This window comes from Gymnoscopelus microlampas (genome assembly GCF_963454915.1).
Source record: "Gymnoscopelus microlampas genome assembly, chromosome: 8".
In the NCBI taxonomy this organism is placed as follows: Eukaryota; Metazoa; Chordata; class Actinopteri; order Myctophiformes; family Myctophidae; genus Gymnoscopelus; species Gymnoscopelus microlampas.
In genome coordinates this window covers 10,328,452-10,385,624 of record NC_139945.1, presented here as the reverse complement: position 1 = coordinate 10,385,624, position 57,173 = coordinate 10,328,452, and the positions used below count along the sequence as shown (strand labels likewise).

General features: G+C 42.7%; 1 protein-coding gene, 1 long non-coding RNA gene and 1 pseudogene across 3 annotated transcripts; 1 reads left to right on the top strand and 2 right to left on the bottom strand.

The window, feature by feature from the left end:
* Positions 1-7,165: 7,165 nt before the first annotated feature.
* Positions 7,166-9,461, bottom strand: LOC311050986. Its single transcript, XR_014601347.1, has 4 exons — positions 8,927-9,461; positions 8,569-8,628; positions 8,281-8,372; positions 7,166-8,069 (listed from the first exon to the last, which is right to left on the bottom strand). It is a non-coding gene; the product is annotated as an uncharacterized lncRNA (long non-coding RNA).
* Positions 9,462-17,629: 8,168 nt separating this feature from the next.
* On the top strand, positions 17,630-30,301 carry LOC311050112 (SID1 transmembrane family member 2-like; the record flags this gene model as incomplete). Its single annotated transcript, XM_084064075.1, has 11 exons — positions 17,630-17,668; positions 20,518-20,588; positions 20,750-20,817; positions 21,096-21,162; positions 21,421-21,494; positions 21,583-21,703; positions 23,174-23,291; positions 27,069-27,205; positions 27,746-27,866; positions 29,987-30,056; positions 30,178-30,301. The coding sequence occupies exons 2-11, from the start codon at positions 20,523-20,525 to the stop codon at positions 30,299-30,301; spliced, it is 966 nt and encodes a 321-aa protein (XP_083920201.1). The 5' UTR covers positions 17,630-17,668; positions 20,518-20,522.
* Positions 30,302-47,313: 17,012 nt separating this feature from the next.
* Positions 47,314-48,732, bottom strand: LOC311050110 (olfactory receptor 52K2-like; annotated as a pseudogene). The gene is made up of 2 exons: positions 48,192-48,732; positions 47,314-47,763 (listed from the first exon to the last, which is right to left on the bottom strand). The product of its transcript is annotated as an olfactory receptor 52K2-like (transcript).
* Positions 48,733-57,173: the final 8,441 nt, after the last annotated feature.

The window sequence follows — 57,173 nt, the reverse complement described above, 5'->3', positions numbered from 1 at the left end:
TGTCATGATCCTGACATTAAACTGACCATGATACTGACCTGATACTGACAATGACACTTTTCGCAACAATATGAGACATTATTGCATTATGAGCGGCTATGTAAGGTTGTTAATGTAACACATTATTATGCAAAAATCAGTCATTACGTTATGCACTCATGGTTTTATTACATTATGAGCTAATTATTACATTATGAGCTTTTATTACATTTAGTTTATTACATTATGAACCGTTATTACATTATGGGTTGCTACAGGACATGTGGGATCCCAATTCCAATGCAGGGCTCTATTTCACAGTATAAAACAGATGATTGTAAAAGCGATGATTTCCTCTTTCTCTCTGTGTGTGTGTGTGTGTGTGTGTGTGTGTGTGTGTGTGTGTGTGTGTGCGCACACTATACAGTAAATAGACGTGAGATATGAGTCCCACATGCTGCTGGGAACCTCGACACAAGAAGACCAACTCGGGACCTTTACCATGGTGGACTCGACCTGGGTTTGTTCTTCTGCTGTTGATCTGTATTGGCTGCAGCACAGGGGCAGCAGAGGAACTGCGCAAGACTGGAAGGATTAACGAAACTTACGACGACACAGTTACAATTCAAAAGCAAACCATCTATGCTTTTGTCCTCAAAGATACGGTGAGTAAATAAAGTTCTATCCCAGTTCCAAAAAAAAGAGAGAAAACTAGAAAAAGTGCTCCTCGGAGCACAGGTCTCCGCCAGGTCAGGTACGTTATTGTGGCCTCCTGGTGGCGCTATAATAGGCCAATGTGAAAAGGGTGCCATTTATTCTTAGGTCGTTCACGGCAATCGGACACTGCATTCATGATTTGAGGCAACCTTAGCCAATGAGGATGGAATATGGGAAATCGGACAGATCCCTGTTGATCACATGACTATAGAGATACTGTGTACCGATTTGCATGACGTTTGGATCAAATCTGTAGGAGTAATGTAAAAAAATGGGTTTTGCACAAATCGGCCTCCAGCTGGCGCTATAAAAGGCCCATGTGAAAGATTTGAGGCAGAGGTTTAGAATTGGCAGCCACGCCACGCCTTTCGGCCTGGCGGAGACAAAAATACACTGTATGCATTAGAAACTATATTATTTATAGAGTAATGTCAAGTTATGTTCAATATCATATCATAATTTTTCTTTGGTTCACAGACAGAGGGGGTGCGTGTGTCCGTTGAGACACTCTCACAGGTGAATGAGAGCGCTCTTCTTGTTGATGTTCTGCAGAACAAGGCTGCTCTGTCCTTCCGGGTGCCTCTCCTCCTCAGAGGCGTGTGAGTATTTTTTACTATCCTTCCGACACTGGTGTCAGGGGATGATCTGATGAACAAGACCAAAAGGACCTTTTGTGGTTGATTACAATAGTTGTCTCTGGTGTCAAACCACCGGTGCAGTTGTGTTGCCTCCCGATTTGCACTTTTGTAGCAACTAACAACTCGTTTTCCATTTTTGTCAATTACAATGAGAAACACGTACAAAGGTCAAAGATTCCTCCATGATGATCCAAGGGCACCATTATACTATAGAGGTATTAGCTTACTTAGCACAGTTTATAAACTGTACTCCTCACTTTTAAATCATAGATTGATGGCATTCTTGGAGTACAATCACCTGTTAGAAGATGAACAAATTGTTTTTGTAAAAAACACACACACAGTCCTGTAATTGGAAATAGAGTACAGGAAAACATTGCCTTGTAATGAAAACAACAAGGCTTTTGATTTTGTTGATAGAGATCTTCTTTTATTTAGGTTCCTTAAAACAGAAAACCTTGGAACATTTTATTCTGACATCCAGTCCATCTATACGGCACCTGTGTCAAGTTCAATTCATATTAAACGAAATGGTTCCCCACACCATCAGGGGTGAAAAAAGGAGATTCCCTTTCCTCAACTGTCTTTGCTTGTTCTGTGCTCACTAAACGATATAAACGATACAACAAATCCAACACAAATATGGTTACATAACATCGCTATTTTTACAAAATTGATTTTCAGGCTGCTATGCGGCCTTCAAACCTAGTCCTATGTACGCTGATAAGAGCAATGGTCACCGAAGTATGGCCATTTGAAGTGTTAAACACTGCTATAACACTGCTGCTGAGCAGCGATGCACTTGCAGCACCCAGGTCCACTGTCATACCTGTGCGACCTCATGTTAGGGAGGTAGGGGTCTATGACCACTTCCTGGTAAAACTGGAAGTGAACAGATCCACATCAGGGTTGCGGGGCTTCAGCAATTACAGCCCGTCCGGTAAAACCACCTACCAATTTTGAAGCATTTAGCATTCTAGGAACTGGAATTATGGCTTTTTAAACCCCAGTCAATAAACACAGAGGCGGCGGGGCATGAGCAATTACAGCATGTCCCTATTGGCCGTCTTAGAGCACCTACCAAGTTTGTGGCCTTTAGCATGCTGGGAATTGGAGTTATGGCTGTTTAAACCCCAGCCAATAGGAAAACAGAGGGGCGGGGCTTAAGTAATTACAGCCTGTCCCTATACACAAATCCACGGAGCGCTGCCCTGCACGCAGCCATTGCTGCGGCGGCAACGCTCCGCGGACGCGACACCGCAGCAATGGCCGCCTACAGGCAGCGCGTCTGTGGATTCGTCTATAGTGCTTGGCAACATGTCGTCACCAACCGGGGGGGGAGGGCGTGGCATAGTAGCTGCAGACATACTGGTGGAGCCAACCTGTTTATCCCCCACCAAGATGTCCGCCTCTCCAAATGACACTTGTTGACGACCCCTTCAGATTTTTTTGCTACGCACTATTGGCCGTCTAAGAGCACCTACCAAGTTTGTGGCCTTTAGCATGCATGCTGGGAATTGGAGTTATGGCTGTTTAAACCCCAGCCGATACCCGCAGTTTTTTACCGCCCGTTCCTGCTTGCTGCAACTTAAGAACAGCCCACTCTCATGAGATTTGCGCTGGGACCCCGAACCCGAGCCAAATGCTGGGCTCTACTTCACAGTATAAGACAGGTTATTGTAAAATGTATGTTTTACTCCCTCTGTCTCTATCCCCACCCCTGTCTTCCGTCCTAGCAACAAGACATATTCATATACCCAAGTGGCTCGGACTTTGTGCCTGGCTCCAACCAAGGGCAAGGAGCGTAAATTCTTTGTGGAGGTGTCCACCCTGTCCATGCAGGGAATTCGATACCAACTCAGGGTCAGCTATGTGGACAACTTCATGCTGCAGTGAGTACCACATACAAACATCAGCATTATCCTGTCATTATCTTTGATATGAGTTGAGCAAAGTAATACTGATTGTGAGAAACCAAGTGTGCTTTTTATATTTATTGGAATACAGGGCAGGCAAGAACCAGGCAAACTTCACTGCTTCACCCTCCAAGCCACAGGTATATGCAGATTATGCACCTGATGACACAAACTCTGTGTGTGTGTGTGTGTGTGTGTGTGTGTGTGTGTGTGTGTGTGCAAACTATGTAATTGTGTTCCACACGGTTGACTAAATGTCAGGACAGGTCGTGATTCTGAATGCGGTAGAAAGGGAACTGACAATTGTACAGAGGTGGTTTGATATTAATAAACTATCATTGAATTTAAGTAAAACTAAGTTTATGATATTTGACACAAGGAAAATTAATTATCAGGCTGGAATATGAAAAATCTCTGCTCTGTGTTGATCACATGACTATAGAGATAATGTGTACCAATTTGTGTGATGTTTGGACAAAATCTGTAGGAGTAATATTAAAATAGGTTTTGCAAAAATCTGCCTCCTGGTGGTGATGTGAAACATTTTTGGGCAACTTTGGGTTCTGCTCTGGCCTCCAGGTAGTGTGTTTGCACAGTTTCAAGCTGATCGGTCCAACAGTGCCAGAGATTAATTAGCTGTTAACACACACACACACACACACACACACACACACACACACACACACACACACACACACACACACACACACACACACACACACACACACACCGGACGGACAGGGGCAAAAACATAGTCTTAGCCACACCTTCGGCCTGCCGGAGACAAAAAGAATACATCAAAATTATATAAATATTGTCTTTGTTACTACCGATTGAAGATTCTGCAATTGTTTTCCGTTTTATAGTAGCTTATTTAAAGTAAGGGTAGGCACTATAAACTAAGACTTCAGCCTACACCTTTTCGGTCCAGCTGTTTTGTGCTGTTTTTGTGTTTGTTTTGTTGCATGTGTCATATTTTTACATGGCTATTGCCTGTTGACCGAAATAAACTGATTAGACGACTATAGAGAGAAAGAGAGCGTGTCTTGCTCATGGACACCTCGATACATAGCCGGGGCTGAGAATCGACCTTGAGACCTTTTGTTTACCAGGCCACCTCTATTGCCGCCCCAAATATACCATGCACTGTGATGGACTATCAATAAATATGACTGTGAAGTGAACATTTAAAAATATATTAAAGACAAAAAAAATGTGCAATGCCTTCCAAGCCTGATCTGTTTGTCTTAGGTGTAGTGTCTGAGGGGGCTAAAACAGCTGCTAAATCTCCTCCTCTCCTCTTCCAGTACTTCAAGTACGTGTTTCCTGAGAATGTGAGCACTGTGATCGTACATGTCAGCTCGGTGGACGAAATCTGCTCTGTACTGTCCATCCAGGATATTCAGGTACACACAAACCGTGCCCCCACAGCCCCTGGATGACCCCCTCAGTGCCACTACTGCTGTCCGCAGCATGCAGTAACACCCAGGACCACAAGGCCACCAATTAGTCAGGGGATATTAAAAAAATCTTGGAATAAATTCCTTACCAAAAAAAATCTTCACCAATGTGTTTGTAAAGGTGTCTAGTAACACATCTCATAAAGACTGAAATGCAGTCCCCCTAGGATAATTTTTGACAGCTCCTTAAAGTTGGGGTACCCACCATAACCTTGGTTAAAAAAAATCCCCCCCAAAAAAATCTAAATTTAATTATGTTTTGAGTAGCATGTGAGGGGCACCAAAACCACTCCTTGGGCTAAAAACGGGCCAATCTCAATGGGCTTTTTACACAAAAAGTATACCTGGAAAAGGATGGCTATGGCCGTTTTTAGCCCAAGGAGTGGTTTTGGTGCAAAACAAATGCTTGCAATGGATTCAGAATCATAAAAACACCCTATTTTGACCCCTCACATGCTAACAGAATAAACAAAATTAAATTAAACAGAATTACATTTTTTTTTTTTAAACCAAGGTTATGGTGGGTACCCCAACTTTAAGGAGCTGTCAAAAATTCTAAATGTATTCCTACTGTTACTTTTTGTGGAGGCCCTAATTTACAGAGATGTTCATAGACCAATTATTTTGTTTACAAACATTGAGACTACAGGCACAGGTGCAAGTTTCATGTAATCAATTCCCAACAGAACCCCAAGCCTGTTGTTTTGGGGAGTGCTGGTTTCTGTTCATTCAACCACCTATGTGTGTTGGCTGGTGCGGCGCTCCATAGCGAGACATATACTTCATGTGCAACTGTGTTGCGTGCCGAGAATAGCTGACATTCAAGCTCACAGTCACAACACATCGCGGAAGCGACTGTTGTGAGCTTGGATGTCTACTATTTTCGTCCGTTCTCTGCGCAAGCAGGCTGTGTCCCATGCTGCTGCCGTGATCACAGGGAGCTATCCCTCTGTTCTAATGACAGCGACTGGAGGTGGGGTTTGGTGGACAACTGCTTTGAATTGCTATTATTGTTTACATGCAACAGAAACCAAGGATTATATATCAAGAGTGAGAGTATCATATTTCAAGAATCACAATAAACATCCTAAGCATTCTGGCTCTCGCATACTGGTTCTTAATATCAGTGTGACGTTGTCTGATAAGGCATCTATACTGTGAGGTTCCAAAGGAGTTAGCAGTTGTATTCACTTTCATGTTTTCTGTTCTCTCTCTATCTCTCTCTCTCTCTCTCTCCCCCCCCCCCCTCTCTGTGAATTCTGACCTTTCAGTGCCCTGTGTATGATCTTTATACCAATGTGGACTTCAGTGGGAGTTACCAGACCATCACCAAAAGGGGTGCCATCACTGTGCAGGTAACATACAGTAGTTGCACTTCAAATCATGCTTGCCTAAATTATAATGTAATCAATGTCACTAGACTATATTAGTTTTTTCAGGTTGGTGTGGCTGAACATTATTCTTTTTCCATTATAATTTTTCATTTTCTTTTTTCGTTTAATATATATATTTTTTTATTAGGGAAAATTGTAAGGGCATAGTTACAGAAGTACATTTTTGTATTCCCTTTTTTGTGTTTTTTCCCCTTATCTCTGTATACATGGAGAAATAGTAATAATAAAATTATAATAAACAGGTATACCAGCATGATTGATTAAGTGTTTACACTGATGCTGGCCAGCCACGGCACCATCGTTAGCTTAGCTACATGCTGACGGCTCATATTAAGTAACCCTGTGGCCAATAATCAACATAACCAACTAACGCTTTCACAGTAGTGGACATAAACATCAACTCGTGTGTGGGTGTGTCTGTCTGCTGCTGCTGCTAGAGCAGTTTGCCATGGGAGGACGGGACCACCGTTCAGAGTATCACTGGGTGAAAAGCAATGATTTTGGGAGGGTATCCCTCAGGCATACCCCTGATACTTAAGGGAGTATGTGTGTGTATGCTGCCCTCATTCATTAATGTACCACCTCCCACATACCTCCCACATATTCAGGTGTATGTACCATTTCTGAGACCTTCATTTGCATTTACCCCCTGTGGTGTCTGGCCAGCAAGGACCTCACACACCCACCCCTCCCACCCCTCTCACCCTTCCACCCCAACCACTTCTGAGCATGTGCAGAAAACTACATTTGATTGGAAGCTGTGGCTTATAACCCCACCCACCCACCCCACATTCTGCATGCTAATTCTTGTATAAACCCCCTAGTTTATACCCCCCCCCCCCCCCCCTCAGTGGGAAGGGTGGTTTATAGCCCCCCCCCCCCCCCCCCCCCCAGGGGCTGTGGCTTTCCCCCCCCCCCCCCACCGGGAGGGATGGTTTATAGTCCCCCCCCCACTACCTGCACTAATTTATATATATATATATATATATATATATATATATATATATATATATATATATCTCCACACACACAAACAATATAGAAAAACACATAGGCAGAACTCATGTAATTATGTTTATTGATCAAGAAAAATACATTTATACAAAACAATGGAACAGGAGCACACAGATAAGGTAAACTGTTTCAAAGAAAAGTATTTTGTTCCAGGGACCCCAGAAGCAAAGATTTGAGTTAAAAATGTTCACTCTAAAAATATATATATTCAAATATTCTGAATCAGAATCAGGTTTATTGTCACATCACAGGTTTAATTAAAAAACGTGGGTGAAATGTGTGTCTATATACTCACACTAGTAGGCTACCTGAGATAAGATATGTGCATGAACATAGCAGCAATGTATACTGTGCATGATATACTTATGGACGTTAGTTAAGGTGCTTGGGAAAAAAAAGTCAAAAGTCAGTGCGTTATACACAGGATTACGGTGCAAAATGTCAGTGTGTGTCGACCGCATAATCCACATAGACTGACATATAGTCAGCAAGTAGTGCCATGAGGAGGAGCAAAGAAAAATAGCGGGAAAAGGAAAACAAAGTCACTTGTAGGCTACTCATGTAATCCACGGGTGGGTCCAAGGAAGAGCTAAATCCAAGTCATGTGTCCCTGGTATAATCCACAGGAAGAAATATATTTTGTTCCAGGGACCCAGAAGCAAAGATTTGAGTTAAAAAGTTTGCACTAAAAACATAGTCCTCAAGCTCTTTGTCGTCAAGCATTGGGTCCTGGAGAACACAGCATTTGGTACAAGGTCCTGGAGATGATCTTGTGAACTTCTTCCTGCTGGAGGGCTGAAGATCCAAAATGGAAGTCCATCTTTGGAGTTGCTCTGTGTCCTCAAGCGTTGGGTCCTGGAGAATGCAGCGTTTGGTATGAGGTTTTGGAGATGATCTCCTGAACTTTGGACTGCTGGAGGGCTGAAGATCCAAAACGGCAGTCCTTGAAGCCTTGAAGAAAAACAGAAGAAAAAAAGAATTACAATTATTTATTTTCAATTATAACACAGGGGTCTTTGAATACAAAAAGACAAAACAATGCCCTGTAAGTAGGCTACAATAAGAAATACAGGTTTGCTGTTTTCTGCAGGTCTAGCCCACTCTATTAAGATGCAAATAGCTTATGTGAATACTGTGAGTGTATTATGCATGTGCGCTTTACCTTTTATAAAAACAGGATCAACATTACAGAAACTAATGCTTAGTTCTCCTAAAAGATGAGCTGCAACATCAATACTATGTGGAGAATTTACCCTGTTGGAAGAGAAGAACCGTGTTAGTTTTTAGTCATGTGCAATTTTTTTTATCAGTTAAAACATTTCACCAGGACAGGAACTCAATCCACAGGCCTACCTCCCCCCACTATCCCCCACCACAAATCAAATTGGTGGGGCTTGGTCTCCCCTCTTACTAAAGCATGATTGTGATATAGTTGAATTTGGTTACTTACACTTCTTTTGGATTGAATGTGGTTATTCTTCTCCGAGTTGTGTAGACGCCTCACAGCCTCCTGTAAACAGCATGATTATAAAAGGTCAATTTGAGGAAATCAATGCTTTTGGCAAACCACCAAAGGAATACCAAAACACTCGCCCCAAACACAGTCACCCGGGCACAAATCCAGCACATATCCGATAAAATCTCTACCTGGTATTCCCCCTAAAATGGTGGCGATCGTGTTTTGGGGTGAGCCTTCCAGGTTGCCCACCAGAACATTAGTTACACTTATTTTTCTACAAGCAACTCATACAAAGAATTTTCTAGATAGTAGACACAGGGCATATATAGTCAGACATAATTTCACTTACCGCAAGGTTGATGTTATTTGCTCTTTGGTGCAGGCAGAGGCAGCAACGTAGACAAAGCATCATCCCGAGCAGCGTTGCTCTCGACCAGCTAAGAGGACCACCTAATAATTCTGTTCTTCTCGGAGTCGAAGGCTGGCGTCTGCGAGGACTCGAAGCAGCACCCGATGCATAAAATAAATCTCTACTTGTGTTTGTTGCCATTTTACTCACAAATTAAACAAATTCATCATGCAGTTAATAGTTTCCAAGCAGAGTTCTCTAACAACAAACTGCTATCCTGTAAAGCCAACTTGGTGCCTTGGCTAATACACGCCCCCGTGCTGTGGCTAGGGTTGCCAGATTCTGTGAGAGAAACAAGCAAGCAGGTCTAGAAAAACAAGCCCAATAGAAGCGATTATGGGTCACATGACTCACATGAGCACTTTAAACCTACCTACTGTATACATCGGCTATTTGAAGATGGCAGATATACAAGCTATACAAGATATACTCGTGATGCAACTCGTTGTGAGCTTGTAGACTGCTATTTTCAAATAAAATTCTTGGTGCAAATTTATTATAAAAAAAACCTGGCAACACTGGCTCAAAGACATCTCACAGACACGGTGTGACGAGGCGGTGCTCAGGAGTGAAACATGAAACAATAGGAACATTGAAACCATCGACACCTATCATGCAAATGTTGTGTCTGCATGTAATCTAATCTCTATCCCCCAAAATACAAACGAAAACACACATAAAGTAGCCTTGTTTGTGATATGGGTAAAAAGTACAACACATTTTGGTATCAAAATGTGCTTAAAGTACCAAAAGTAAAAGTGCTAATACGTTTGAAAATAGCGTGTGAGCTTGTTGATGTATAAAATAAGGCTAAAGTGGTTAATGCATGTTTTATAATGTAATCATTTATATCTGCAAAGTAACTAGTAACTAAAGTTTTCAAATAATAGTAAATAAAATAGTAAGTAAAAGTATAGACAATTGGAAATACTTCAGTAATGTAAAATTACCTCAAAATTGTACTTAAGTACAGTACTTGAGTAAATGTACTTAGTTACTTCACACCACTGTTTGTTGTACAGCACCTTTTGTGTAACAGAGAGGACCTCTGTTACTACAGTAACCTTGGTTATTAGTGTTTATTCAATCATTTTTAAACAGGGACATTGGTGGAACAAGTACTCAACTGTTTTGCTTAAGTAAAAGTATCAATAAGTGGTGTTCTAGCAACTCAAGCTTTGAGGTACCCCGTTTGGACCCAACTGCCGAGTTGCATCCTCACCCAGACCGGCATTTCTTTGGGAGGCCTGTCGAGATTTGGAATTTGCAAGGTACACGGACGGATTGTGCGCCATCATTCCTACCGATTGAAAGAATAGCATACAGATGTGTTTACAGTGCCACAACTGTACAGTTAAGCCAGATCAAAGAGAAAGTATCAGTAGTTAAACCACTGTGCACAGTAGTTGAGATTTAGACCCAAGACCTGATCTGTGTGTGTGTGTGTGTGTGTGTGTGTGTGTGTGTGTGTGTGTGTGTGTGTGTGTGTGTGTGTGTGTGTGTGTGTGTGTGTGTGTGTATATATCTCTCTCTCACAGACAGACAGACAGACAGACAGACAGACATCTCACTCATTGTTTTTTAATCAGTAATTGTGCAATAGTCTGTGTTTCTCTCTCTCTCTCTCTCTCTCTCTCTCTCTCTCTCTCTCTCTCTCTCTCTCTCTCTCTCTCTCTCTCTCTCTCTCTCTCTCTCTCTCTCTCTCTCTCTCTCTCTCTCTCTCTCTGAGCCCCCCCCTCTATGAACCCCACACCTCCCATTGTTTGAACAAACCTCTAATTTACATGTGTAAGGAAGATTCCCAAGCAGAGAAAAGAGAGACGTATATCCAGGTATCTGTAAGGCATTTTAAGGTAAACAGTCCTCTCCCGCATTCATTGAAAAACTCCCACCTATCATTTATGTTGGGTGGGTGTATACCTTGCCCATGTATCCAGGTATATCACCTTTTTCACCCAGTGTATGGGATGTCATTCCCCCAGAGTATGGGAATGTCTGCATTGGCTTAAAGGACAGCCATTGGCTTAAAGGACAGCCAATGAGCGAAAACATGTCGAGAATATGTCGTGAAATGACTAGAGCTCGGTCTCTTTATAGACCCCGCATTGCATGCTGGTAAAAAAGACAAGGTTTGAGGGGGAGGATGGGGAAGAGGAGGGGCGGAGGTGGGGAGTCAGAAGGTAATGTTTGTAAGGAACTGAAATAGTTCATAAAAGGGTTCCACTTATGGAAAAATTTAGCGAGGGTGCCTTTAACAGAAAAACAAATCTTTTCCAGCTTTTATAATTTTTAGTTTTCTCCCAGTTCAGTCAATATGCCAATTTCCTACTCCCTACTACTGTTGTGCGAGGCGTCACTTGCAACACGGTTAGGGGTGTGAGTGGGATTGGGTAACTGTAAATCAGTTCTTTTTGGAGAGCGGTGTGGTACTTTCTGTAGAAACAAAACAATTATATATATTACAACTCTTGATCGTCACCTATGGGAGGGAGGGTTATTACTCGTCCATGTTCATTTACAAACTGTCTGCATTCATGTGTTTATAAAAAATCGCACCCTGTGTGAAGGAAGCGGTGCCTTTGATGAGTGGCCTCCTGGTGGCGCTATAATAGGGCGGGGCGGGGCTTCAGCAATTAATGCTCGTCCCTAGTGGTGGTGTAAGTCCACAAACCAAATTCGGACTTGGTGGGATGCTGCTAACTGGAGTTATGGCTGTTTGTAGCCCAGCCAATGGCAATACAGAGGGGGCGGGGCTTCAGCAATTAAAGCTTGTCCCTATTGGTGGTCAAAGTTCACGTGGTAAATGTGTATTTGGTAGCATGCTGCAAAGTGGACTTATGGCTGTTTAAAGCCCAGCCAATAGGAAGACAGAGGGGGCGGGGCTTGCTACATTTCAGTTCGTCCCTATTGGTGGTCTGAGTCCACGTACCAAATTTGTACTCAGTAGCATGCTGTGAACTGGAGTTATGGCTGTTTAAAGCCCAGCCAATGGGAAGACAGAGGGGGCGGGGCTTATGTAATCACAGTTGGTCCCTATTGGTGGTATTAGTTGGACTTGGTGGCATATGCTGCAAACTGGAGTTATAGCTGTTTAAAGCCAGTGGCCTCCTGGTGGCGCTATAATAGGGCGGGGCGGGGCTTCAGCAATCAATGCTCGTCCCTATTGGTGGTCTAAGTCCACATACCAAATTTGGACTTGCTGGCATGCTGCGAACTGGAGTTATAGCTGTGTAAAGCGCTGTTTAAAGCCAGTGGCCTCCTGGTGGCGCTATAATAGGGCGGGGCGGGGCTTCAGCAATCAATGCTCGTCCCAATTGGTGGTGTAAGTCCACATACCAAATGTGGACTTGCTGGCATGCGCACTGCAGTTATAGCTGTGTAAAGTGCTGTTTAAAGCCAGTGGCCTCCTGGTGGCGCTATAATAGGGCGGGGTGGGGCTTCAGCAATCAATGCTCGTCCCAATTGGTGGTGTAAGTACACATACCAAATTTGGACTTGCTGGCATGCTGCGAACTGGAGTTATAGCTGTTTAAAGCCCGTGCTCAAACGGACATCCGGGCTCAAACGGACAAACGGACATACGGACGGACATAGTCAAGTGTAGTGGCCTCCTGGTGGCGCTATAATAGGGCGGGGCGGGGCTTCAGCAATCAATGCTCGTTCCTATTGGTGGTCTAAGTCCACATACCAAATTTGGACTTGCTGGCATGCGAACTGGAGTTATAGCTGTGTAAAGCGTCCGGGCTCAAACGGACATACGGACGGACATAGTCAGGTGTAGAGCGGCTGGCACCGCTAAAAAGTGCCTGTGTTCAATAAACAGCTTTGTTCGTACGCTATAATTCATCTTATGTTGATTGTACTGTATATATGTTTTGATCGGAATCACCATTCTTAAGACGGCAGTATGCTTATACTTATAGCTAGAGCTTATTAGAGATGTGCTCATTTTTCTAGAAGTAATTCATTAAGCATGGAAAAAGCAAGGGGTCCACTCACTCACTCACACTCTCTCTCTCTAGAAGGACGACTTTCCCAGCTTGAGCTTCTACTTGGTGGTGGTGGTGAAGCCGGAGGACAAGGACTGCGGGAACCACATTCTGATCAATGCCGGGAACGACACTGTGTTCAACGCCGGGTATCGCACCAAGGAGGTGCATGTGGTGGTTTCCTCCACCACCATCACGTGTACGTCACATTGGAAAGAAGTTTGTCCTTTCAAATGAGCCTGAGATTTCAGAATTCAGAATCAGGTTTATTGTCACATCACAGGTTTACAAGGTAAAAAAGTGGGTGAAATTAGTTTTTGTACATCATTCCCATCGCAACGTTAAATTCCATAGAAAGAAGAGTGGGGAGAGAGAAGAAGAAGAAGAAGAGGGGTGGGGGGCAAGTGGGAAGGAGATCAAACAGGAGAACAATAGAAGGCCAAACAAGTTATCTACATATTTACAAAGTACCTGAGATAAAGAAACAGACTAAGGTGCCTGAGCATAGCAGCAATGTATGTATACTGTGCATGATATACTTATAGACGTTAAGGTGCTTAGAGAGAAAAGAGCACAATAAAAAAAAAGATTTATGTTTTTGTGCAATTTTCTTTTAAGTGTGGGGAAAGGAGCAAAGCAAAGTTTGTTGTTTACCCAGGGTGTTGGACTAAGTGCGGAACTTATTTACAGCCAGACCCTGCATGGAAGCCTTGCTCAAGGACTATTCAGCGGTGATTCATGATTGATGTGATGAATTGGGGAATCGAACTAGGGACCTTCCGGTGTCAAGGCCGCCCCTCTAACCACTAGGCCACCGCTGCCACGAAGGAGTAGTAGGACGAAGGCTCTACGTCCTTCCGGTGGGGGCTCATCACTGGCAAATGAACCAGTAGGATACAACAGCAGTTACTGTACAACACACAGAAATGTGTGTGGGGAGGATTTCATTGGAATAACAACAAAATTATGGGGGAAAAAAGCAGTAAAAAGCACCAAAAAAACCATGCTATACCTAAAAACAATTCTTGGTGTTCAAGAAAAACAAATCTAAGTTATAAAACCATATGCTATCTTCTGTAACTCTTTGCTCTGTTATTATTCTGTGTCTCTCCACAGGGGGGGACTATACGAAAGGCATATTGTTCTGTGTGGGAATCTACCTCGCCTTCTACCTGCTCGCCATCCTGGAGGCCCTGGTGGCCTATTGCAAGAGGTCTGTCCCGTCTCTGTCTGTCTGTCTGTACAACTCCCCTACACTGTCATTGACTTTGGAGTGTAAAAATGTAACGTAATCTATGTATCTATACATGTACAAAGTGTGTGTGTGTGTGTGTGTGTGTGTGTGTGCGCGTGTGTGTGTGTGTGTGTGTGTGTGTGTGTGTGTGTGTGTGTGTGTGTGTGTGTGTGTGTGTGTGTGTGTGTGTGTGTGTGTGTGTGTGTGTGTGTGTGTGTGTGTGTGTGTGTGTGTGTGTGTCGATATCTCGAGAACTGTCTAACCGATCGACCTCAACTTAGTTGGAATGTATATCGCAGAGGACCTGAGGGGCTTGAGATTTTGGCGTTGTACGTAGCTTAAGCCACGTCTGCGCTGTCTGTTTCCCTTTTATGCACATATATGGAGATCACTGAGGTCTAAATAACCCTCTGACTGTGACATCTAAACTATATTGCATACCAACCATGCACCTTAACCTGTATTGACGGTAGTAGACCGCCTTTGCCAAGAACCCAAGTGAGTGCAGTTCCAATTGAGAAGTCGATTGGATTAGCGGTAACTCAGGATTCTGATTGCCTAAAAACTCTCAAAGCATGCACTATATATATTTTACACTGCTGGATGCTGCAAGAGGTGGATCTTTTTACAGCAAAATAATAGCAAATACATTATTAAACTGCTAATATCGTCTCCTTGCTAAAATAATGTCCCACCGGTTAGTTTAAGTTTTTCAGAAAACAGAAAAAACGGAACCAAAACAAGCCGTATGATATTTCTTAATCATTTCACCCACAAAGTTTATAGCAATATAAACATACAAATAACTGTCTGTCAGTTATGTAACATAAGAGGATTACATGACTTATGCCATTTTTTTTTGACTTAGGCAAGTAGAAAACCTGATTTAGGCCAAATTATTAATAGAGTAAGTGACTTACTCCAGGCCAATTATTTTGCCTGTGCTTAACAGTGGGTGAAATTTGTTTTTGAGCAAGCTCCATTGATTGTTATTTCCATGAAAAAGAAAGGGAAGAAGAAGGGGGGGGGGGCAGAGGGAAGGGAGATCAATCAATAAGAAACTAGAAAAAGTGCTCGGAGCACAAGTCTCCGCCAGGTCAGGTAGGTTATTATGGCCTCCTGGTGGCGCTATAATAGGCCAATGTTAAAAGGGTTCCATTTCTTCTTAGGCTTTTCACAGCAATCGGACACTGCATTCATGATTTTGTTCCAAAAACGTGGTTTGCTAAATTAGACCTGCTGGTGGCGCTATAACAGGCCAATGTGTAAAGGGGGGCATTTCTTCCTCGGCCTAGTGGGAATGTGTGTACAAAATTTCAGGGAAATCGCACACTGCGTTAATGATTTGAGGAATTTTGTTCCTAAACGGACCTACAGTATCCTGCAAACTTTGTAAGCCAATGTTAGGGAAGTAGGATGGAATATGAAATATCGGACACGTCCATCTTGATCACATGACTATAGAGATACTGTGTACCGATTTGCGTGTTTTTTGGACAGAATCTGAAGGAGTCAAATTTGACGATGAAATCAAGCCTCCTTGGCACGCCTGCAGCTGGTCCAAAATTCCGCGGCACGCCTCCTGACAGGAACCCGTAGGCGTGAGCACATTGCGCACGTGCTGGCCTCACTCCACTGGCTTCCTGTTCGCTTCAGAATTGATTTTAAAATGTTATTGTTTGTTTTTAAATCCCTGAATGGCTTGGCAACGCAGTACCTCTCTGACCTCATAAAGGTCTATACCCCCCCAAGGTCACTGCGGTCTGCCGGCCAGCTAAATCTCAAGGTCACAGTAAAGACCAACTTAAAGACCAGAGGCGACCGAGCCTTTGCTACCATAGCCCCCACACTATGGAATGCGCTCCCCCCCATGTTAAAAGGGCCCCCACCATTGAGACTTTTAAATCTCGGCCTAAGACACACACACCTTTATACTTTGGCCTTTTAACCCCGCTTGAGTTTCTGTGGTCTGTCTTATTTGTTTTTCTGTGTGTTTTTGCTGGTGTTTTCTGTGTTTTTAGCATGTTTTAACAGTGTATTTTGCCTATGATTTTCTGTACAGCACTTTGTAAACCCTGGTTGTGAAATGTGCTTTACAAATCAAGTGGATTGGATTGGAGTAAGAGGAAAACATTTATTTTACAAAAGTCAGCCTCCTGGTGGCGCTCTAAAAGGCAGGTGTGAAAAATGCAGGGCAAAGGTTTTTCCTTTGCCTCTGGAGTGTGCGTGCAAAGTTTCACGCAGATCGGTGCAATTATAGGTAAAAACGCGAATCGGCCTGTTATAGCACCACCATGAGGCTGATGTGAACGTTTTCAAGTGGCATTTCTTCCTGGGCCAAGTGGGAATCTACGTGGACAATTTCATGGAAATTGCATGCTGCGTTCATGATTCGAGGCATTTTGTTCAAAACGAACCAATCCTGCAAACTTTAGAAAGCCAATCTTAGCCAATCAGGACGGACAGGGGGCAAAACATAATCTCTCGCCATGCCTTTCGGCCTGGCGGAGACGACAAACAAATTATACCTGGGGTGAGACATAAGGTGCGCTAAGTAGCTGAGGTAAGACATACAGTAAAGGCGCTTGAGCAAGGCAGCAGATCTATACTGTACATGATACGCTATGGACTTAGTTAAGGTGCGAGAAAAACACAAAAGTCATTGCATTGTACATGGGATTAAGGTGCAGCGCGTGTCGACCACATAATCCACATTAGGTAACTGACACTGGTATAATCCGCAGTAGTCCGGCAGCCCCTGGGTATGGGGTATGAAATTTAGTGTATAGTTTTTGTATCGGCCTAAAATATTGTCTATATACATGCATTCATGAAACCACCTGCTGACCGGCTGTCAGCATTGAGCATTTTTTTATAGGGTGTTATATTTGACCATACCTCTGTATTACGAAAATACACAATTGGAATTTTCTTGGGCTCAGAAATGTAGTTTTCTGTAAACTTTTATTATTGAAATGTAATCCATAGGCCTAGTGTATAAAATTAAATGTTGTTGCTAAAAATGCTGTGTTTTCCTTGAAGGCCTCTGATGTGGGTGGCAGAGAGCAGAGGTTTGGCATTTTAGATGTCGTTTTTCTCCCTGTCTTTGCCATCCATGCCTTCACCCTAACACCGGTCATTGCGGTAACCTCATCAATGCCATAGCAGAGGTACAGTATGGTGACATATAACTTTCTATAAAAAAGCCGTTCAGCAGGTGATTTCATGAATGTATGTATAAGGGCAATATTTTAGGCCAATAAAAAAAAAACTATATACATTTTTTTTTTAACTTCTTTTCAAGACTGAATAGTTTTGCAATTAACTAATTTCTCTCTGCCTTCTGCTGTACAACCCACAGAGAGTCACCGGGGGTAGAGGCCCACAGAGAGTCACCGGGGGAAGAGGATGAACCGGAAGAGAATGCTGCAATAAACACACACAGTATTCACCCATCTGGTACCAACTGATCCATGCATTCCACATGTAAAAGAATGCCATAACATGGTTTAATCAAATGACACAGACCTAGAAAGAAACTGCACACCACGTTTTTGGAGGCTATTGGAACAAACTGCTCCAAAGGCCATTGCACACAATTATTATTGAAATGGAATTATTATTACTTTGTCATAGTTCTAAAAACGACTATAAAACGATTCTAAAAATCCTGCACACAGGCACCGCGGACAGCGACACTGTTCTTAATTCAGCCATGCCATGATTAGAAAAAGCTATCAAAAGCAGCGCAGAATACTTCTGCTATCTAAAATCTGCTATTTTAAAAGCGTCTTTTAAACATTTTACTCTTCATTTGGCATCTAGACAAAATTATGATAATAAAATAAGATAACACCACATCAAAGCCAAAGAAACCATTTATTCTCAAATTCTCCATAGCTGGCCTCCAAAACACAACACTGAAATTAGTTTCACGAAATATCAACATGCTGCGAAAAGAATGCCATAACATGACAACAAAGTTTAATCTAATGACACTAACCTATAGCAAGCAACTGCACACAAGTTCACAACAAACAGCTCCAAAGGCCATTGCGCACACTTATCCAAATAGACATGACATTACTTTGTCTCAGTGATATAAAAAAATAATGATGACTGAATATGTATCTGCGCGGCGGCAGGGTAATTAACCACCATTATTATTCCTTTGCTGTTGCGGGGAGTATAGTTCAATCCTAATAAACCAAACGTAAGCCTTTCGCTCTGGGGTTGTGGAGATGAAAACCCTCGTGAGTTCATCTACTGTATGTCCAATTAGTTAAAGATGACCTCATATCCCTTTGGGGTGCTGCAGCTCATATCCCTTTGGGGTGCAGCACCCCTAGATCCCACGGCTATGCAGTACAATACGAATGGCTGAGATTTCTCTTCAGTTTTTTTTTCTCTCTTTTTTCTTTTCAAGCCGCTTGGGTGGCGCAGTGCTAATGTGCCTGCCCACCACTGCGGCGGTTGCGAAGGCTGTGGAGGTCGTGGTGCATCCGGTTTTGTTGAGCGAAAAGTAGTCATAGTAGCATACTAAACAGATAACACAACTGGACCATTGATATGCTGCCAGCCTGGGTCATTCCTGTGTCAATTCACATTGCGCCACCCCCCTAATATGACACATTGGGGTTCACATTGGGGCCCTGAGGCGGTCTTGGGGCCCAGGGGCCCATGGACTCACTATCCGGCCCTGATTTGAATGTTTTCCTCTTATGTCATGCCCATAACAGTGTTCACGTGGTTAATGATGAGATTCTTAATCAGCCCATGAAACCAACCAGCTATAACAGGCTTCTTTCATAACAAGACAGCTGTTAAATGATCATGTTCAATCTTGTTCAATCATGTTGATTATGCATGCCCCCCTCTCCTTAAGGGGCTTAAACCAAAATTAAACCGAACTACAAGCTAACAACGTGTTTTGTCATGTTGCCCTATAATTCTTCATCCACACACCATGTAAATTATCAGCACAGTGTAATCCTTCTTGAAATCGCATCAAATGTATACTTTTATATTTAACTACTTAAGGGGTGATGAAACCCAAGGCTGATTTTGTAGTTTGTTTTCCAGTTCAGGTTAAGAACTACAGCAGGGTAAAAACATGGCTGACTGCGTATGACTGACCTTATAGTTGATAGGTTGCTCTATCATTTATCATTCACCTTAGGCTTTTGATCACACCTTGTATAAACTTTCATCGTAAATAACTTTCACGCGTGACACAATTTTACTTGGCCCAAGGAGATATGAACACCAGCACTTCCCGGAGTCAGTCTGGTGTCCAAACAGCCTTGACACATATTTATTGAAGCAGAGAAGCAGAGAAGCAGGGCGGTACTTATAAAGTACTTAAAGTAATAAGTACAACAAGTAATCCATACAAAAGTATTTTTACCCAGTACACTGGAATAAGCACATCTGATTGGTGCTCACAGAGAAACAAGCATGTCTGCTTGTACTCACAGAGATAACAGGAATGCAAAGCAGGGGCCCAGAGTTATAAACCCAGCCTACAGTATTCGCACATTAAAATGAATACTATGCATCAATTAGATGAACACATTAAACTAAGAACAGAACTTATAAACACACATTAGAATCGGATCCTTCAATAGTACACCATCATAGATATACTACAACTAACTATACATGTACATCATTGGCCGCTGCTGTCCATTGTGTCTATTGAAGCAAGATGTCTCTACACAGTTTAAAATCATAACTTAAGCTGTTTTGTTTGTTACAAATGACTGAGTAATGACAGACATGTTGTAGTTATGCTGATAGGAGACGTTTAAAAAAAAATGTATTTCATACCAAAACACCTAATCTTACTGTATGTGGATAGTAGCCTAACAATAATGGTTACAAAACAGAAACACGTTTTAGTCTTTGGTACTTATATTCAACTCAGGCATATTTCTTGCAGTGGAGTTGGTGTCCCCAGCCAATTTCTTTATTTCATTATTGGACAAACAGAGCCCTTTAATCCCCCGTTCCAGTTTTCTAGCTTGCCAAAAATAAATTACCCCCCAATGTTTTTCTGTAATATAATTGTATTGCTCCTAGTATTGATGATTTCTATTGATTGAATACATGGGACCACAATGGAAACAAGCCCTCAGGTTTTTTGTGTTAACCTTTTAGCATTATTGTATAACTGTACCTCTGTACTTTTTGCAAACTGCTAATAAAGTATTCAATCAATCCATCAAACTGGTTAAAATCTGAACATAGCTGACTCTCTGTATGCTGAATTCATGATTAAAAAGAAAATCTCTATCTATCATCATCAGAGAGCATGCAGAAGTCTCCAAATTCAGGTGAAGGGGATGCAAGCAGCCCTCAGCCCTCCACTAAAACGCAAGTATGTGATGGAGTAAAATGAACACTAAGGATTTTACTATGTAGTCTACTGTATTTAACACTATATTTTAGTTCGCTACTTATAAAGTAGATCTTCAGTTAAGCAGCAATTATTTCTGTTCATTAAACTGGATGATGGAGGACATCTTTTTCCTGTTCCAGACGTTCTTGTTTGTATCTGACCTGGCCCATAAGAAGACTGTCAGCGCGAAATACCATGTATACATTTGGTGAGCCAATTTGAAAGTGAGGGTAACATTTTACCATGCTAACAAGGCACACTAGAGGTGTGCATAGTTCAGCTGCATTTTCAGCAACCGCTGGCGGTTGACATCTCCTACATTGTACACAGAGGATGTACAAACATTATTACATGAAGGCCCCCGAAATAGAGCAAAATCATGCACATCTCAGCAGACTTGAGGTAGAACATAGGCCTGTGTGTAACAGTATCACTTATATAAGAGTGAGTACCAGATAGATAGTAATTCTGTTGTTCTGTGTTCAGGAACATTATCACCATCGCTGTGTTCTACGGCCTGCCTGTCGTCCAGCTGTTCATGGGCTATCAGAAGGTATCAACTACAACTACTACTATGATGGAATAGATGCGGTTCAGCCCACCTGCAGACAGCAGCACACAAATATATGCATGTGTGCGTGCATGTCAGTGTGAATAACTGTCCTTCGCTTATGTACACACTTACACCCCCCCTCTCCCCTGGTTACACACTTACACACCCCCCGTGTGGGGCATGCAGTCTCAACTTGCATCGTTCCCGAGTAGGCCGACCAAGTACAGAATCTAATCTCTTCCTCTCTCTCGCTCTCAGGTTGTTAATATCACAGGAAGGCAGGACCTATGTTATTACAACTTCCTTTGTGCTCACCCACTGGGAAATCTGAGGTGTGTGTCTCTGTCTGTCTCTGTTGGACAACTTTCTGCATGGCTGTGTGAAAAAGCATCACAGATTCATCTCTCCTGTTCCTTCCAGGGCATTCAACAACGTCCTCAGTAACCTAGGTTATGTCTTGTTGGGAATCCTCTTCAACCTCATCGTCCTCAAAAGACACCGCCGCCATCGAGCCCTGGTCCAAAACGATCAGGAAGTACTGGTGAAACACGCGCGCACACACACACTCTTTCCCCCGTCTTCTTCTTCCCTTTCTCTTATGGAAATAACAAAAACGATGTAGAGCTTGCACAAAAACGAATTTCACCCACGGTTTTACACCTGTAAACCTGTGATGTGACAATAAAGTTGATTCTGACACACACACACACACACACACACACACACACACAATAACTAAGTACATTCACTCAAGTACTGTATTTAAGTACAATTTTTAGGTACTTTTACTTTACTAGAGTATTAACAATTGTCTATACTTTTACTTCTACTCCACATTTCAGAGGCAAATATTGTACTTTTACTCCACTACAATTATTTGAAAACTTTTGTTACTAGTTACTTTGCAGCTATTAATTGTTACATTATAAAACATACATTAACCACTTTAGCCCTATTTTATACCAAGGATATTTAGTCCAGGGGCCAAGCCAGATTTTGGTACCACCTAAGGTGGCCGTACATTTTTGGTATTTCTGTATTCCTACATGTCTCTAGTTTATATTTTGGTATGATACATCTTCCATTTCAGTAGTTTAATGACAGTAATCACTCTAAACCGGCTAATGTATCCAGTAGGAGACACAAAGTAGAATATTTGTGTCTCCTACCGGAAATACACCCGGGCATCAAATTATTGCGACAAAAAACAAAATATATCCATGTATTCAAGGCTTCATGGGGTGTGCAATTGATAGAAAATAAATGTAAGTTTCCCAGGGGGACCACCCTAGACCGAAGGAGGGTCAACTTTTACAAGCTATGGAAAGCAGTCTTTTTGCAAACACAAAAAATCTGAGAAGTTATCAATTGCACACCCCATGAAGCCTTGAATACATGGATATATTTGTTTTTTTGTCGCAATAATTTGATGCCCGGGTGTATTTCCGGTAGGAGACACAAAGATTCTACTTTGTGTCTCCTACCGGATACATTAGCCGGTAGGTAGTGATAACTGCCATTAAGCTACTGAATTGGAAGATGTATCATACCAAAATATAAACTAGAGACATGTAGGAATACAAAAATACAAAAACTTTACGGCCACCTCAGGTGGTACCAATTTGTGAAAATATCAGTGTTGGCCCCTGGACTAATTTGAAAATGGCCGATCTACAAGCTCACAACGCGTCGCATCGCATCGCGTTGTGAGCTTGTAGATCGGCTATTTTCAAACATTTTAGTACTTTTACTTTTGGTACTTTAAGTACATTTTGATACCAATACTTTTGTACTTTTACTCAAGTACATTTTGTATTCTGGACTTTTACTTGTAGCAGGGTACTTCTACATTGCAGTATTGATACTTTTACTTAAGTGAAACATTTGAATACTTTTTCCACCACTGCACAGACACAGAGGTTTCGACAGACTTGCAGGATAAGAGAAGATAACCTTGGTCATCATCATCACTGTGTCGCTGCCTCATGTCTATGTTTTCCTGTCTCTCCAGAAGCGTGGCATCCCCAAGCACTTTGGTCTGTTCTACACCATGGGAACAGCTCTCGTGATGGAAGGCGTGCTCAGTGGTTGCTACCATGTCTGTCCCAAAGACACCAACTTCCAGTTCGGTAAACACCACTGATTTACTGGCTTGGGTTTAAATATGAGGTTTCTTTCCAAACTAAAATATACCATTATCTAAAAACAAGGATATTTTAACAGGTTACACTTGGATAGCTGAATATGATTAGGCTTTGTCCACACGTACACAAGTATTTTTTAAAAACGTAGCTTTTTTGTTTTAGAAACTTTCCGCGTCTACACTGTCCCGCTTACAAAAATATATCTGTCCACACGAAAACAGGGTAAAAAAGCGGATCATGAAAAGGTCCTTGTATGAAATTAACTGGAGCGATGAGTCTACGCGTTTGATTTTATTATTCATTATGATTCACAGAGTCACATATATTAATTCCGCAAAATGTTTCTCAGCGCAAACGCAATTTTGTTTATTCATAGGCCTACAGAATGCAAGTCTTCCTATAGAACATAGCCTACTATGCAAGTGTATGCTATGGATGCGCGTTTGACCCTCAAGGTTTCAGCCTCCAGGAAGAAACTCAAAATAGTCAGAAGACATAAAACACCATAAAAACACCACCAGGGGGCTTAATGAAGTTATAACAACCTCATAGACACATGAAAAACAGAAAAAGTGCAAAACCATGGCACCACCTCTTTAAATAAATGATGTAGGCTGTAGGCTAATTATTATATCACTATATGCGCATGCTTCTCCGTTCATGCCATCCACACGAGGATGCAAAAACAGCGTTTAAAAAAATCTACACTTTGGCCGGAGTTCTAAAAAAGATGTGTTTTCATGGGCCAAAAAACACGTTTACGTGTGGACTAACCCCGCCAAACGCATATAAAAAGCTACGTTTTTAAAAATACCCGTGTACGCATGGACGGGGCCTAGGCTGATACACTGGCAATGTTACAGGCCAGTTAAAAACAAGGAACATGGCAGCCACGTGGCAGTTTTCCTGTGTAGGCCTACAAATTAAAAACTACAGAATGTTATAAACATGTCAGGTGCTGACCTTAATACCCTGTGATGTAAGGAATGCAGCTGCAGCTAATACAATAAAAAATGGGTGTGTTGGATGTGAAAAACGCAATCTGGTGGTGGTTGGCACTCTGCTTTTCACTAAAAGCATTACATGGATTTTTACCTCAAACTGTCCTTAAGACCCACCTTCTTTGTGAAAGCAAGTGTGGCCTGTGACATGAAATTCAGGTACTGCGTTAACCTGTGACACACCAATGACATCCTCTGCAAAGGCATGCATAAACATCTGGGGGGGATTTCTGCATGTTGATTCTACAGGTGTGGCATATTGGCATAATAGATATTGGAATTCTAAATGAGGGCAAAGATAGAGCCAAGTTTGAGGTGGTATAAAACTGCTTAATGGATTTTTTTGGGGGTGAGAAAAATACTTCACATGGACCATTTTGATCAAATGATGCCGATCAAATTACAGTACTGTTGACTAAATAACTATTTAATTTCAATTACTTGCACAATGCCCATGTATTATTGTCTCCGCCAGGCCGAAGGCATGGCGAGAGAGTATGTTTTACCCTCCGTCCGTCCGTCCGTCCGTGTTTCCTTGTGTCCATTCTGTCTGCGAGCGACTAATCTCCGGCACCGCTGGCCCAGTCGCTGCGAAACTGTGCGCACACACTCCCTGGATGCCAATTCAGAACCTCTGCCCCCATTTTTTTTACATGGGCCTGTTATAGCGCCACCAGGAGGTTGATTAGTGCAAAACCCATTTTTGGATATTACTCCTACAGATGTTATCCAAACATCACGCAAATCGATACACAGTATCTCTATAGTCATGTGATCAACACGGATCTGTTTGATTTTCCATTTTCCATCCTGATTGGCTAAAAATGGCTTCCACAGTTTGCAGGGGTGCTCCGTTTTGAACAAAATGCCTCAAATCATGAACACAGTATGCAATTCCTGTGAAATTTTGCCCGCATATTTCCACTATGCTGAGGAAGAAATGCCACTTGAATATTTTAGAATCAGCCTCATGGTGGCGCTATAACAGGCCGATTCGTGTTTTTACCTATAACTGCACCCATCTGTGTAAAACTTTGTATGCACACTCCCTAGAGGTCAAGGAAAAAACTTTGCCCTGCATTTTTAACATCTGCCTTTTATAGCGCCACCAGGAGGCCGACTTATGTAAAACACATTTTTTGATATTACTCCTTCCGATTTTATCCAAATTTCAAGCAAATCGGTACACATGATCTCTATAGTCATGTGATCAAGACGGATGTGTTTGATTTTTCATATTCCATCCTGATTGGCAAAGATTGACATCTTAAGTTTGCAGCAGTGGCTTGTTTTGAACAAAACGCAGCGTCCTATTGAGGTCAAACTTTGCACGCACATTCACACTATGTTGAGGAACAAATGCCACCCTTTTAACATTGGCGCTATAACACTGTCATAGCGCCACCAGCAGGTCTAATTTAGCAAACCATTTTTTTTTTACAGAATGCCTCAAATCATGAATGCCGTGTCCAATTGCCGTGCCAGGCCTAAGAAGAAATGGCACCCTTTTCACATTGGCCTATTATAGCGCCACCCAAGAGGCCACAGTAACCTACCTGACCTGGCGGAGACTTGTGCTCCGAGGAGCACTTTTTCTAGTTCTATGAATATTTTCAAAACGCAAAACAGCTATCCAATTACAGTACATTTTTTTAGCCATGGGGCATTGTTTATTTAGTGCAATGTTATGTGAATGTTGACACTAGACACTGATACAGTACGGTAGGCATTTTGCAGCTCAGCACTGCAGCTGGCTATCCAGTGTCATCTTCCTCAGTAAAACCTTACTTAAGTTGAATAGAATTTTTCCACCACACCAGCTAGAGAAGCTTGTTGTGTTTTGTACTCCTTAGAGAGGTCTTGGTGCCTGTCACTGGGGTGCTTGGCGAGTTTTGACATGTTCCTCCCTTGTGTTGTGTATAGCACCTTTTGTGTACAGACTTGTGACTTTATGTCAGGGATTCACCATCAGTGTCACCTCTATGCAAAGTAGTCCAAAGGTAGACTCCTTAGGCAGCCTGTTTTGTTAACCGGTACAGGGCATGGGAGGTATTATTTCTGAAGATGACATTGTTGGCTCTTGCTGTATCAATGGGGATGAATGCATAGGCCTGTCTTGGCTACCTTGCTATTACTGCCACCTAGTGGAGATTCAGACACATTTTACATTTCATTCTCTCGGCCACCTTAAGCGGAGACACCTTTCTTCTGCAACAAGCACAGAGCATTGAGAAATTGTAATACTGAAACATTTTTAGTAAATCATCAGTAAAGAAAAGGTAGGCTGCCTACTATGCAACACTAACATGTAGACACCATGCATGCCACTGGCATGTCATGTTCTGTCATTCCCACATTGATGATGCAAAATCATTGCAATATTCAAACCTAATAATTTTGACATGCAATATCACAAAAGGATCCCTGCAAAATTCTGGTGGGCCTGTATAAGTGAAATGTACCCAGTGTGTAGATCCTTGTTTATGCACAATCTTCTGTACTAACTCGGCTCTCTTCCTAAACTATTTTGTAACTTGAGAGCAGTACTGCGATAGCAGAATACGCACTTTGTCTGATTGCCGAAATCTGTCTTGTAGCGCCACCGCTCTACATGGTCACGACAACACAATATTTAAAAAATGCATCTAAATTAATTGATCGTGAAACATACAACTCTGTGTGTGTGTGTGTGTGTGTGTGTGTGTGTGTGTGTGTGTGTGTGTGTGTGTGTGTGTGTGTGTGTGTGTGTGTCTCTGTGCAGACACCTCCTTCATGTACATGATAGCAGCGCTGAGTATGCTGCAACTCTATCAGAAGAGACACCCAGACACCACCGCCAGCGCCCACTCTGCCTTCGCCGTCCTGGCTGGTGTTGTCCTCATCTCTTTGCTGGGAGAGGTGAGCATGATCCTGTCTCTACAGAGTTGTAGAGTTTCAGGTGGAGGTGGTTAACAATTGTTAATAATAAAAAAGCCTGTTTCGGCTTTAAGAGAACAAATGGGATCACTTGTACATATTGTTGAAGACCAGGCGGCTGGGGCGCCCGCTGGCCTAGTGGTCCAGGTGCATACCACATATATACTGTAGGTTCTAATGCAGTGTGTCGCAGGTTAAAATCCTGTTCCCGACAACCTTTGCTGCGTGTCACTCCCCTCCTCTCTCTCCCTGCCTGGTTCCTGTCATTCTCTATATACTATCAATAAAGGCAGAAAAGACCAAAAAAAAACAACGGCTGAGCATGTTTTGTGGCTGTAAAATTATGATGATTTAAAAAAAACGTTTTTTTCCTTTTTGGAAATCCATTGTGGTATGCTTTTTTTATATTGTATTGTAGCCTATGTATGTACTGTATACTGCATTGAACTGTATGTGTGAGCGGCACTGTGGAAGAACAGTATTGTCTAATACTGTAACATAATGATTCTTGTCCACATGCAGTATTCTGACAGAGGCGGTCCAGTTGGAGAGTGGTTGTTCTGGAGTATTTTCTCATTGATCCATATCCTGGCCATTCTCTACCTCACCATACAGCTGTACTACACAAGCCGCTGGACGCAAGGTAAAGACCACAGCCACACATGCTTCTGTTTTTTTCTCTGCAGCAGTTTTTACATGCAGAGCCAGACCGATGGCAGATTTTTGTTGGTCCGATGCTGATCCCGAGAGTCCTAGAACACCAATTACACATGTTCGGACCCACATTTTGTAAAAAAAAAAATCTGCACATTTTCTAATCAATTTGGAAAAAACTTTTATTTGATTTAAAGGTAGGGTAAGTGATATTTTTTGGTTAAAACTGAACGTTTTTTGTTAAAAGGTTAAAGCATTATATTTGTATAATCATTGGTATAGAGTGTTTGTTCAGACAGGGAGTCTCCCTGTCTCTCTACTGTAGCTCTTTAATAAACAGAAAATGCATTTTCAGGTGGGTTGAAAAATGTCAGCCAATCAGGAAAGAGTACCCATTTATCAACTTCAATTTTATAGTGTTCCAGTTCCAATTTTGTCTGCTCATTTCTGCCATCACTTTCAATTTCACTGGTTTATCACTTAATTTAACAAAACATTTGACATAAAAATAACCACGGCGTATTCAAATGTTTTAATACGCCGTAGCCGATCTACAAGCTCACAATGCGGTGCAATGCGGCGATCTACAAGCTTGTAGATCTGCTATTTTTGGCGAATGTTTCCCCCCAGAATATATATGCATGGGGTTTAAGTGGTCAATGTTTAATTTAGAAGATAAATAAACCAACCAACCAATCAATCACAACACAACAGTCATAAGAAGGACTGGAAGACACACAGAGGGCAAAGTGGCTATTAATGCTTATTAAATAGCCAATCTACACGCTTGAACTTGTAGATCGGCTATTTCCGGCGTGCGACCCTAGTGTGTATAACCAAGTATAAATGAGACTTTACTCTTTTAAGCCTGTCTCTCACACACACATACACACATCTATATGCACGCACGCACGCACACGCGCGCACATATATGTATGTATATATACAAATACACGTATATATGTATATATACACATGTATGTACACACACACACACACACACACACACACACACACACACACACACACACACACACACACACACACACACACACACACACACACTTTATTGTCTGTGGGGTACCGATGGCTGAGTGGGAAAGGTACATACCACATATAGGCTCTAATATAGCCTGACATCGAGTCGCGGGTTCAATGTCCGAGCCTGACGACCTTTTTCGCGTCATTCCCAGTCTCTCTCCCTGTTTCCTGTCACTCTCTACTACTGTACTATCCGAATAAAGGCAGAAAACCCCCAAAACTATATTTAGAAAATTATATTATTTTTGTGCAAGCTCCATATTTATTTTTGTTGTTTTCAGATTTCAGAAGAAAAGAATAGGGGGAAGGGAGACAGGGAGAGCAAGGGGCCACGGTCGTTGTAGGGGTGTGTGTGAACAGTTAGTTGCCTGTCCTTGATGATGCACTGAGTTTTAAGTAGACTCTTACAGTTCCTGGAGGGAGGGAAGCTCAACTCCCATTATGTGCTCGGCCGACCGCACCGCCTTGAATTGTTGGATGGCTTGCTGTTAGCACTGCTACAGTACATTTACTCAAGTACTGTACTTAAGTACAATTTTGAGGTATTTTTGCTTTACTGGAGTGTCCAGTTTTCAGTACTTTTACTTCTACTCCACTACATCTCAGAGGCAAATATTGTACTTTTTACTCCACTACAATTATTTGAAAACCCTAGGTTACGAATGTAACCCAGGTTTTATTAGTAATGTAAGAATGGGACTTACTATGGGATATCATCGCCCCCTAGCGATGCTACAGTGCAAACACATCGATCTCCCGAACACCAATCCTCACTGATGATTGGAAAGGGTTAGTGTGACGTAAAAAAACGGCGACCGGTTGTAGTATAAATACTCTTACGTCATCAGCGCTCGTCCTCGGAACCTTCTACTCTGCATGCTAGATTGCACTCAGAGGGGGTTCTAACGTAAGTCCCATTCTCACATTACTAATAAAACCTGGGTTACATTCGTAACCTAGGGTTATTATAGCATAAGTTCCAGAATGGGACTTACAATGGGACACATACACGTCCCCCGGGGGAGCTACTGTTCCACCAACCCCTCCCAACGCCACCCAAGGCCATAGGTCAAGTCCCTGACCCGACCAAGGCCATCAGGCAGCCCATGACCCCACAGGACCACATTATCAGGAGGATGTAAGGCAAGACCTTGACAGACATTAAGTCCTGTCCCTAGCCACCAGACCAGACAATTCTAGTCTGACTAGATGTGGTAGGGAAACCAAGGCCTCCTCCTCTCAGGACCTTTGTCTATCAGGTCCCTAGAGGGCAAGGAAGGCTTAACCAGGACCATACAGAGAGACCAAGCCCCTGGCTCGTCCCGTCACCTGAATGGCCCTAACCAGCCACTGTGCAAAGGTGCCGAAGAACACACGCCCTAAGGCCCTGCGTTCTTAACCTACCTATGCGCAGTCACTACACCCAGGACTGTGTGCGCCATTTCAGATGCCGCCACGTCCAAGCTGTAGAAAGACACGAATGTCAATGGCAGCCGAGCAAATGTCCTGCATCGATACACCCTTGTAAAGGGCCCATGACGCAGACACACTCCGAGTAGAATGCGCCCTCAGTCCCCCAGGGACTGCAGTGCCACTACTCCCATATGCCAACCGAATCGCCTCCACAATCCATCTGGCCAGAGTCGGTTTAGCCACCGCCTTCCTACGGCCCCTGCCGTAGGAGACAAAAAGCTGAGGCGACATACGACCAGCTTCCGTCATCTGACAGTAGAGCCTCAAGGCTCTCACTGGACAGAGACAATGTAACCGTTCATCCTCTGCCGAGGCAAACGGTGGAGGATGAAAATCCCCCAGCTCCATCGGAGCTCTGGCGACCACGCCGGTCTTGGATACATATGCCAGATTGGGTTTCAACAGAATCCTCTGGCCATCGTCCGAGAACCGCATGCAATCCTCACTCACAGAGAGTGCCTGCATGTCGCCTACCCGTTTTGCCGTGCAAAGGGCCAAAAGTAACGTTGTCTTGAAACTAACAATGCGCAAGCAAGCCGTCTCAAGAGACTCAAATGGGGGCCTGCACAGTGCCGTCAGCACTAAAGCCAGGTCCCACTTAGGAAATAAAGGTCTGTTAACTGGCCTAGCCCGCTTGGCGCCGTGCATAAAACGGCGCACCAGCTGGTGCTTACCCACCGAGTCGCCATGAAAACCTGCATGGCACGCGGAGATAGCGGCCAAGTACACCTTAATAGTGGAGAAAGCCAGACCCTGATCCAGTCTGTCTTGCAGATAGGTCAGAACGGCCACCACCGATGCCTCGAAAGCCTCCACTTGAGGAGACTGCTCCAGGCACCAAGTCTCGAACATAGCCCACCTAATGTCGTCAGAACCCTCGCTCTCTGAGTCCCGACCCGAACCAGAGTCGGGCGGATCAGCTCCAGGGGTGGAAACGCGTAAAGCAGTACGCTCGGCCAAGCGTGAGCTAGAGCGTCTATTCCCAGGGACTGGCTCTCCATCCTGAGCGAAAAGAAGCTCTGGCACTTCGTGTTCTCTCTGGATGCGAACAGATCAATCTGCGCCCGGCCGAACCGGGCCCATATGAGATCCACTGCCCTCTGGCAGAGCGACCATTCCCTGCACCGTGCCCCCCCCCCTGGACAGCAGGTCCGCCCCGCTGTTCAGGTGGCCCGGCACGTAAATGGCTCGCAACTGCGCCAAGCGTTGCACGCTCCATAGCGTTATTTCGCTGGCTAGCCTGTCCAGCACAAGGGAACCCAATCCTCCTTGTTTGTTGACATAGCACATCATTGTGGTGTTGTCCGTTCTGACCAGAACATGACATCCTCCGATGCGGCTCTCGAAGTGCTTGAGAGCCAGGAAGACCCCCAGCAGCACCAGGTAGTTGATGTGTGCTCTCCTCTGGGAAGAGTCCCACACTCCCCGGGCTGAGTAGCCCTCGTGAACAGCCCCCCAACCTGAGAGGCTGGCGTCTGTCGTAATCACTTTCCAGGACGCTATGGCGCCTATCTTGACACCCTTGGACAAGAAGGCCACCTGCGTCCATTGTCGGAGTGACGACACACACTGTGCCGACACTACCACCTTCCGACAGCCCATGGAATGCGGTATCCTGAGAGACTGCATCCATCTCTGAAAAGGTCTCATGTTCAGTCTGCCGAGCTGAACCAGGCTCACTGCCGAGGCCATGAGTCTGGCAGCTTGCATACACGTTTTGTACGTGACTCTGTGTCCTAGGCGCATGGACCTCACGCAAGCCAAGAAACCCACTATCCTGTCCTGAGACAGGCGCGCAACCATCCTGGTGGAATCCAAGTAGATTCCCAGGAAAGTGGTTTGTTGGGATGGAATCAGAACGCTCTTCTGAACGTTGATTGTGAAGCCCAGGGACTGTAGGTGAGCGATGGCCACCTTGGTGTGGCCCTCCACCTCCTCCCTCGACCCTGCCGATAGCAGCCAGTCGTCTATATACGTCGCCAGACGCAGACCCTGCTGTCGCAGCGGGGCTATAGCCGTCTCCGTGCATTTCACGAACACCCTGGGGCTCAGTGACATGCCAAACGGTAGCATCGTGTACTCGTACACTCTGCCTTCGAAGCCGAAGCGCAGAAATTTGCGGTGCGGTCGGTAGATTGGAACGTGAAAGTAAGCATCCTTGAGATCTATACTCGTCCACCAATCTCCTTGACGAACCAGCTTCAGCAGCACATACGAAATTTGAAAACCTTCATGTACCTGTTCAGGCCTTTGAGGTTCAGAATAGGTCGTACACCCCCCCCCCCTTCTTTTTCACCAGGAAATACTCGGTTCTGATCCGGAGACAGCTCTCTGATAGCGCCCTTGCTCAAAAGAGCCGAAACCTCGTCCCGTAGCGTGATGGCCGCCTGGCCTGACGCTCGGGAGAACACTATCGTAGTGGATAGTGGAGGTGAGCTCCTGAATTGTAATCTGTATCCTTTTTGCACGGTGCGTAACACCCAAGGATGTGGATTGCAAGCTTTCCATCTGGAAAGACAGCGAGCGAGAGGATTCGTGGGGAAGGTGGGGGCTGCTGACGTCATCTGTCCCGTTGGATTCTGGTCGTACGCCGGCGAGGGAAGCCCGTGGCGTCCGTGACGTAGACGGGGATTCCCACTGGCCGTCGACATCCGCCCCGTAGTATCGCATGCTAGCGTTAGCCGGGCTAATGTCGCCTTCGTCGCTGAGCGAGCGCCCGTTCCCATGGGAACGCAGGGCTTCGTCGCTCTGAGTGACGAGACACCGGAACCCCTCTGTGGTGTTGCACCTACTTGGGTCCGTTGTCGTGGGGTCCGTCTCCGCCTGGTCGCCATTTTGAAGAGGCCGAGAGGAACCGCCATTTTGTGAGACTTGTTTACCTCAGGCGAAACTTTCGTTCCCCTTGGGGAGTTTCGCCGGTGTAACACCGGGGTTCCCAAAGTCAACAACACTTGCCCCTCCTCCGCCATCTTGAGAGAGGAGAGAGGGGCGACCATTTTGAGTCTCTTCCGTACTAAAGAGGCGTTTGGGCGCTCTCTGCCGGACGGAAGGGGGAACTGCAAAGTTGCAGATGGAATTAGCGTTTTGACTACTTTGAACCCCTGTTCTACACAAGACATTTGACACATTTGATTCATTAGCAAGGGTCTTTTTACCTGCGATTGATTCATCATATGTACAGCATGCATGGTTGTTGTTCCTACAGTGTCTGGAATGTTTCCCCGTCTTTCTGGGGTACATGGCGGACACTGAGGACTCATGAATTGTATCGGAGGACAAGGGTTCCCACCGGGAATTCTGTCTCCTTGGCATTTCATGGCATGGGAAAAAATGAGCATTTGTGTTTTCGGCAATGGATTTATTCCACACACAGGCGGCACATATACACACATTTTTTCTTTTTCTTTTACAGGCATTTGTGACATAGTTTTTAGAGGACACACATGGCTCTGAATCGTGTCCATTGCCGAAAGCGTCTTTCTTAGTCTCTTTGCACCGGTGGACTCGTCCTCGACTCTGTCCGGTTGGGCAAGGAAAGCGCCAGTTAGAGTTCCTCCTCCGGTCCTGGTAGCGGAGGGTCTGTGACCATCGTTACCTCAGGTTCCTGGTAGGAGGCCACGGCGTCGTCGTCCTCCTCGCTGTCGTCGTTGTAGCAAGCTGGGAGCTCCGTGTCTCCCCAGTTGATCACAGACGACGTTGGGGAGTGGAGGAAGTCATCGCCCTGGCAGGGTCCGATGTCCTCATCGACGACGCTCCCGGAGGACTGGGGAGCCAATCTGGCCTCCCCAGTCCGTTTGGGGATAGCTCCACTGGAACGTGGGGCCGAGTGGAGCGGAGGGCCCGTCGCCCCCCTGCTAGTGCTAGCCGCCTGCGCTCTAGCATGAGCGGTCGGTGCCTCGGGGCTAGCACTGCCGTTAGCTGCCAGCGCTAGGTGTCCGGCCCTGTCGAGACGTCTCTCCAACTGGCTCGGAGACAGAGCGCCGCAGGGGCCGCAGCCATGCTTCGCCGCCGTGTTGCGGTGCGCGGACCAAGCATGTTGGAGCCCCAGGCAGGATACACACAGAGTATGCTCGTCTTCTGCTGCGATGAGGAGAAGGCATCCCCTCTTAATGCATGGACGAGGAGACTCCATCTTGTTGTTGTTGTTGTTTCGACACGAGGTTAGCAGGGGCTAAGCTAGCCTAGCCTAGCACAAACTTAGCCACTCGTGGATTGAAGACGAAGAGTAGAAAAGTCGAATAAAGTTGAGAAAACTCGGGAGAGTTATTTACAGAAACTTATTTTATCACGAAAGCGCCCGTGAAGGAACAACTAGTGCCCTCGCTTCAGGTTGTGTTGGAATTCGCTAAGTTTCATCCGATGTTTCGTTCAGCTCCGAGTGCAAGCAGTCACTGCAGAGTAGAAGAAGAGGACGAGCGCTGATGACGTTAAGAGTATTTATACTACAACCGGTCGCCGTTTTTTTTACGTCACACTAACCCTTTCCAATCATCAGTGAGGATTGGTGTTCGGGAGATCGATGTGTTTGCACTGTAGCATCGCTAGGGGGCGATGATATCCCATAGTAAGTCCCATTCTGGAACTAACGCTATAATAACTTTAATTACTAGTTACTTTTCAGATATTTCAGATAACATACATTAACCACTTTAGCCATATTTTATGCTATTTTCAAACATTTTAGTACTTTTACTTTTGGTACTTTAAAGGGATTCTAGGTAACTTTAAGCCTAAATTCAAAAATATTTATATCTATCTATCGATCTATCTATCTATCGCATTTTTTCCCTCTATCAGCCACTATATAATGATGCTGGGTTGTTTTCCTGCATTGAAACACAGTCCTCTTTCTGAAATCCGTATTTTCCCTACTATTTGTTTTGACATCCGGGTATCCGGCTCTGTCCGGGACGTAAATGAAACGCACGCGTGTGAACTGTCCTATCGGCATCCTCGCTCAATGTTCTGTGATTGACAGCGAAGGTTGGCCAATCAGGTGGCGAGTTCGAGTGGAACCGAGTCCGAATGCACCCGACCAAAAACGAGCGGCAGCCATCTTTTCTGTGCGCTATTTTCTCCGCTGTTTTCAAATTTCAAAAAGCTCTCAAACTTCAATTTTGAGGCATGGAATTTACTTTATAAGATATCGTTCGGATAGAATTTATTTGTTTAACTTCATATATGTGGTCAATTGATCATGACAGAGCCTATTTAATTAAAAATAAAACTTCAGAGAACCGGCAGGGGCGGGCAGTGACACGCATTGTATCCGAATAAAGCAACCTATTTTTGGCATGGCCCTTTCAGAAGTCCCCCTTCACTTGTCTGGTGGTCGGGGGAGGGGTGGAGTTTTTTTCTTTTTTTGATCTCTGAAGTTGCCTAGAATCCCTTTAAGTACATTTGGATACCAATACTTTTGTACTTTATTCAAGTAAATTTTGAATTCCGGACTTCTACTTGTAACAGAGTACTATCCTGAACTAGTTTTCCCCCGAGTATATAATTAGCAGCTCTGCAGCGGTCATCCGTTGAAAGCTAAGCTCTGCTGTGAGATACCAGCGTCTGAAAGGTGGAGAAAGTGGTCCCCAGCTAAATTTGTTAATAAAGCATCAAAATCAGTTGAACCACTCACTTTAACCCTATATACATCGGCCATTTAAGAATAGTCGATCTACAAGCTCACAATGCATTGCATCGCAACACTTTGTGAGCTTGTAGATCGGGGGAAAAAATCTTGAAAACATTTTGGAAGATTTGAAACGCAACACAAATCTTACACAGGGGTCTCTGGCACAAAATGTTTTCAGATGGGGTCCGTGACTAAATACATATTCATTTGGGGATCCTTGGGAAAATGTTTGAGACGAATACATAATACAAACACTCTTAACGAGAAGCTGTCTTTAGAGGGACGTGTCGAAATGATGGATCCAATTAGAATTAACTTTTGCTGTTTTTGAAATGTTTTTCAATGCTGCTTATGTTTTGTTATTATCATGCTGTACAGCACTTTGGTCAACCTGGTTGTTTTTAAACATGCTTTATAAATAAAATTGACTTGACTTGAATTAATAATCCAGGTGAGTGATCCCTCCACAGCTAATTTGTGTGTGTGTGTGTGTGTGTGTGTGTGTGTGTGTGTGTGTGTGTGTGTGTGTGTGTGTGTGTGTGTGTGTGTGTGTGTGTGTGTGTGTGTGTGTGTGTGCGCGTGCGCGGCAGATTCTGGAGTCCTGTGCAGGGTTAAACGTTGCTTAAGAGAAGGCTGTGAACTGCTGTTCATTGTGAGTACTGACACACACACATGTATATTACAGTTCAGGTGGGGAAAGCGGAACAAGGGGTGCTTGTTTAGGGCGGATTTACTGTAGGCACAGGGAGGCCCGGCCTCAACGATGCGGTTCACACATCCAAACTGGGTCAGAAATATAAATGTTTGATCAATTTTCTCCCCCCAAAAAACATCTATAAAGGATTTTTATAGCAGTGTTATAGCACCTTGAACGTGGCTCTGTCTGTGCCCTCATGAACAATTCCAGGATTATGCTAATGTGCCACATCCCTGGAATCAACATGCATAACCCTATGCTATAGCAAAATGCAACATTAGACCAAATATTCCACATCAGGGCTCAACATTTTGAATATATTTTTTAATCTTATCTTTATTAATTAGAATTTCTAAGTTATAAATAAATTGCAATGTAGCAACCTAGTTTTGCCACAATGTTACAATGTAGGCAGTGGTAAAGGTTGTGTTCTTCTCTGCAAACATTTAGAAAAATAACAGCACGTGTAGAATACTGTCATATATGTTGTCACATTTGCCACTGCGCTTAGAAAGAAAACTATGCGTGGTGCTTTGAGCCGATCTACAAGCGCACAAAGCAACGCGGATGCGACGTGTTGTGAGCTTGTAGATCGCCAATATTTGCTCGGGACACCGTTCAGTAATCATAAATAAAGCTATAAATCTGTAGTTTCCAGAGGGAAGTGAGTGAGTCGTGCTCTAGCGCAAGCACGCACGCACGTGAGCGAGCGAACTGCTGTTACTTATAGTATAATATACTGCCTAGCACCAACTCCACTTCCTAGTTCCTACTGTTGCACAGTGGCGTAACGGAACATCCCGGGGCCCCGATGCAAGGAGGGGGTGGGGGCCCTTTCACAAATGGCAATGGATGTGGTGCTGGGTGCGGTAAAGGTATTTTGTCTGCATACAGCCCAATGAGCCCATATGCTATAGTCTAATATTGCTACAACACGCTACTACATGTTTGTTCCAAACTGAGATACATAGGAAACTTTCCTCCACTCCTCCTAAGGAAAGTGTGTCTGTGACTTTGCGTGCGTGTCTCAAACACCAGCAGACGGCATGCGTAATGCGCGCAACCCAGCATGCATCGATAGATTTATTGTTTATTAGACACTATCGAAATGACTATAATTAGTGCTTTGCAATTAGCCTAGATTTATTAGAGCCGGTCATCATGGGGAAAGTGCTAATCATCATTGTAAGCCCTCTGCACCACACACTATCAGCTGTCAGATTCTCTCAGAACACCGGCTTCGAATGCTATCAATGCATTGAATGGGAGATTATCACGTTTTATCAGACCATTGAATGGGCGAAGTAGGCGAGCTACCGTCTACCCCGCGATTTGTCAGACCATTCATTGGGCGTAATCAGGAGCTACTGACCTACCGACGGAGGCGGAGCAGTCCCCACAACAATATTTACGATTCTGTCCATATCGGTACATAACTCGAACGGCGCTGAGTAGGCACAGGCGAGGGTCGCACCGCTCCGGACGGCAACTCAGTCGCCTTAGCTCCTTCGGTGGCCCGTCGCGGGGCTCCACCTCGCCTGAGACTGCGCGCCTCCGTCATGGTCCGAAACCGAAACAACCAAAACCAAAACCGAAACTAAAGTATTTAAGTCATCTCCGTCGGTAGGTCAGTAGCTCCTGATTACGCCCACTGAATGGTCTGATAAATCGCGGGGTAGACGGTAGGTCGCCTACTTCGCCCATTCAATGGTCTGATAGAACGTGATAATCTCCCATTCTATGCATTGATAGCATCCGAATCAGGTGCTCAGAAAGCACTGCAGGTGCTGCCCAACGTCCAACCATACATTACATGAAGGCCAAACACTAAATGCAGGGTTTATATAAATGAACGCTAATCTCAAAAATCTTGGTAGCCTACTTGCTTATTATTTTCAATTGCTACTCTAGACCATTGGTTCTCAAAGTGGGGTCCGGGGACTCCAGGGTTCCTTGGGGGGGTACCAGGGGGTCCCCCGTAAAATGTATTAATATAGCATCACAATCATTTTAACCACTTTAACCATATTTTATACTTTAGCTATTCAAAAATAGCAGATATACAGCCTAAGTGCCGCGGTATGAGCTTGTAGATCTGCTATTTTAGAAAAATCCCTGGCACTGCTGGGCCCCCCCTGCGGTGCATCGCTTGCTACCCCTCCCTTACGCCACTGTGCAGTCACGTGGGTCTCTGTTGTCCAATCAGAGGCCTGCAGAGGCTGAGTCCAGACATGAATTAAGCAGGACATTGCAGACACACTTTATTCAAGCCTTTGAAGAGGACGTGATTGGCATGTCCGGCGTCCCTGATGATGCAAACGATGTACCCGTACCCAAGTCACGTGTCACAAGGTAAAATCCATATTAAAGCTTTAGAGAAAAGCAGAGTGCCAAAAACCACGAGGATTCCCTTGCCTGTCTGAGCGGCGCACTGATATGCTTACAACTTAAAAGTCTATCTATGAAAAGTCGTTATCCATCCCAAAGCCTGTTATATCTAAGCTAAAAGGTGTCAAAACATAAAAAAATATGATTATGTCACGTTATTTGAAGAGGTTACGCCCGCGTGCTAGCCCGCCACCGCGGTCTCGTCTCTTCCTGTTCTGCATGGCGACCGCCCCCCCCCCTTCCCAACCCACACCGACTTGCGGGCCCGAACATGGGCGCACCTTGTTCCACTATTCCCACATGTACTGGTTTTCCACATGTACTGTAACATACATACTGTAATGGGCCTATACACATAGTTTTCGCACACCATCACTGACTTACCTATCTGGTTCTGTTTCTCTCCCGTGTGTGTGTGTGTGTGTGTGTGTGTGTGTGTGTGTGTGTGTGTTTTAGGTCATGTTGGTGATAGGGAACATAGTGAACTGGTGTCTGTAAGTGGTCAGACTGTTTTTAATTCTCCTGTAAATAGCCTATAATACCCGATCTCATAGTTGCAACACATTGTGAGCTTGAAGATCAGCAAGCAACACCGGCATAGGATGAAGTAGAAATCAGGCTAAAATGACTGAAGACCTGCCCCTCTCCTCTCTATCTCTCTCTCTAGTGCTATCTATGGTTTAATAAAGAAACCTAAAGAGTTTGCCTCCTACCTGGTGCGCATCGCCATCTGTAACCTGGTGCTCTACTTCATCTACTACATCATCATGAAGGTGTGTGTGTGTGTGTGTGTGTGTGTGTGTGTGTGTGTGTGTGTGTGTGTGTGTGTGTGTGTGTGTGTGTGTGTGTGTGTGTGTGTGTGTGTGCGTGTGCGTGTTCATGCTTGCGTGCGCGCGTGCACACACACACATATGTGTGTGTGTGTGTGTGTCATTGGAACATCCTACATAAATATGTTTATCGTTTATATGTACAGTGTATTTTGTTTGTACTAAAGCTTCTAGATGTCATAGAAAAATATTCTGACTTACGTGTTGAAATGTGTGTTTGTGTGTGTAGTGGCGGAGTAAAGGGGGCAGTAGGGACTGTATCAAGTGGTTGAAGTTGGCCATTATCAGTATCCTAACCGTAGTGGCGTGGGGATTTGCTCTCTACTTTTTCAACCAGAATGTAAGCAGTTGGGAGGTCAGTATCACACACACACACACACACGCGCGCGTGCGTGCACAGGTTGAACAACAGAATATCTGGAAGCCTTTAGTTTCAATGTGGTTGACTGCTGATGCTCTGTGTGTGGTAGAAAACCCCGGCAGAGTCTCGTGAACTCAACAAGGACTGTTACCTGCTGTCCTTCTTCGACCACCATGACATCTGGCACTTCCTGTCCGCCATCGCCCTGTTCGGGACCTTCCTGGTACGTACGTGTGTGTGTGTGTGTGTGTGTGTGTGTGTGTGTGTGTATATAACTGGTTATGAGGGCCAGTTGTCACCACATGTACAGTACACTAGAACCTAAAGGAGCACATTTTCAATATTGTCTTTGTGTAATTGGTCCTCACTAATGTTCATTATAAGACGGTACCATTTCTGTCTATTCACTCTGTGTGTCAGCGGTGGGCTGCGAACAGTTCAGAAACATGGCTACCAGTGACATTATTGGTTGGCAGGTTTCAAACAAGATTTCAAACTTTATTATTTTTTATTTTATGTACGTTAGAACAATGGCTTCTATTTTTCCAGGAAGAGAAAGCTTGGAATACCCATTTGATGCCTTTGTATAGGCAAGTTTCTGAACTATCCCTGGGCCCTATTTTGCGCGCCGTGCTATGCCTTGGCACTATGCTCTACCCGTTAATTAGCACAAGGCAGCTGGCGCTTCCCCTAAGTGCTATCGTACGGCGGCGCTACCCGCAATACATTATGCTGACTCCCTTATTTGGGCCTGGAGGTGTGGCCGATGGGCGTGTTGTTGCACTATCCCTAAAATTCCTATTGCTGTATCTTGCCCACATGCGTTTGGGAAAGCGGGTTGCGGGTCCTCAGACCACCCGCTATCCCAAATCTGTTTGGTTGTTGAGTGCGCCTGCAGTGGAAATGTACTGTAAATGTTGCCCGCTTATTGGGCATTTATGCAAAGATCCCAGAGACTCTTATTTCACTCACAAGTTAAGTAAAATTTCAAAGACTTCCTTAATTAATCATATGAAATCAAATTCAAGTTTGCCGTCGTCTTGCCTAGATGCAGTCATGGAATGAATCGAATCTTTGTGATTAAAATGTTCAGAAGTGAGATTGTTAATTCCATGGTGTCAATTGTGTTTACATTATTATAAGATTTTAGTCAATACAAGATTTTAGTCTCCGCACAATGATTGGTGCTGTTCAGTGGCATTCACTCCAAACCACACTCTTCAGTTTTATTAAACCATTAAGCAGGAAATAAAAAACGGATTGCAATAATATGACATTCTCTATAATCAGTAACATAGAGTTGACACTTCTGTGTATCAAATATGGTTTTACTCAAAGGCAATCAAAGGCTAGAGCTTATGATCCAAATGTCGGGATGTGTCTGCCATTGCATATGGTGTATCAATACGGCTGCAGAGTTCAACACCGCGGTACTTCTGAATTAAGTGATTGTGATTGTCATTACAATTTTACTGTAATCCACAAAAGTGTGACTTTCAATTCCTTTTGTCAATAAGTTGTTTTCATCATCAGTTGACAGTTAAGCTTATCAAAGACAAATACAATGTCTTTTGATCTGTGTTTGCTATAAACACATCAGATTCAGTTCAATTCATCCAGAACACAAGCGATGTAATTTCAAGTTATCTATAACCAGCATCTTTTGAGTGATAATTCTCTATCAAATACACATTTATTTCCAAAACACATCATGGATTCGATCCATCGAATTTCGAATGTATATAATTTTTAACATAAAATATTGGATGTAGTAAAACTTAATTCAAACACAGCAGAAGTCTCTTTCTTTCTCTTTATGCGCCGGCCGATCGTGGTTGTTGTGCTGAGAAACACGCTCTCTTGCGAGATCAAATGAATGATTCATACTTATTTTATTAATTAATTAACTATGCTGTAACGGGTAGCTCAGGTGTTTTATGGATAAGGCTGGTGGCGCAAAATAGCAACTTGGCCACGGGAACGCCCCTAAATCCCCAAATAATGGGTAGCACGACTTGGGCACAAAATAGTGCCCCATAGCCCACAGATGTAAAATATATGTGTTAAATGGTGCCATCTTATAATGAGTATTAGTGAGGACCAATTATATGGGTTATATGGTAATTATATTGGGTTAAAAAGAAAGAAAAAGAAAAACTGCATTTATAATGAAATAAAGCCATCCTAAAACGTTGCTGTCCGCACAAGTATAGTGATAACGTTACAACAACACACACACACACACACACACACACACACACACACACACACACACACACACACACACACACACACACACACACACACACACACACACACACACACACACACACACACACACACACACACACCATCATGAAGGTGTGTGTGTGTATGTACTATGTAGTATCATAGCTGTCCAGATTGAATTCACAAATACAGTTTGAATGGGAATCCATGAGTGTCAATACGAGTGTATCCTGCTTGCATTACCCCACATTACCCACACATCTGAGTGTTAGGGCTGCAATATTGTATGCATATTTCAATTCTTATCAGTTTAACTGTGTGCCACCAAACCCTCACTTCCTCTGTCTTCCATCAGGTCCTCTTGATCATAGACGATGACCTGGAAACCGTCCAGCAAGACAAGATCCGTGTGTTTTAGATATACTTGATCCACTACAAAGAGCACACCTCCTCTTCTGCCTTATTGATTCTTTTCAATAAATTGAAAAAATGAAGCCTCCATGAGTCAATGAATATTGTAGAGGGCATGGCTCTCTACAAAAAAAGGGGAAACATCCTCGTTCTAGGCTCCTTTCTCTCAATATTTAGCCTATGGTTCCAATGGCTCAGTCGTCTACCGATCAGCCTGAAGTCCCTGGTTCAAGCCTGACTTATCCAGCCCAAATGTAATTTGCCGAAGTAAAAATCATGACTTAATTAAATCATGTGCACTTTTTAAAGACGAGATGAAATGTCGTTTTAACAATATTTGCTTTGTGACATATGTTCTAGTAAAACATGGGCATGGTGCAGGACAGAAAGAAACGCGTTATGCTTTTCAACAAATTTAAACAAGACTGTTCTAGTTGAATGGGTAGAAAGGACAGCTGGGAAACAGAAGGTCACGGGTTTGAATTCAGGCACATGCAATATTTAGCACAATTAAGTGGCAAGTTTGTAAATGGCAATGGCACTCCTCTCGTCATGCTGACACTTGTGGTCGATGCTGTCATTGATTAATTGACTCAAACAAACTTTATTTCAGACACAATAACTAGGGCCATATCACGATGTGGTGGTCCGACGAATGATTCTATCGTGGAACACAGCTGGTTTAACGTGTCCGTCTCTTGACATTCTGAAAAGCTTCACTCAAAGTTTGTGTGAATAAATGTCACACACTAACTTCACCAAACTGCTTACATCAGGGGTCTTCAACGTTTTCAGGCCAAAGACCCCCTAGCCGAGAGAGATGAAGCAGGGACACATATTGTATAAAATTGTGTTTCAGATTAGACTTTTTTTCCCCCTCTACACCTATACCTCTTTGCCATTTTTTTTTTTTTGGCTATTTTTGGCTAAAGTTCTCCTCAGAAAAGGGATGCTAGGGTTGAAGTGGTTAAGGTAAAAAAAAATCGTATCACACAAAGATTTGGCGGCCCCCCTGTAGTAACTCTGAGGACCCCCTAGGGGTCCCAGACCCCCTGTTGAAGACCCCTGGCTTACATTATAATGGTCCCAGCTGTACGGAGGAGGAGGACGAGGTGATGGTGATAAGTAATTGTGCCGCAGAGGCCAATTCAAGCTCTTTACGCCGTTTGTGGGTGGCTTTTTGGCTGTTACAGGAACTCTTACAAGAGTTCATAGCAGTGATATTAGTTGTTCCCTTAAAGGTTTCATGAAACATTGGTTTCATGGTTTTGCTAAACATTAAAGTCTTTATCATGGTCCTTCAAACTTGGATTAAAAGGATTTAATTGAAAAATCCAGTCCAGTGAGTCATGGCAGGTTTCTTTTCTCGAGGGGACTGGATTAATGGACTTTGACGTCAAAGCCCACAGGCCATTCACAGCGCTTTTCTGAGCCTAATTATTCAGAAAACCCCAGACCACAGAAAATCCACTGAATGTTCAAAGTTCTTTTTTTTTGGGTGTAATATAGGTCAGAAAAAATAAATATATAATTTACATTTTTTTATTTGCTGCATTTCCAATGTCCATTGTGCTCTCAAATCAATCAACAAGCTTTCGTTCACATTAACTATGCTGCCTGGCTTTGTATACTGGTGCTCTTTTGGTGACATCGCGTTGTCCTCTTCTTTAGCAGTGGTATTATGACTGGAACATTTGTGCCACCTACTGCTTTTCTTGACAAACTTCAAATATTCGCATAACACTTGTTATTCGCATAACACTAGTGGATGGACACTTTGGTGTGTTAGTTTACATTCATTTCTACTAGTTCCAGGTCATTTGATCAGTCTGGCCAGTGCCAGGCTAGATCGTATCGTCCAGCCACCTGCAAAGGAACATACAGGCCATACAACCCCTGATGACAGCACGGGTCATCGCAGATGATGACCATACTGCGCCAGTGAAGCAGCGCAAGTACTGTATTCAGGGCCGTCATGTCGAAAGGAGTACACAACATATGTATATACATATATATGTATATACATATGTATATATATATATATACATATATATATGTATATACATATGTGTATATATATACATATGTACATATGTATATATATATCTATATTACAATTTGAATCCTGCGCCATGTCGGTTGTCAGTATGTATGTATGTAGCCAGTGTGACGTAATCTGACATCACGCCAGTGTGACGTAATCTCACGACAGCATGACATCACGCATGACATCACATCCTACCTATAAATTCTAGGATGCCGTCAGATCGCACCAGTTCGACGGCTTCCATAGTGGGTTTTGGTCATTGGAGAGGTGATGCACGTCACCTCTTTCTGAAGTGGGTACTTTCAAAGCCTGCCGTGGATTTAGGAGAGCACAAAACTGTCTCTCACACTGTGAGGTGCCTGTAAGGTGGCACTGCAAAGTGAACGACGCGTCACGCTAGACGTTCGGGCCGCGTAGCGGCCCGAACTTCTAGTGTATATACATATCTATAATACAATTTGAATCCTGCGCCATGTCGGTTGTCAGTATGTTGTATGTACGTTGCACGTAAGTTCCACTCTTTATATGGTTATGGCTGAGTCGTGTGACATGAGCGTGACGTCAGAGGTCCGTGCTCACAGGTCTGCCATGCCAGGTGTGAGTAATCACAAAGTGGGTTTTGGTCATTGCAGAGGTCATGCACGTCACCTGTTTGTCAAGTGGGTATTTTCATAGCCTGGCGTGGATTTAGGGGAGCACAAAACTCTCTCTCACACTGTGAGGTGCCGGTAATGTGGCACTGCCAAGTGGACGCCGCGTCACGCTAGACGTTCGGGCCGCGTAGCGGCCCGAACTTCTAGTGTATATACATATGTGTATATATATACATATGTACATATGTATATATTTATATATGTATATACATATGTATATATGTATATGTGTATATATATACATATGTACATATATACATATGTACATATACACATATGTACATATATGTACATATATATATATATGTATAATTATTATATATATATATATAGTCTCATCCGGCGGCGTCCTAGTATTTTATAGCACTATGCACATATGTCAAGTGAAGTCCAGCCAATCAAATTGAGCTCAGGCACTGGCATGAACAAATAGGCATAGGGACTATTGATGACATCACTATTATGTCATGAATACAAAGACTGATGCTATATATAGTGTAAAACATATTAATTCACATTAATCTCGTCCATTAATCTGGTCCTTAATAAGACATTCTTGAAAATTGAATTGAAGTTTTGACTATATTTTAAAAATAACATTGGTTTGTTTACAATCTTTTTTTCAGTTTTTTTTCTCAAGGCGCAAGTTAGCAATTGACAGATTGCAGTCTTGTTTGTTCTGTATTGGAGATATGACGCCCTATCTTACCCCTTATGCCTAAACTCTTTTGTAATTTTTTACCGTTTTGAAAAACATTTTAAAAGAGATGAATGAATAAAAAATTTACATCGACACGTTGTAGCTTGTAGATCGTCTATTTGAACTATTTTCAAACGTTTTTCAAAATAGTAAAATATGCCAAAAAAGTTTAATCATAAGGGGTACAGTGGCGCAGAGATCGCCCCAAATTGTATCTTCACGTAAATGTGAACTGTATAGCTTCACCTTATTGACAGACTTATATATTGACCATAAGTTTCATGTTTGTGTTGACACTATTAGAAATCCCTGTAGACAAAATGATATGTTAGGTAGAAGTTCATGAGTGCTAAAGAAAAAAAGAAAGAAACTGAAAGGCATTCCTTTTAGAAAGGCCACCTAACTAGAAAACTATACAAAAATGGATAATGAGGCAAATAAAAAAACATTCATGACAGTCATGGCATTTTTCTGTCACATGAGGTACACCAGTAGAGGAAGCATTAATTAATCTGGCATTAATATGTTTTATAGAAAAGTGGTTCTATACAACATATTATAGACCCCCCAAAAACTATTTTGGAGGGTCCCCACTACTGTATATCTTCCGTGTTGCCACAGAGAGTGAAAAATCGAGAAGGTAGAACACAGCAAAAAAGTGTTAATTTAACTCCGCGACTGCCACACTGTTGAAAGTGGAACGGCGGAGTGGTCAGATACACATGGCTCGGCAAAAATCTCATGAAAGAGAGTGGTGCATTGTTGGGGCGCACCTAACTTGCTGAATTATTAGGCGCGTTTGCCGTTTTTGCAAGTGTTTCTTTCATGCCAACTCTAATGTCACGCACTATTAATTAGTTTGGTTGCCCTAACATGGCAACCAGACTATAGTACTTGTCCGACTTTATCATTATTATAGATGAACTTTATCTATACTGTACTAGAAACCTTAAATATAATCTTGTGTAATACTACCCTTATGTCAACTGTTTGCCCAAAGTTGTGCTACTAACCCGGGATCTTTTGTAAAGCATCTTTATAGAGTTTAGCACCTCTTGTGTCATTAAGGAGTATATGATAGGATGATGTGTGTTAAAGAGGTTTATGATTCTGGAATTAGGGTGGATGTAGGTAGCCACTTCAGCAATCAGGTGAGATGTACAGGTTTGTATAGCTTTGAAACGCTCCTCTCCTGTTGCAATCTTAGTTAGTGCTATGACGATGCAAATATATGTCATCACTATCAGTATAATATGAATACTTATAATTATGATGAAACAAACATATGCCATTATGTTATTTAAAGACGAGTCATTACAGGCAAGTGTATATGTGGGTCCGTGATCACAGAAGAAGCTCTAAATCACTAGAGAGCCACAGAAAGACAGGTGATCTATAAAGCTAATAGTGGATGCAACTACTGTATGCTGACCAAGAAACCCCACACAAACATCAGTATACAATGGTCTGTTTGTTCAAAATCGCATGGTACCTTAGAGGGAAGGAAATTGCTACAAATCCGTCACCTCAGAATCAGCTTTATTGTCACATCACAGGTTTACAGAAGTAAAAGTGAAATTTGTTTTCGTGCATAGTTCCCATCGTATCGTTATTTCCATATAAAAAAGCAGCAGATGTATACTGTACATGATATAGGCCTAATTATGGATATTAGTGCTAGAAAAAAGTCACTGTGTTGTATATGGGATTAAGGTGCAAAATGTCAGTGCGTGTCGACCGCATAATCCACATAAGGTAGACTGACACTGGTATAATCCGCAAGGTCCATGAGGAAGAGCAAAGCAAAAAAGCCAAGTGTCCCTGCTATAATCCACAGGGCAGAGACCAGCCTGACAGCACTGCCTGTCATCAGGCTGCTGAACGAGGCTGATGCCTTGTTCAGCAGTCTGGTGGCAGCCAGGTGAAAACTGTTCCTGAACTTGGTACTGTGATAGGCCCCCTTGCCCGGCCGCGTCGTTGTAGGGGTTTGAACAGTTTGTGACTTGGGTGTTGCTTGTCCTGCCATCACTACGAGTGTCCAAGACTGCAAACTTGTAAAAAAACAAAACAGAGAACATTTAACTTAAGCAGGCTTCTTATACAATATATCTCCTGTCAAAGAGGAACGTGTCTAGGAGCTTTGGTGTAAGAGCCGTGCTCTCACACAAATCTGTCGAAACCAGATTGAAGACGATCACGTATTTAGCATTATGGAGGGTCTTGACCTGGAAGATGACCAAGAGGAGGAGGGCATTTCCAAGAAGAGTTGCAGCAGAAACAAAGCACAGGAACACACAGTAATGAACATGAGGAATGTTGGAGAATCCACTGAGGTAGAACTTGGCAGGGCGAATAAATGTGACATTGATGGTAAGTGATTGCTGCTCGTGGCCCATCACAACCTGCTGTTTCCTTATAATAATACAGAGGACACACAAGGAAGATAAAATAAACACAAACATTATTGTACATTGAGACAAACAAGAACATCATTGTACATTGTCCTATTCTATTGTCAAAGTCGTTTTTCTAACACCTCAGCCCTTTAAGTGATTATGTTAAAATGATGTGTTTGCACTGGTACAGAGGCTTCACATTTCTTTTTTTTAGCCTCAGCGGCGGTGTGACTATCCTGGCATTTGGTTTTGATCAGGACGGCCCAGACTATTAACTCCCCCCCACCCTTGATTTCTTAACAACTCAAACTTTATGCTTATACTAAACTAATACTTAAGTGACCGGTGTCCCCCTGGGGCTTTATAATTGGTCGGCCTCTGTTTTTTCCCTCTATACCAAATCTCTTTGCCGAGAATAGACTATCTACAAGTTCACAATGAATCACTTTTTTAGAATAGGAGAAGGCAGATTGTGCAAGGCTGTGAAGGTGAACCCCTCATGGGGAACAATTAGGGAGGTTGGTAAATACGGGATCAAGTAAGATGGCTGTCTTAAGAGACACAGAGGTTGTGTATCTGTTGAAGTGTGGCCATGGAAACTCCTCTGGGGGTCGGCGGATTAACGCATGCCTCCCGGCTCACAGAAGGGTAAACGGACCTGTTTTTACATGGGAAACTGTCAGTCAACAGTTTAGGCTACACTGTAACTTCAGGAGTGTCAAAAAGTGTGTATATATATAAAATATATATAATATGATGAAATTAAATAAATAAGACATTGCTGCTACTCTAAGCATTCTAATGCTTATTGTTACTCTTTACTAGAAATCACACATGCACACGCACACAGACGCAAACACGCACGCACACGCGTGCGCGCACGCACACACACACACACACACACAAACTAATTTGTACTTTTCTTTACTAATACAAAATGTGGTCGCAGCACAATTTACGGTACACTAATTTGACATAAGCCGTTATTACAAATAATGTGTTTCTTATTAGCAATAATGTTTTTTTATTAGAAAGAAACAAACGTTGTTATACCCTTATTTTCCACTATTATCCCTTAATTATGTTCTAATTAGAAATTGAATGAAACGTAACAAAAGGTGTTATTAGAAATGGTGACCAAATTTGACTGGGAGACAGTCATCTAGCATTTTTTAATTTTAATTTTTTTCATGTCATATGAAAGCAGGGAATCATAGTAAAATAATGATCTATTGGTTAATAAGATTAAGTGAATAGTTTTGAAACTACAGCTTATAGAACTGAAGTCAAGTTAAAACTCTTCAGTAGAGAAAAGACCTGTTGAATGGATCTCATTCAAAGATAGTAAACAGGGCTATCAATCCCATCATGCATAGCGGGATTTACATATCCTTTTTTTAATGGTTTAGGGTTAGGCACTCTTTGTTATGTATGCTCTCTGAGACTAAGTGTTTGCCACTGCCCCCTGCTGGAACCGGCTGGTTCCAGTGACCAGGAGGACTTAACTAAGATACCTTTTCACAACAGTTTTAACAAAATATGATTGTTTATACATCTTTATTTGACATTCTCATTAGACACAAGCCAACAGACTAGTGATACCTTTCAAAATGATCGGGTAGAAATAAAACGGCACGTATCACGAAGGCAGGATCCGATCGGCACCCGATTCGAATGGCACGTCGCACGGCCTCCGACGGTATTCCTCCCGGCGTATCCCTCGAGTCGTGATACGGTCGGCGCAACCACACTTTGCAATTTCCCAGAATTGCGACGCGTCTAGTTATGGATGCTATAAATCAGTAGAGACCCTCACATTAACGTATGCTTTATGGCCACGGACCCCAAGGGACCCCCTGGCCCAGGGGCCCCCATCTGAAAAATATTTAGTGCCAGGGACCCCCAGAAGAGAAAAGTTATGTTAAGAAATTCAACATCATTCAAAATGTTCCAAACATTTTCAAGATGTTTCAAACATTTTTAAAAATATCAGATGTACTAGCTCGCTGCACCGCCTCGAAGTGACGCGCTGTGAGCTTGTAGATCTGATATTTTTGAATGGCCAAAGTATAAAATATGGATAAAGTGGTTAAAATGATTGTGATGCTGTATTTTAAATTGAATCGATTTTTTTTTGTTTTAAAACATACTGGTTTTAAATAGACAATTTATTCAAATATGTAAATATACACGATTCACATATGCAAAGTACAAAAGTATTCACATTAAAATATACTTAAGTGCTGAAAGTAAAAGTACTCATTTTGCAGAATATCCCATTTCACAAGTTTCCAAATGTGTAAAAATGCTTTGAAAACAGCAGATCTACAAGCTCACAACGCATTGTGAGCTTGTAGATTTCAAATAGCCTAAGTATGCATAGGACTGTAGTGGTTAATGCATGTTTTGTAATCATATTAAACATCTATAAAGTAACTAGTAACTAAAGCTTTCAAGTAATTGTGGTGAAGTAAAAGTACAATATTTGCCTCTGAGATGTAGTGGAGTGGAGTAGAAGTAAAAGTATTGAAAATACTCAAATAAAGTACAAATACCTCAAAATTGTACGTAAGTACAGGAGTACATGTACTTAGTTACTTTACACCGCTGCTCTGCACAGGTGAAGATGATTTAGTGTTGATGAGTAAAAAGCAGTCTGTGGGGATCTATTCACTCTGCAGGATGAAGATCCGGTCAGAAAACGCAAATGGTTTGTCCATGTGACGTTCGTTTGAAAGTGTTCAACGCACCGGATCCAGTAGGCGGGGCTTTAAACCGGATGTGATACGGATTTAAAAACGACACAAGCGCACTACGTCTGGTTTCAAACATTTTAGCTTGCACCACGTCGCGGTCCAGGTCTGCTGAAGGTAATGTTTGATTTATATCTAAAGTTTAAACACTCACTGTGTGGGGGTTTGTAGATCTAACCCTGCCATATGTTCATGTGTGTTTATAAATCTACTTTAGTCTTGGATCAAGACGGCCCGTCAGGGATTGTATTATTTATGCCGGTGATCGAGTCTGATGTTTGTTGGTAGTTTTAAACGGATCATAAATCCTCATAAATGAACCCAATCCAACATATAAAGTATTTAAACACAAAGACACGGATGTTACCCGTCCATACGGGTCTGTTGTGTTCCGTAATATTACGTAGAGTTTAATAAAGACGCGTCTTAGTCCCGTGTGCGTCTGAACGCCGTTCTAGTTCCACATTTACATGGACATTTACGTGCTGCAACAGCCACTTTACCAAATAGTTTGTGGTTCTGTGTTTAAGGCTCGTGCGTCTATACTTATGTATGCATTGTAAATATAAAGTGATTATCTTAAAGCCACAGATGTTATCCGTACATACGGGGTGTTGGTGTTCAGTTAATGTTCAGTATAGATTAATAAAGAAGTGTTTTAATCCCCTCTGTGGATGAACGTCATTGTATTTCCTGGATTACATGGGGTGTAATACCGGTGTTCACCTGCAACAGTGCCACTTACACCCATTGAATGATAAATACAGTGATGTTCAGACAGACCAGATTGAAACATTTATTTATCGAATAATGCGGAATATTACCGAACAAAAAACACGTTATATTTAGAGTAACATACATTTATCAAGATGTTTGAGACTTTAACATGGAACCAACTAACAAACACTATTTTTGGAGAGTGTTAAGAATGTCAAAGATAGGATAATGATGATAATGTCATTTTATTTGTACAGCACTTTTCACATTTCATACTTTTCATGAAATATCTAGAACAAAACAAATGTAAAAGCCTAAGGATAGAGATTAAACTGAATTAAATTGTAACCTAAGATAAATAACACTCAGGCAGGATAATAAGTAATCTAAACTAAATATCGATATCAAAATCGATAAGAAATCTGAGTCTTGATCTAAGGCTAAGATGAAACTATAATATCGTCTCTATCGGGAGGAAACCATAGAATGTCCCAAACTGTTACTTTTCAGGATTTAAAAAATGGCAAAAGTAGCAGATCTACAAGCTCAAAACGTGTTGCTTTGTGCCACGTTTCAAGCTTGTAGATCTGCTACTGTTGATGGTACTACTTGAAAATGTGTCCACATTTTTCAATATGTTTTTTTAAAGCGAACATTTTTAACACTAATATTTGCTTCTGGGGGGATTCTACAAATGTCTTCTAAATCAGTGGTTCTCAAACTTTTTCGTGCCAACTGCCAAGGACCCCCAAATAGACATTTATTAGCCCGCGGACCCCCATTTGAAAAGATAAGCCAGGGACCCCCATAATAGAAGATTTTTACGGCTCTAGCAGTGATTTTCAACCATTTTAAATTTCAAAGACCCCAGTTTGACATGCAGTAGGGCTACAGACCCCCATTTAATGGCATGTATGTCTCTGGGACCCCAATTCATATTGTAAAATCAATGTTAATTTAACTCTCAGAGTTACAGACCCATAAGGGTCCATTTGGTCCCTGTCCATCATTTAGCTGGGGACCCCCTGGAACCCCCTCAAGTACCCCTGGGGGTCCCCGGACCCCACTTTGAGAACCAATGTTCTAAATCATACGTTTTTTGAAAAAAACTTCCACCCAAAATGATATGTATATTTGTTCCAGGGACCCCCCAGAAGCAAAAATTTGAGTAAAAGAAATTCAGAAATTTTCACAATTTTTCAAAAAATAGCAGATATGCAGGCTCATAGCGCCGCACTCGGTGAGCGTGTAGATCTGCTATTTTTGAATAGCCAAAGTGTAAGATAATGGTTAAAGTGTTTACACTGACGCGTTCCCGGTCTTAAAGGGTTAACACTATAGCATACATGGGCAACTGGCGGCCCGGGGGCCACACGCGGCCCTCACCTTAACTTAATGCGGCCCGCAGGTTAATAGTGATATATGTTATTGATTTCAGCTGTTCCAATTCCAAACATGCAATCATGACCCGCTTTAATTACTCCAGTCTATATTATTAGTTCAATGACTTTATATCCAATGTATTTGTATTTAAGTTCATAAAGTTAACTTAATTATAAGCAAATCCGTTTGAAATTAAATAAAAAAAAAACCTGTCAGGATTCCAATTCCAAAATAGCTGATCTACAAGCTCAAAACGCGTCGCGATGCGACGCGCTTTGAGCTTGTAGATCAGCTATTTTTTGCTACTTTTGTGTGACATACTAGAATGACGAATTTAACCCATTAATACCTGGAACTGTGTCATTTTTAGATTTGAGCTAAAAAGCATTATTTTACACTTTGGGCTATTCAAAAATAGCAGATATACAAGCTCATAGCGCGGCACTGAGTGCCGCGCTACGAGCTTGTAGATCTGCCATTTTTGAAAAATCGTGAAAATGTGTGCAAATCTTTGAATATATATATTTTTAAAGCGAACATTTTTAACTCAAATCTTTGCTTCTGGGGGGTCCCTGGAACAAGATATTTTGATGGGGGTCCACGGCCAAATACATATAATTTTGGGGGTCCTTGACATGAAAAAGATTGAGCACCACTGATATAGAAACATACGTTTTTCAGAAAACTGTTGGGATTTAGGAGACATGTAGAATCGGCTTCAGGTCTCAATGGGTTAATTTACAAAAAAAGTAAAAATATGGAGATAAGAGGCGTCTGCCCGACAGTAACAATAATATGCAATGTGTCCCTCTGGAGTGAGTGTGGAAATATAGTGGCCCTATACACCATCAAAGTTGTATCACCCCTGCACTATAGCCTACTTAAAAACTGTATTTTCTATTATTATTGTTATTATTATACAATATATTAAATGTAATGTTGGTATATATCTGTGTCTTGCAGGTTAATCATGTGACCTTCTGCAGAGTGGACTAAATCTACTTCATACAGTGAGTTAAAAACGCTGAGTCATGGCTCCTAGCTATGACTCAGCGTTTGACTCACTGTATGAATGCTTCAGGGAAGGTTCAAAGGATGGATGGAGTCATCAGGAGATAGCTGGTAATAGAGTGTCTGTAACTCAGGACAAGGGGCTTGAAGATGGAACCTCGATGGCGTCGACGCAACAACGAGGCCCTGAGAGCTGAAACGTATAACGGTGCCAACGAACGTTCTCCGTTTGAGATACAAGGCGTACGGTGCTCGGGACGTGGTGCCATACAACCTACGCGGCTCTATTAATACCAGCTATCTTCAACCACGCGGCGGGAGGCCCCACACGGTACGTACCTGGATCACACCTGGCCAGCAGTGGTGGAAAGTAACTAGGTGCATTTACTTGAGTACTGTATTAAGTGCAATTTCAAGGGATTTGTACTTTCCTTGAGTATTTCCAAATTTCAATACTTTTACTTTTACTCCACTACATCTCGGATCCAAATATTGTACTTATTACTTCACTACATTTATTTGAAAACTTTATTTTAGTTACTTTGTAGATTTTTACTATAATTAAGAAAAACAATTATTAACCACTTCAGCCCTATACATTTTGGCCATTTGAAATTAGCCGATCTACAAGCTCACAATGCGATGCAACGCATTGTGAGCTTGTAGATCGGCTATTTTTAAAAGATTTTAATATATTTTGAAAACTTTTGAAACGGGATATTCTACATAATGAGTACTTTTTATTTTTGGTACTTCAAGTACATTTTGATACCTGTACCTTTGTACTGTTACTCAAGTGAATTTTGAATTCTGGACTTTAACTTGTAACAGAGTATTTCTACATTGCAGTAGTGATACTTTTACTTAAGTAAAAACAAATCAGTATTTTCTTCCACCACTGCTGGCCATTATAAACTAGGGCTGTGTCACCATTACAAAATGGAAGTTGACGATTCATTGTCACATGATTGATTGCGATCAAAGATTTAATTGTGTTTGACGTTGAGCATGGGAACATTATGAATACAAATGTAATTTATTTTTGGCTTTTAGGCCTTCGTAAACAAAAGTTGCACAAGGTAGATATGACACATAATATACATCATTTAATTACAACAAATACATTCATAGTGGGATTAGCAGAGTGGAAATAGCCAATCTACAAGCTCAGAACGTGTCGCATCGCAACACGTTTTGAGCTGGTAGATCTGCTATTTCCACAAAATGTTTGAAAATATATGAACATTATTAACATGGTAATGATTATGACGATTATGCAAAACATAATTGCAAATTCAAATAATTGCAATTTGGCTATTGCGTAATAATTGTGACCGGTCTAGTATAAACCCTAGGGTTTATACTCATGGTAACTGATGACTGGTATCAGACATCACTTTGAGAGCCACTGGTCTAGCGGCTGAGAGCTGAACCAAGACGTCTGTGGTTTTATTTTCAAGCCGAATCCCAACCCTCAACATTCTGCCTCCTCCAGTGTTATGGAGAAATTGGTGACCTGGCAAAAGATGTGTCCATCGTGTCCATCACATGTCAAACATCCAAAGTAAATCACTGCTGTTAGTTCATGAACAGAGTTGCTCTGTTCATAAACAAACGGTTGTTATTTACATTTGGACGTGGTCATGTTTTTGTGAAGTCCACGAGATGGTCGCATGTTTTCTGAAGGTCACCAATTTCACTGTAACACACAACCATGCTGGAGGTAGGAGGCACAAACTGGAGTTTTGGAATCAGCGGCCATATTGGAAATAAATCGGGCCTCTTCCTCATTTCCCTTCACAGGTGTTACCAATGATGCTAATGAAGGCTCTGTTCCAAATGGACCCTTACGGGTGTGTAACTCTTGAGTGTACAGATGGAAACAAATTACAGTCCATTTGGTTCCATTTGTACACTCAGAGTTATGGGTGTCCTTTGAGAACCACTGTGCTACACTAAATAGAACAGAGCCTTCATTTGTATCATTGGTAACGTGGTAATGTGAAGGAAGTAAGGAAGAGGCCCAATCCTTGGCCAAATGAATATTCATGTGGGGGTCCTTGATATGAAAACATTTGAGAGCCACTGTCTTTAGTTGTTTCTGAAACTTGATGAAATGATAAGCATTGTAGACTTTACTTGAACATGGTGTTTGATACAGGAATAGACGGCACCTCTTTGCTAAATTGGCAATGTTTCTCCCAAAATGTAAAGCAAATGAAGAATTTGCAAAATGTTCTTAAAGCAGGGGTCTTCAACAGGGGGTCCGGGACCCAGAGTTACTACAGGGGGTCCGCCAAATCTTTTTTTACATTAACCACTTGAACCCTAGCATCCCTTTGCTGAAGAGAACTTAAGCCAAAAATAGCAGATCTACAAGCTCACAACGCCTCGCGCTGCAAGGCGTAGAGCTTGTACTGTAGATCGGCTATTTTTTAGCAAAGAGTTATAGGTGTAGAGGGAAAAAAGAGCAGCAAAAGTTTATCCCAAACACAATTTTATACAATATAGAGGGGGTCCCTGCTTCATCTCTCTCTCAGCTAGGGGGACCTTGGCCTGAAAACGTTGAAGACCCCT